Raw genomic sequence first — 72,089 nt, 5'->3', positions numbered from 1 at the left:
GTCTGAATGCTATCACTGCTCAGGCACATTCAGAACTGTCAGCAAAATGCTGTCTGTGTTGAGCAACTCTCATGAATTGAAAGTAGCTAAGCTAAAAAAAGGGAAATTGACAGGTGTCTTATTAGGCCTTAGCTATTAGTCATTTTTGTATCTGCACAAGTAATTGACACTCCACTTCTAAACAAGGAGGGTGCATTTGCATGCTTTCAGGAAGAAGTCCTGCTGGGTGATTCTAATACACTATTTTAGGATGTCATGGCTTAATTTGTAAAATGTTTTGGTGAACCAAACATGATCTCTTCCTTGTCACTTTTCTGGACGTCCTCAGGGTTCACAGTATAATCAAGGACTGAATGGATTTTGCTCGGGTATGAAATATCTGATGACTCAGGGAGTTTGGCAGTAAAATTGGGGGTGGTGTTGGTAACTGGCTTCAACAGGAAAAGAAGAGGGATTATCTCCCTTCTGTTCTTTTCTTGACAATTGCTGTAAATATATTTTTGGTTCATTACACCCCAGTTGACTTTTTACTGAATCAAAACTAGGGAATGAATTCTGAGGATAATTCTTTTTTCAATTAGGGGTTGTTCCATTTCCTAAAATGAAAAAAATTTAGAATTGTAAGGAACTTTAGAGCATCAATTTTAAATCTCTCCCTTACAGATGAGAAACCTGTTGTTCAGAAATGTGAAGTGGCAATCTCAATGTGGCTAAATGAAATAAAGGCAGAATGGAGATGAAAAGGTTACTAAAACAGTTTGATAAAATTTATGCAACTAGATTCCTCTTTCTTCTATCTTTGTGTTAGTGACTTTTTCCACAAAGAGGTGAATTGCTAAACCACATCATGCTCCCCACTCCTACATTTTGGAGTCACTTTACTTTTGACCCTGCCTAGGAAAACATGGAGTATGTCTAAACTGATAATCCAATGGCAAAGTCTGAGTTGGTGATTTGATGAATTAAACACCACCACCTCAACAATAAAATGTTTACCTACCAACAGCTTCTCATTTAGGTGATTGCTGTAACTTCTTAAGCTATCCATCTTTGTGACATTATTCAGGAATAGTGTAAACCCAAAGTGACTGTGCCCTTTGGGTAAACTCTATTGTCTCCCTGTAACCAAAGGGAGTTACTCAAAGACGGGAAGTGGGTCAACCGGGAAAGAGTTGAGAGCAGCACTACGCACAGCTAAGTGCTTTACATGCAAATGATCAAAGAGCTTTGGGAATACCAAGAGTAGAATGATTATGCAGAGGAGGTGACAGCAGAGATGGCCTTGATCTGTAGAAGTACAAAACTGACACCAAGACTGAACACTGAAAGTTATCCTCTAGGCGGGAGCGAGTCAACATGGGGATCTTTCAACATTCTAATTGCTATCTCACTTGTACATGGACTTTGACTTACATTAAAGAATCAAAACCCAAACAAACAAAACAACCCTGCAGGGCTCAAGCTTCCTCCTTGCCGTATTGAAGACTAGTTCCATTTCCTTGCAGTCTCCAGTGATATTTGTGAGAACTACAAAAACATTTCTGACTACTGATTCATTTTTTTCCCCTCATTTTCTGAGAAGTGTAATCTGCTTTGATACTCAGCCTTCCCTGCTTGTAGTTTGATTCAGCCCTCTCAGGGCTACTACTAATAATCCTCTCCTACCACTCTCCCACCTGCTTTCCAGCTCAGATAATTTTGTTTCTATTGTCTCCTTTTCCATTCTCCACTTCCTTGTGAATTTATACCTAAAAGCACAACAAAACCCCAAACAAACAAAAAATACAACAGCAAAAAGTTTATTATTTTAGTAGAAGGATTTTGAAAACAGAAATATGTTGAAGCCACCATATTTACCTGGAAGTTTCTTTAGAAACAGAGCTATGGATCTTTTTAACAAATTTTTAAAAAAATTTGTTTTGAGGTATAGCCGATGGTGGCTCAGACAATAAATAATCTGTCTATAATGTGAGAGACCTGGGTTCGATCCCTGGAGAAGGGAATGGCAACCCACTCCAGTATCCTTGTCTGGAGAATCCCCATGGACAGAGGAGCCTGGTGGGCTACAGTCTATGGGGTCACAAAGAGTCAGACGCGACTGAGTGACTAAGCATAACGCAGCATGTAGCCGATTAACAATGTTGTGATAGTTTCAGATGAACACTGAAGGGATTCAGCCATGCGTATACATGCTGCTGCTGCTGCTGCTGTTGCTAAGTCGCTTCAGTCGTGTCCGACTCCGTGCGACCCCATAGATTGCAGCCCACCAGGCTCCTCCGTCCATGGGATTTTCTAGGCAAAAGTACTGGAGTGGGGTGCCATTGCCTTCTCCGTGCATATAGATGAATGGATCTTAATTAGTAGCTTTTGAAGTTCATAAAGTACTGTTGGAAATAAAGGCTACAAAATTACGAATGCCCTCTAGAACACATTCATACCATAAGCTGATTGATGACCCTACATCTGTGAACTATATGAGTTAGCACAGTGGGCAGTGGGGTTATCTTGGAAGTGATTTCTACACTAGATTGACCAGCAACACACTTTATACTGAGACAGAGAACCACATAAATATATGATTGGTAAATGTAGTTCCAACGCAACTTCCATTTAGCCAAATTCTCACAACTGCTCCATTTCCACTCAAGTGTGGAAATGTGACAGAGGGGAGGTTGGATGGTAAAGGACAGAAGTCTTAACAAATACATTGAAAATAACCTGATGTCTTTGTGCTTTTGGATAAATCCATTTTGAAGCAAAAAGCCTTCTGGATTTCCTAGTGATATGAGCCCATAAATACTCTTTGTTATCCAAGCCAACATTGCATTAGTTTTTGACTCTTGCAATGATAAGAAGACTAATTTAGATCTAAAACTTCTTTTCCCCTTCCTCTCATTCACACGGGAGGTTTGCCTGGCCTTTGGTCTTCTCCTGCCCAGAAGGCTCTCAAAGAGAAGACATACACTCAAAGGGCAGAAAGGCGCTATACTTAATGCATCATGAAGCTCAGTGTTTGGGATTTTTAGAAACAGTTCAATAAGTTTCCTTAATAATTTTAGTGAAGTTGTGACCTTAAAATTGAAGTTCATTTGAGAAATGTGTGAAAGCCACTCAGGATACATTTCTTTAGGCCTTTAAATTTTAACAGGCTTGTGTTCATGGGTTAATAGAGTACAAAAGAAGCAGTTGTGGTTAGAACAAAAAAAGGTCAACATTTACAGACGCCAGATGTTCAGCATTTTTCTCAAATCCTGCACGAAGGCCAAGGATGTCATGGACACCACTCAAGCATGAGTTTCAAAGCAGGTCACAGAGGGGAAAGTCCCACAACGCATCAAGTGTCCTGCATGTGGCAATGTGGACAGGAAGAACCCTAATGGACCAGTACCAGAGAATGAGGAGTCCTATGTTCAAGCTGTGTGGACTTGTTTATTCTCAGGAAAGCAATCTGTCATGTTAAATTAATGTGGTCAAACAATAGTTTAACTTTGGTACTTTACTTGTATTCAATTTGTAAACCTAGTTTTATAAGAGTGTCATAAACTTTTATAACTCTAAAACTCTTTATATAAAGAGTTCCTTAAGAAGCTTACACACAGTTTTAGGCTGTCCTTAAGTAACATTGTTATCAAAATCATCTAAGTTAATATTGGAGAATGTTTTCTTTAAGAATAGAAAACACACATATATTCACTGCCTATGAAGTAGTCCTCCAAAAAACAAAATCAAGTTTGAACCTGATCAAGTTTCTTGAGCTCATTGTTGATTTACAAGTAATCTAGAAGACAGAGAAGTGTGATAAATGACATAATGGGGATACAGTTGTGGGAAACTATGGTTTTGGAAACAAATAAACTGCCCCAAATTAGTTGGGAGTGGTACTTACAGATTTTTTAAAATGCAATAAAAATAGCAATCAGTTCTATATTTGAAACTTGTTTGGGCCTTGATTAAAAATAAACAATAAGCTAAAAAATAATATACGACATTTGTGAGAAAGCCAGAAGTTTTGAATGTTGTCTGGATGTTTGATGGTGTTGTTATTGCCATTGTGTTGTTTGGCATGAGAGTACTCTTTGGTTGTGTGAAAGAGGGGCGTGGTTTTGCCTGTTGGGGAATTTTACAGACAATAACTTTTTGTTTTCTTTAAGATAACATGAAAATGATAAACTAAATTTATCTACACTATAGTAACAAGTTTTAAAATTTTGTCTCAGCAATCCTTCCAGATTGTGTTCTTAGAAAAGATGCAAATGTTGAAATGCAAGATCAATATGACTTCTCATAGTCAAGAATATTAAAGGAAATTTCATTCTCTCTCCAAGAGCTTGATGTTATTTTAGTTACTTTAGAAATGGGAACATGTAAATCAAATCTGTTGTTTAATTGCTAAGTCATGCCGACTCTTTTGCAACTCCATGGATGGTAACCCACCAAGCTCCTCCGTCCATGGGATTTCCCAGTCAAGAATACTGGAGTGGGTTGCCGTTTCCTTCTCCAGAGGATCTTCCCCACCCAGGGATAGAACCCGTGTATTCTGCATTGGCAGGTGGATTCTTTACCACTGAGCCATCAGGGAAGCCCAAATCAAACCTAGCCAACTATAAATAATATGTGTGAAGTGTGAAGTGTTAGTCATTCAGTTGTGTCTGACTCTTCACGACTGTAGCCTGTCAGGCTCCTCTATGCCTGCAAGAATACTGCAGTGGGTAGGCATTCCCTTCTCCAGGGGATCTTCCTGATCCAGGGATTGAACCTGGGTCTCCTGAGTTGCAGGCAGATTCTTTACTGTCTGAGCCAGCTCATATAGAATTTGAATAGTTTTTGTTATAACCTTATAATATATAAGCTTATATATTGTAATTTGAATGGTTTTATATTATAAGCTTATATAAAACCATTCAAATTCTATATGAGGTTGGAAGGCAAAACAATGCCCCCCTGCCCCAACACATACACTATATTATCCCAGTTTGGGAAAACTTAACTTTTCCTTTGCTTGCTTGTCGGCTAGTTCTATAGGTTAATAGTGTGAAAACTATGGACCTTGGTTCAAATCTGTCCCACTACCTGTTTTGGCGTGGTCCATATAGAAGGCAATGGCACCCCACTCCAGTGTTCTTGCCTGGAGAATCCCATGGGCAGAGGAGCCTGGTGGGCTGCAGTCCATGGGGTTGCACAGAGTCAGACACGACTGAGCAACTTCACTTTCACTTTTCATTTTCATGCATTGGAGAAGGAAATGGCAACCCACTCCAGTGTTCTTGCCTGGAGAATCCCAGGGACGGCGGAGCTTGGTGGGCTGCCGTGTATGCGGTTGCACAGAATCGGACATGACTGAAGCGATTTAGCAGCAGAATGAACTAAGAATATTTTTAAAATTTCTAAATAATTGACAAACATTAATAAGAGAATAATATTTGGTGACATTTGGAAATTGTATGAATTCTAATTTCAGTGTCTATAAATACAGCTTTATGGGAACACAGATGAACCTGTTTTTACTCTTTTTGTAAATAAAGTTTTATTGGCATCCATCTATCCATTTATATCTTGTCTATTGCTGCTTTCCATGATAGAAATGACAGAGATGAGCATAGTCATTACTCAGTGGTGGATTGGTTCCAGCAAGCCCCATGGCCAAATCCATGGATGCTTTAGCCCCTTCTATGAAATAGTGTAGTACAGTGTTCTGTATCTACAAGTTCTGTATCTCCAAATTATACATCCATGGATTCAAGGAGCCACAGAGGTTGAATCCATGCATGGATACAGAGGGTCCACAGTAAATGCCACAGGGACCGTAGGGCTTTCTAAGCCTAAAATATTTACTCTCTGGTCCTTTACAGCAAAACTTTGCAGACCACTGGCATAGGTGAAAACACTGAGGTCTCAGAAATGTTTGGTCCCAACTTGCACAGCTTTCTGAAGGCAGAATAATAATTCAAACTTAGATCTTCTAAGTCTTCCAGTGCTGTTGGTTTTCCCTATATTTTGCCCCCTTGAAATAATAATTTCTACTCATATAGTGCTTATTCTTTTTCCAGCATTGTTATAATTACTTTCCTTATATTGTCTTTTAATCATCAAAATCACTGATAAGATAGGCACTATAGTTATTCCCCATACTTGATTTGTTAACTAGTTTTATGAAAGTCCCACATCAGCAAGAGACAGAGCCACATTAGGGACCCAGGAAGCCTGGCTCTTAAACACTGAGTAGTGGGAAGGAGGCTCAAGAGGGAAGGGATATATGTATACTTATAGCTGATTCACCTTGCTGTACAGCAGAAACCAATACAACATTGTAAAACAGTTATCCTCCAATCAAAAAAATAAAAAGAAAAAAACACTGCATAGTATCCTGTCCCTTTCCATGAGAAAAACGCTTTTGAACTGTGGTATTGGAGAAGATCTTGAGAGTCCCTTGGACTGCAAGGAGATCCAACCGGTCCATCCTCAAGGAGATCAGTCCTGAATATTTATTGGAAGGACTGAAGCTGAAGCTCCAATACTTTGGCCACCTGATGTCAAGAACTGACTCATTGGCAAAGACCCTGATGCTGGGAAAGATTGAAGGCAGGAGGAGAAGGGGACGATAGAAGATGAGATGGTTGGATGGTATCACCAACTGGATAGACATGAGTTTGAGCAAGCTCCAGGAATTGGTGAAGGACAGGGAAGCCTGGCGTGCTGCAGTCCATGGGGTTGCAAAGAGTCGGACATGACTGAGCAACTGAACTGAACTGAACTGAACTTCCGGAACCTTTGTCATTATAATCATAAATAATGGCCTGCCTCAGAGAGTCCTCTCCCACTACCCAACTGTTAAACTAAAATGCCTTTGTTCAGAATCCTGTAGGCCTGTGGATGGCAGGAAGAAGGAAATGAACACATCCTTTGCCTGAGTCTTGCCATTCTAGGAGATATTTGCAAGATGAATGGCCTTTTTACTTTGTTTCTTCACCTCCCCCCATCTCTGATCTGTAAAAGAAACTGGCCTCCAGACTCCAGTAAGAGGGTTAGTTTGAGACATTTATCTGCCCTCTTCTATTCCTTGCCCCAACACCTCATCTCCAATTCATTGGCCTGTCATGGGGTGAAGAGCTTGGACTTGGTAACAAATCTATACAGCTTAAAAAAAAAAAAATTAATTAATGGTTGTGCTGGGTCTTTGTTGCTCGGCGGGCTTTCTCTAGCTGTGGCAAATGGGGACTGTTCTTTGTTGCAATGCAAGGGTTCTCACCTTGGCACCTTCTCTCGTGGAGGAGCACAGGCTCTAGAAGCATATGGGCTTCAGAAGTTGCAGGAGGTGGGCCCAGCAGTTGTGGCATGTGGGCTCTAGAGCTCGGGCTTAGTGCCCTGTGGCATTCGGAATCTTCCTGGACCAGGGATCGAACCTGCATTGGTAGGCGGATTCTTACCCATTGTACCACCAGGGGAGTCTTACACAGGTTTTTTTTTTTTTTTAATTTAAATATTTATTTCTTTATTTGCTTCTGCTGGGGCTTAGTTGTGGCATGCAGAATCTAGTTCCCTGACTAGTGATCAAACCCCGGGCCCCCTGCGTTGGGAGTGTGGAGTCTTAGCCACAGGACCATCAGGAAGTCCCTTTACAGCTTTATTGTTGTGTGTCTCGTAACAGATTTGCATTCACTAGCTCAAAGCAGCCTGCTAAAATCCTTGTACTTTCTTGCTTACTTAAGTATTTATTCCCTCAGTTTGTTTCAAGCAGATGTACCAGTCCTTTATATTATAGAACAGTAGGGTTCAGAAGGAGCTTGGGGGCTTTTGTGTGATTGACGGAAGAATAGTCTGACATACAAGAATTTTTTGTGGGGATGGAGTTGGGAGGGATGAAGAGAGGCAACTGAGAGTGGCAGAAAAAGAAAAGGAATTTTCTCCAAGGAGACTGCTCCTGCCACTCTGGGGGAGCCATGTCTCCTGGAGCTTCAGATTGCAGTAAGGTGAGGCAGGAGCTGGTAAACTATACCCTGCGTGCTCAATGTGTCCGATTCTTTGCGACCCCAGGAACTGTAGCCCGCCAGGCTCCTCTGTCCAAGGGGATTCTCCAGGCGAGAATACTGGAGTGGGTTGCCATGCCTTCCTCCTGGGGATCTTCTCGACCCAAGAACTGAGGCTGCGTCTTTACGTCTCCTGCGTTGGTAGGCGGGTTCTTCGCCACTAGTGCCAACTGGGAAGTAAACTGTGGCTGTGGGGCAAATCTAGGCTGCTATCTGTTTTTGTCAATAAAGTTTTATTGGAACCCAGATACATCCATTTGTTTCCTGCTCTTGTAAATCAAGTTGGAGGTCCTCCATTCAAATAGATCTTTTTTTAAAAAAATAGAATTATTTATTTTTGTCTGTGCTGGGTCTTCGATGCTGCATGCAAGCTTTCTCTAGTTGTGGTGTGCAGGCTTCTCACTGCAGCGGCTTCTCCCATGGCAGAGCACAGGTTCCGTAGTTGTGGGGCACTGGCCTAACGGCTCCTTGGCATGCGGATTCTTCCCGGAGGAAGGATTGAACCCGTGTTCCCTGCGTTGGCAGGTGGACTCCCATCCACTGCACCACAGGGAAGTCCCAAGCACATCTTGTCTGTGGCTGCTTTTGCGCTACAGCAGCAGAGCTGAGTTGTGGCAGCGATCACAGTAGTTCTTTCAGTGTGAGACATTTCTTATTTGATCCTTTACAGAAAAAATTGCTGACTGATGGTTTTAAGGGAAGACTAATTACTTCACTATCATGAACCATTTCTTTTTTGGAGATTATAGGTTGCATATGTCAGATAGCAGGGGGAAGCTAACTTTAAATTATTGATGAAAATGTCTTTTAAGGCATTCTCTAAATGCTGCACAGAAATTTTTAAAATTTCTGTTTAAATTTTAAATTTTTAAAAATGTTTAAATTTATAAAACCCTGGACCCAATCCTAGCCATTGCAGAGCCATGGGAATGGGTATTTTTAAAAGGCATGAACCCAGAATGAGGAAGTTTGGGAAATACTAGCCTGGTACATAACCAAGTCTCCCCAAGATGCCTATTGAATTGTATGAAGAAATTGAGATCGCATTAATTGTGACAACAGTCTGTACGCTGAGCTGCCGTGTGTATTATAGACCACAATTCAGAAGCAAGTCAAGGGTTCATTATTTGAAAGTCTCCTTGATTTCTGTTAAAAATAACTTTCCAGGACTTTCTTGGTGGTACAGTGGATAAGAATCCGCCTGCCAAGGCAGGGGATAGAGTTTTGATCCCTGGTCCTCTATCCCTGGTCTGGGAGGATCCCACAAGCCTTGGAGCAACTAAGTTCTTGTGCCACAACTACTGAGCCCATGTGCCTAGAGCCTGTGCTCGGTAACAAGAGAAGTCACTGCGATGAGAAGCCTGTGCACCGCATGCAGAGTAACACCTGCTCGCTGCAACTAGAGAAAGCCCGCAAGTAGCAACAAAGACCCAGCACAACCAAAAAGTAAATAAACAAAAAACCTTACAAAAAAAAAAAAAACTTTCCATGTAACAATAAAAACCCATCTACTGCTGAAAAGGAGAAAACAAAAATTTTACATGTTGCTCCTAGCCAGAGACATACTGCTAATCTGTTAATATTTTGAGGTACACACCCTATTCTTTCTGGATTGAATTAGTATAATTCTATTGAATTCTTAAAATACCATGTAGTTATTTTGGGTTACAATTGTGGGAAGGGATTTCACTTGGGTTTCAGATTTGTTACCCTCTTGGAAGTGTTTAGATAAAGAGCCAAGAAATACATCACTGCTCCCATGGGAACAGAAGAACTGGTGAATATTATTATTTAAAGCCTTGAATTTGTGTGATTGGGCTTGGACAGAGCACATTTAGAGTATTTAGATGTAGTCTTTTTGTTCCTTTGTTGTGATTATCATTGTCCTTTAATGACATCTTTTCCTTTGTATTTCTTTACCAACTGGGCATCATCACACTGCTGCTAATGTCATGAGAATGTAGCTGGACATAGCAGACCACACAATAGGTGGTCCCCAGGACTGCTATAAAGATGCTGGAGAATTCTCTGTATAAAAACCTATGTTACATCTGTCAGGTGCTTTTGACAACATCATAAGAGGTGATATTTCTGTTGTGTCTAGTGTATAACTGCCTTTTTCTTTCTCTGGTTGGCTCGCCAAGGGCTTTGATGATCAGGGCAGAGGAAAAAGATGCTACCTCCTTCTGAGTCCTTCCATTATGAAGGGTCAGTTTCACTGGACTCCAGATGCCTTCAGTTACTGATTCCTTTGGCAACGTCCTTGTCGCCACTAGTTTTCCCTGAAGGCACACCCGGATTTGGGAGCCCGTGCAGAATTGGTGTCCACTTCCTCATCATTGCACACGGGATCCACAAACTTCAGTTTCCTTGAGGTTGAACTTAGGTGTCACGGTAAAGATGGTGTTGGGGGAACCTAGATGCTAGACCATGAAGAAAAGTATACCTTCATCTCCTTCAGACCCAAAGTTGAGAGTCAGGCATTGTTATTTGCTTGCTTATTTTTGGCCATCCTGGGCCTCCGTTGCTGCTCATGGGCTTCCTCTAGTTGAGGTGAGCCGGGGCTACTCTTTGTTTGGGTGTGCGGGCTTCTCGTTGAGGTGGCTTCTTTTATTCCAGAGCACAGCCTCGAGGTGCATGGGCTCAGCAGTTGTGATGCACAAGCTTAGCTGCCTTGCAACCTGTGGAATCTTCCAGGACCAGGGATCGAATATGTGTCCCCTGCATTGGCAGGTGGTATCTTAACCACTGGACCACCAAGGAAGTTCGAGAGTCAGACACTGTTAACAAAACAACCCAATCTGATCTTTCTTGTAGAGTGCCTCCTGGTACAGTGGAAATAGTGTGAACCCGGGGATCGAATCCAGGTCTCCTGCACTGCAGGCAGATTCTTTATCAGGGAAGCCCCAATATGAGAGAAACTGAATCTTTCCTGGGTCATTATTTCCTAATGATCATTTCTCCCTGAACCTGTTACTTAAATCGTCTGAGTCTCAGTTTGCTCATCCACTAAATAGAGATGACGGTATTGACCATGTTTATTTCAGGATTATTGGGAAGATGAAGATGAACCTCTTTTGGATAAGACTCTTTAATAAATTTTAATGCAATAGATAAATGATGTTTCCATAAAATAACATCAAACAGTAATAAAAATTTCTGGAAAGATTTGCCGTTAGAAATGCAAATAGGCTTATATGTGAATGCTTTTAATCATTTGCATCTATACCCCTTATTACTGTTTATGGGCTTCCCAGGTGGTGCAGTGGTAAAGAAGCTGCCTGCCATTGCAGGAGATGTGGGTTGGATCTATGGGTCAGGAAGATCCCCCTGGAGAAGGAAATGACAACCCACTCCAGTATTCTTACCTGGGAACTCCTATGGACAGAGGAGCCCGGTGAGCAAAAATCCATGGGGGTCGCAAAAAGTCAGACACAACTGAGCATACACACACACACACACACACACACACACTGTGTATAGCATAACAAATTAGCCTTTTATTCATTAGAGCAAGGAAACTTTCTATATCCTTTTACTTATTTAACATTTTTTGAGCAATTTAAAGTTTACAGGGAAAAATGAGGAAATCATGCAGCTCCCATCTATCTCCTCCCTCCATTTCTCCTCCCCTAATTTCCCCAATTCTTAATATCTTGCATTAGTATGGTACATTTGTTACAATTGAAGAATCCATATAGACACATTATTATTAACCGAAGTCTGTAGTTTGTAACTGTTGGTGTTGTACATTTTATGGGTTGTGACAAATGTATAATGACATAAAGCCATCATTCGAGTGTCATACAGAATAGTCTCACTGCCCTAAAACCCCACGCGCCATCTATTTATCCCCCTCTCCCTCTCCACCCTCTCCCCTCTCCCCAAACACCGTCAACTGCTGGTCTTTGTACTATCTCCATAACTGTGCCTTTTCCAGAATGCCTTGTAGTGGGAATCATACAGTATGTAGTCTTTTCAGACTGGCCTCTCTCACTTAATTATACACACTTAAGCTTCCTCCGTGTCTTTTTGTGGCTTGATAGACTTATTTCTTTTTACCACTGACTAATATTTCATTGTGTGGATATACAACAGTTTGTTTAGGCATTCACCTATGAAAGGATGTGTGGTTTGCCTCCAAGTTTTGGCAATCATGAATGAAGCTGCCATAAATACCTGTGTGTAAGTGTTTATGTGGACACGAGTTTTCAGTTCCTTTGAGTAAATACCAAGCAGTGTGACTGCTGGATCATATGCTAAGACTATGTTCAGTTTTGTAGAAAACTACCAAACTGCCTCCCAAGTGGCCACCCCACTTTTCACCCTTAGCAGTATTTGGCATTGTCAGTGTTGTTGTTTTGTTTTTAGATTCTGGCCATTCTAATAGCGTATCTATTAGGGTATCTCATTTTGCTTAATTTGCAATTTCCTAGGGGTCGCTAGGAGCCGGACACGACTGAGCAACTTCACTTTATTTTTTCACTTTAGTGCATTGGAGAAGGAAATGGCAACCCACTCCAGTGTTCTTGCCTGGAGAATCCCAGGGACGGGGGAGCCTGGTGGGCTGCCATCTATGGGGTCGCACAGAGTCGGACACGACTGAAGCGACTTAGCAGCAGCAGCAGCAACAATATATGGTATTCAGCATCCTTTCATGATTATTTGCTGTCTGTATATTTTTGTTTGTGAGATGTCTATTCGGAGATTTTGCCCACTGGATTGTTTTCCTGTTGCTGAGTTGTAAGAGTTCTTTTTATGTTTTGGATATCTGTCCTTTACCTAGTATGTATTTTGCAAAGATTTTTCTCCCAGTCTGTACATTCTCTCTTTTTTATTTATTTTTAATTGAAGGATAATTGCTTTACAATGTTATGTTGGTTTCTGCCAAACAGCAACATGAATCAGCCACACAGCAACATGAATCAGCCACAGGTATACATATGTCCCCTCCCTCTTGAACCTTCCTCCCACCTCCCACCCATTCCACCCCTCTGAGTTGTCACAGAGACCAGGCTGAGCTTTTTGTGTTAACAAATTCCCACTGGCTATCTGTTTTACATATGGTAATGGCTATGTTTCCGTCCTCCTCTCTCAATTTGTCCCATCCTCTCCTTCCTCCACTGTGTGCACAAGTGTGTTCTCCATGTCTTCATCTCTATTGCTGCCCTGCAAATAGGTTCATCAGTACCATCTTTCTAGATTCCATTGCTGCTCTGCTAAGTCACTTCAGTCGTGATTGACTCTGTGTGACCCCATAGACGGCAGCCCACCAGGCTCCCCCGTCCCTGGGATTCTCCAGGCAAGAACACTGGAGTGGGTTGCCATTTCCTTCTCCAATGCATGAAAATGAAAAAATAAAGTGAAGTCGCTCAGTCGTGTCCGACTCCTAGCGACCCCATGGACTGCAGCCCAGCAGGCCCCTCCGTCCATGGGATTTTCCAGGCAAGAGTACTGGAGTGGGGTGCCATTGCCTTCTCCCTAGATTCCATATATACATCTTAATATATGATATTTGTTTTGGTGCATCCTCCTAATATTTATCTTTCATCATTTAAACTCCAACATCCGCCTCTTCTGAAGTACTTCTGACCTCCAGGTTGATGGCTGTTAAAAAGTTTGGACAGTTTGAACTCTCCGGGCCTGTTTACCATCGACTCTCCGTTGCGCGGTCAGTTGCATCGTAGATGGGATCAAGTCATCAAGCCCAACAGCAGCTCAACCGCAGCCCTCACGTTCTTCCGCGGAATCATCACTCTATCATCTCCTCCGAGTCGGCCGGTGGCCCATCCAAGTTGGCCGGGTCCCGGGGAGCCGATTGGAGCGGCCGAAACATTTTTGCTGACTGCAGTCATGCTCTCCCGGCCCGTTTGCTGGAATAGACACAGACACCGATTGGGTCACGCTGAAGACATTCCTGTCTTGTGAAGCAAGTCTGTTTGTATTTTAGGTTTGCCAGGACTAATGAATTAAAACATTTGGACGCTCCGCAACTTGCTGTTTATCAATGCCTCTTGACAGGAGGAGGGTTTTTCTTTTGCGCTTGCTTTTTCTAGAAGCATGACAACATCCTGGCTGCGGGAGAGGCAAGGAAAGGAGAGAGGGGTCGTGGAGGGAAGCGGAACAGGGAGAGGCCCCGTGGGACGCTGGGGTCTGGGGGACAGCAGGTAGCAGCGAGCCGCCCTCCCAGCTGTCACTGCTGCTCAGATTGTCACGCTGCTATGTGGCAGGTGCAGCCTGGTCTGCCACTAGGTCTCTACTCCACAAAGGCAGCGACCGGCCAAGGCAGTGGCTGGCCCTGGATTACACGAGTCCAGACACTCGACTAAGTGAGGTAAGGCGACAGGTGTGAAAGGCCAACGAAACGCTCAGAGCACCAGCAACTTCACCAAAGCTCTGCTACCGCCCCGAGGAGGAATCAGCCCATTTCCCTCAGGCGGTGTGATGAAAAGGCAAGTGGGTGCAGGGGCTGACACCGTGTGGAACTCCAGATCCACCCAACTTTGCCGCCCGCCATCCTTTGGGAGGCAGACAGATGTTCTCCGTTGTGTGGAGGGGAGGGGCTCTAATTAGCTGTGTTGATCAATTTCATTCTCTCCCACCCCTTGGCTGGAAACCCTGCCAGGGATCTATCTACAAAACCCCTGGAGGCAAATTTCCACCCCTTGTGGTTTCTGTCTTGGTGCAAGAAAGCACTGGGAGATTTAGCCAAAGGAGGAGTGAAGCTTTTCACCCTCAGATGTTCCGATAATATGGTTTGGTGATGGTACAGGGTGTGATGATAAGACTTTTTCTTTTGGCTGCAACTTTAAGGGGATTTTTATTGTTTGTTTTGTTTAATTTGAGACAGTCTGTTCTATTCCCTAGGAACAGGTGGCTAACGAGATGGTTGATTCTAACCAGACGAGACTACACACAAATGTATGTCAGAGCTAAGATAAAGCAAATTTTGAGTCAAGTAACAGTGATTTTATATTACCCTTTTCTTGAGTCGAATGTTTCATGTTAATACTTTTTTCTAACTTAGAATGACATGACTTGGAGTGCTTTATGGTTCATTGCTACTTGTAGTGTTAAATGAATGGGCCGACTATGATTCTAACTGGGTGTTAAACAGTCGCTGGTTTTTCTCCAAAGCTATGCTAGGTGTTTAATATAAGCCTGTTCTCTTTTCATGTACTGGGTAAGATGATTCCATATGTATGTATGTCTAAATATACATATATATATATATGCATTTGCTTTGACTCTATAAATAATTGTAAAAACAAAATTCAGTTTTCTAGAACACTATTTTTAGATAGAGAAAAGTTATGGGAAAGAATCAGAAACCTTGCTGTGAGAAAATGCCCTGCTACAGCAGTTCCCAGAATCTCACTAAGGATGGGTAAATAGATGATTTATATATTGCCATTTTTAGAAACATTTTCCTTAAAATATCATTCAGAGTTTTTGGTTTACTGTCTCCACGAGAAGGAAAATAGAAGGCTTAGGGGGATGCTTGATTAAAAATAGAGACATTAAATATATGGGTTTAAATGACAAAGATATCATGTATTTATAATAACATCTTTTCCTAGTTCCATTGAATAAAAACAAATATCTTTGCTAAAATGTATTTGGGCTAAATTCTCTTATTTTAACAAAGAAATATTCATATATTTTCACCCACCCCAGTCCATCTTATCTGTAGTATGTTTTTCCATTCATTTCTATCTTAGTTTATTAATTCAATGATAATTTAGTTGGTGGGGCGGAGTATGCGTAGGATGTTTTAGGATTTGTCTTTTGCTTATATTATATGTTGTCTTTTGCTTTTATCATATATGCTTTAGAAATGTTTGATAGACTTATAGGTAATCAGATATTTAAAGCACATACTATTCATAATATAATGGGGGAATGTCTTTAAGTAGTCTTTGGTATTGAAATAATTAAGTAGTCATTGAAATAATTCCATGATATGATACTCATTTGTTACCACTCCCAGATCAATAATTCAGATCCAGTTCAGGCTTCTGAGTGTGAAGAACTGTCTGATGCCTTATTAAGATTCTTAATCCCCCTCAATTAAAAATAAAGCACTATGTAAGACCTCAAAGGGCCAGGGCTGGATGGGTCAGTATAGGGGATATTAAAAAAAGTGAGGTGGGTGGAGATTTTGCTCCATCCTGTAAATCTCACTCTAGATGTATTTCCAAAGCAAATTTTTTTTATAAGCCAGAAAAAGAATTTTAAATGGAGCAGGTGTAGGGAAAGGAAGCTAGGAGCTAGAAACAGCTTTAAAATAAGAAAACATTGCTTACTAATTTTCTTTTCTAATTTCCAAAGGGCTCTTGGGACGATGTTGGATAAAGTGACCATGGCTCTGTCTTGTCCTTGCAGCTGGAAGACCCAGAGGAAGGCCAAGGCTCAGGTGCCCACATGATCAGCACAGCCAGGGTACCTGCAGATAAGCCAGTACGCATTGCCTTCAGCCTCGATAATGCTGCAGGTATGCTCTGCTCTGAGGAAAAGAGCCCCCCTACCACCACCCTGCCTCCTGCCTTCTTACCATCATCTTTTTCATGAAGGGTATTTAAAAATGCTTGCCTGGGGACTTCCCTGGCAGTCCAGTGGTTAGGACTCTGCACTTCCTCTGCAGGGGCCACAGGTTCGATCCTTGGTCAGGGAACTAAGATCTTGCATGCTGCATGACCTAAAAAAGAGCATGCCTGGTATGACCCAGTGATGGGGAGTATGATTTTTTTTTTTTTATCACGCATTGTTGAAGTATGGCTTCCAGAAATCCCTCTGGTGATATTTCCATCTCCAAACCTTAGGTGGTTGGAGCACATTTCTTTTTCACTTTCTCCATTTTCGCTTTCTTTTATTATAAAATTCATGGAGCTATAACAATTTCAAAGGAGAGCAAATTATGTCATTGTTCAAACTGCATGAGGAAACGTGTACTAAGAGCTGGCAGTTGGCTAGGTAAGATAAAAATATCACTGTCTTGGTTCCAGCAGCATTTCCTGAAGCCCAGTTCTAAATGCTGGTTTCTTGCTGGTGCTCCCACACTTCCGGCTAAATAGACTCCAGCGGGAGTGATGAATGGGACAGGTGAGGCAGACCCTCTTGAAATAGTTCGGTCTGAGGTGAGGCTGCCATACTTAGAGCCCTGTGTCATGGCTTCCTTCACTGACCTCTTAACACGCATATTCAGTTGCACCCCCTTTGACAGGGGACCCCAGGTGGTGTGAGGTCACAGCCGTGAGGAAGGGAGGGCTTGGGTTTCTTCCACTGGCATCAGCTTTTGCTTGCAGTCTAATGTCATCCGTTAAAGTCACATAATCATACACTTTAAACCACATCATCATTGAAACCTTAGATCTTCTGAGAATTGATTCTTTCCTTCTCTCCTTTTCTTCCTTCCTTCCTTCTTTCTTACGGTGCTCCTGGAGAAAGGAACACTTTAAAAAGTAGTGATTGAAAGGGGACGAAGTAATACTGGGTAAGGATCTGGGCTCTGTGATGTGTGACATTATACAGCCCATTCAGACTTGACCACATGCGCGCAGTCGCTCAGTCTTTGCAGTGCCATCGGCTGCAGCCCACCAGGCTCCCTTGTCCATGGAGTTTTCTCGGCAAGGATACTGGAGTGGGTTGCCATTTCCTCCCCCATCAGACTTTATTAGACTGCATTATTATGGTGGTCACAATTACCCTGGGGTTCCTAGACTGTGCAGCCCCCAGTGGCGGATTGTTCCAGAGGTGAAAGAGGTGAAGCCTTGATTCTTCATCACCTACTCTTCTGACACTTTTTTCATGGCTGCTGTTATGCTGTATTCCCGCTCAATGTTGCCCTGAAAGACAATGGTGAAGGGAAATCCGCCCAACTGGCGAATCAACCCATCCCAACTTAGAAATGACAATGACTATCAGTTGCATGTGTCTTTTCATTAGACTTTCATTTATACTATTTCTGATCTTTGGAATAACCATGTTATGTACCTATTAGTATTCTTAATTTGCAGAGACAAAGACTGAAGTCCAGAGACCACACTGTTAGTAAATAACAGAGTAATGATTTAAACTCTCATCCCTGGACTGGACTGTTTAAACCCTCTCCATTATTCCAAGCTGCGTCTCTAAGAAGAAAAAGAAAACTACATGTGTAGGGAGAAAGAGTCTGTAAGAACTCTTTATACTTTCTACTCAATTTATCTATAAACCTAAAACTGCTCTGAAGAATAAAGTCTCTTGTTAAAACAAAAAGAAAAACCAAACAACAAAAAAAGAAAAGCTCCTTCTGTTTTTATGCACTTTATAAATTCAAGATTTTGAGGAGTAACAAGTGCTTGATTGGCTGGCTTTCAAGACAGACACATGTAAACCCAAACTCCAGGGAGAAAGCAAATGTACAATTTTCTTCCTTGTGCTCGTGTTCCACATGAGCAAGACAAGTCCTGTTATAATCAACAGAGTTCCAGAGAAATTGTAGTGTATAAAGCTTGTTTGTTCTAAATAGTATGATTATGTCATAATTTGGGATGACACAAATAAATGTGCCCTCATTTTCATTTTAACAAAAGTAATGTACAGAAAAGAGCCATGGAGAGAGGAGGCTCTTGCTCTCTGGGTTGCATGAATAGATTCTTCCTTGAAATACAAGATGTACAACTTGTAATTAATTTACCATCATCTTTTGAGCACTGAGAATTCCTGCATATTTTTCATCAGTCAATTTTGATTGGTTTGTTCCAGTCTCTTTCAAATGTCCCAAGAATGTCCACTTCTGAAATTCATGGGTTTTTTTAATATGGTAGCTTCCAATAAGGGTTGTCATTTATTGCAAGTAATTCCTGCCTTTTACCCCTACAGAAGGATGCTTATGAAGTTTTATGAACAACCTTCTAAAATTAAATTTTAAAAAGGATCAATGCATTCCCATAGATCTAGATAAAGCACCTAACTAGAGAATCCAAGACAGGAGTTAACGTTCCCTGTTTCTCAATCTTTCTTAAAATAATCATTGGAGAGCACTCATCAAAAATGTATGTTCCATGGCCCTACTCCTACTGCAGTAAGTTCCGACCGAAGTCCAACAGTCTGTATTTCCTAATGCACCTGAAGTTACAAATGTACAGAAAGATGCTTTGCAGACACTTGGGGACACTCCCTCTGAATTCTTGAGTAAGGAGTGTGTCACACCACGCAACACTTGCCATCACACGCACTGTGCATGCCTTTTGAATTCCAGTGCATGTGGTCTATAGACCACACATGTAGGGGGGAAACAAAGGAAAACATCTCATTTATAATAAGTGAGAAAACCAAGTAAACTTTTAAAAAATAATTCCATATTATTGAATTTATTATAGGGAGTAAGGAGAGTCCGCGAGAAAAGGAGACATCTTTGTCTGCGAATGTTGACTTGTTCATTTCTCATAAGCCTAATGCAGTGCTTATTCCTCTAGTCATCTTTTATTTTTCTTCATATTTTTCTGAGACAATTTAATGTAAAAGTTAAGGGCCTAGGGCTTTGGAACTAGTGAGGGGTGGTTTCCAGATTCATTTCCATCACTGTTTGTATGATCTTGCATAAATCACTCAACTTTTCTGAACTTCAGTTTCCCATATGTGTTTAGTAATAGCTCATAGAGTTGTTGGAAAAATTAAATAACACTATATAGATAAAGGGGGCTTCCCAGGTGGCTCAGTGGTAAAGAATCCACCTGCAATGCAGGAGATGTGGGTTCGATCCTGGGTGGGGAAGATCCCCTGGTGAAGGAAATGACAACCTACTCCTGTATTCTAGCCTGGGAGTCCCCCTGGACAGAGGAGCCTGGTGGGCTACAGTCCATGGGGTTGCAAAGAGTCAGACATGATTTAGTGACTAAAACAATAACAGCAATGTCGATAAAGCATTTAGCATCATGTTTGATACAAATTAAGGACTAAACTAGCCCCTGTGTTAATGATGACTGATTCTGGAGAATTAAGCAAAGTATAAACCACAAAGCAGCTGTATGTTTCACCTACATCTCACACTTCTACCTCATGTCAAGGTAGGGTTTATAGGATAAATGAGCTGCAACTATTTAGTGACTCCTTATCCACTTGGTCGGAGAAGGCAATAATGGCACCCCACTCCAGTACTCTTGCCTAGAAAATCCCATGGATGGAGGAGCCTGGTGGGCTACAGTCCATGGGGTCACCACGAGTCGGTCGCGACTGAGCAACTTCACTTTCACTTTTCACTTTCATGCAAGATTGTGGGTGTCTCTGCTTCTGCTCTTATTAATTAGCTAAGCTTTACTTAGTTTCTGTATTTCTAGTGCTCTGTCAAAGTCGGGTGGGCTGTGCAACAGAGAAGTACAATGAGATCTCCTATGGGTTTTAAAAGGCAGAGAGATTTGGGGAAAAATCTGTCACCTGGAGCAGATGGGTACAGCTTCTTGGAAGATGTGATAGTCATCCTGGGCTTGAAGGCAGGTAGGGTATAGAAAGAGAGTGTAGGAAAGATACCATTTCTGGAAATCAGATGTAAAAAAAGGAAGCTACACATCTTCTGGGGCTTCCCTGGTGGCTCAGCAGTAAAGAATGCGCCTGCAATGCAGATGATGCGGATTTGATCCCTGAGCTGGGAAGATCCGCTGGAGAAGGAAATGGCAACCCACTCCAGTATTCTTCCCTAGGAAATCCCAGGGGCAGAGGAGTCTAGTAGGCTATAGTCCAGGGGGTCGCAAAGAGTCGGACATGACTTAGTGACTAAACAACAACAACAACAACAACAACACATCTTTTAACAATTCTTCTTTTCTCCTTCAGACAGAAATCATTAGCAAAACCTAAGTCAGAAAGAGCACAATTTGTTCAGGAAATGCTTAAACTCTCTACAACTGGAGCAGAGGTCTGAACTGTGGAAGAGTAACCAACATTTACTAAGCCCCTCTCTGAGCTGGGCATTTTGCTGGAGTCTTGTGTGGAAAGTTTGTTTGCAGTTCAGTTCAGTCGCTCGCTTTGTTTTAGATAGCAGTAAACTTGCCTGGAAAATCCCATGGACGGAGGAGCCTGGTGGGCTGCAGTCCATGGGGTCTCTAAGAGTTGGATACAACTGAGTGACTTCACTTTCACTTTTCACTTTCACTCATTGGAGAAGGAAATGGCAACCCACTCCAGTGTTCTTGCCTGGAGAGTCAGTCCCAGGGATGAGGGAGCCTGGTGGGCTGCCATCTATGGGGTCACACAGAGTCGGACACGACTGAAGCGACTTAGCAGTAGCAAACTAGCATTACCACGGAGAAGGCAATGGCACCCCACTCCAGTACTTTTGCCTGGAAAATCCCATGGATGGAGGAGCCTGGTAGGCTGCAGTCCATGGGGTCGCTCACTTTCACTTTTCACTTTCATGCGTTGGAGAAGGAAATGGCAACCCACTCCAGTGTTTTTGCCTGGAGAATCCCAGGGACGGGGAAGCCTGGTGGGCTGCCGTCTATGGGGTCGCACAGAGTCGGACATGACTGAAGCGACTTAGCAGCAGCAGCAGCAGCATTACCAAGTCAATCAAGAGAGTGCAATGAAAGAGTTTGTTTTGATCAGAAGCGGCAGAGTGTCAAGAATTCTTGAGCAAGGGAGTAATATGATGAAAATGGTAAGTGTTCAATTGATATAGCCTGGAATGTGAGGATATGAGAGAATGAAAGAGGCTTATCATGGCACACAGATAAAGTGGTAAAAGCCTGGATTAGAGAATGCGATGGGATGACTGAATTCAGACTACATTTTGAAGGAAGGGTTGGAAAGACTTGGTGACAGACTGGCCTGGGAGATGGGGAATTGATCATTGATAACAAAATGAGCCACAAGTCTCCAAAAAGACTATGGACTCCTAGGGGTTAAATAAAGGTAGTCCGTTTTTAGGGGGGAAAAAAGTACCTTTTAAAATACAATCACCATTTCTAGCCTAAGACTAGAATGCTTTATTAAGTAACATTTAGCTAACCGTAACTGCCAGAGGCAGCAATGCTTGTCTTTCTTTTTTTTTTTAAGAATATATTTTATTGGAACGTCCCTGGCAGTACAGTGGTTAAGACTTTGTCTTCCGATGCGGAAGGTGCGGGTTTGATCCCTGGTCAGGGAGCTAAGATCTAACATGGGTCTGGGCCAAAAAACCTGTCATAAAACAGAAGCAATATTGCAACAAATTCAATAAAGACTTTAAAAATGGTCTACATTAAAAAAAAAAAAAAGAATTAAAAAAAAATTTAATTTTAAATTTATTTGGCTGTACCCTGTGGCTTTGTAGGATCTGGGAATCTCAGTTCCCAGACCAGGGATCAAACCTTGGCCTTGTACAGTGAAAGCTTGGAGTCCTAACCACTGGACTGCAAGGAAATTCCCAGCAATGCTTGTCTTTAATAAACCAGTGATATAACTTGTATTGCCTCCAAACTTCGAATTCCAAGAGTTGACTTTCTAAATAGGGACTTTCACGGAGTCAGTTTTCCTCAACAGAAAATGTGCAGAAGAGAAATATGGATCACATCTCTTGGGTTATTAGGGAGAATAACCTGGCCCTTCTCCAATTAGAATTTAGAGTCTGATGGACATGTGGATTTGATGTTAATTACTTGAGAATTTTCCTTATCTTCAGTGGAGCCAAAATCTGGCACACTTTTGAAGAAAATCTAGGCCTCGGTGTTAAAAAAATTTTCTTATTATTGTAGTCAGAGATACTTATTATTTAGAGTAAGAAATATAAGCCCAAGCTCATAGCTTTCAACATTTTTTTTTTTTTTAATCCGGGTATGATTTCATTAGAAGACATTTAGTTAAAAAAATCAAGACTCACTCTGTTTATGTAAACTGTTTTGTCCCCACAAACCAGGTGTTTTGTGTGGCAGTGGGAATTATGTGGAGTAGCTGAAACAGCTATCCTTGAATCCAATTTAACTGGATATTATATGAATGTCTCTTTGGAAGCAAGATTTACACGTGCAAAACTAGCTCTCAGCAAAACTGTGATACACATGAAGTGTCTCTTATCATTGTTTCCTTCCTTTGACTTCTTCTACCTTTGGTATCTTTTGGTGTTATTTCTCTTTTCCTCCTCAGGGTCCCAAAGTTTCCATACTCCCTTCTCTTCACATTTCAATCCTTGTTTTCAGGAAAGACTCTGGAAAACCTGATTCATGCTAAGCAATAAGTAAATGTCAAGACTGACCCTTTTCTCTCTCTCTGTGTGTTTGTGCGTATCCATGGGGGAATCGGTAGGAAGCCTAGGGATCAAGTTCCTGTGGGAATTCTACCAGCCAACTTGGTAAGGGTGGCATTTGAGGACATGAGCTGGGTGAGTCTCTTTGCATTTTCCTGAGTCACATTCTGTCCCAATTCTGACCCCACTTTGAGTTCATCTCTGCATGAGCTGACAACAATCGGCTGAAAACCACTCAAGCTCTTAGAAGTGGGGGTGTGATCTCCTATATTTGTATTCTTTTCAGCAGCAGTCCCCAAGCTTTTTGGCACCAGGGACCAGTTTCGTGGAAGACGATATTTCCACAGAAGGAGGGGTAGGTTTTGGGATGATTCAAGCACATCACACTTATTGTGCACTTTATTTCTATTATTATTATATTAGTTCCATCTCAGATCATGAGGCTTTGGATCCCAGGTGTTGGGGATCCCTGATCTATAGAGCACAGCATAGAGAACCCTAGTTAGAACTTAATGAATACTATAAAATCTATAATACAATATCGATAACCCCTTTGAGTTTGTGCTTCTGATACCAGGTGAAGATTTTTTGAGACACAGCTGGATTTATTGGTTGGAATCCGTTGCTTAAGGCTGTAAAGAAAAGATCAGAGTGGAAATGAATGCTTATGGAGTTCCTGGGTGCTTTTGCTTGTACTATCTCATCAATTTAGTCCAAGTGACAACTCTGCTGAAAAGATGTTATTATACCCATTTTACAGAAGTGGAAATGTTGGCTAAGGAAGGTTAAATAACTTGTGGAGGCAGTAGTGGTAAAGAAATCACCTGCTAATGCAGCAGACAGAAGAGGCACGTGTTTGATCCCTGGGCAGGGAAGATCCCATGGAGGAGAACATGGCAACCCACTCCAGTATTCTTGCCTGGAGAATCCCATGGACAGAGGAGCCTGGTGGGCTACAGTTCATGGGGTTGCAAAGAGTTGGACACGACTGAAGGGACTTAGCATGCAGGCACTCTAATCAAGTCTCTGATAAATAATGGGAAAAGATTCAAAGCCAGGCCCTTGGGGTTAATTTTACTTTATTACCCATTTAGAGGTAGGGTCCAGGTAGCACAGTGGTAAAGAATTTGCCTGCCAATGCAGGAGACACAAGAGATGAGGGTTCGATCCCTGGGTCGGGAAGATCCCCTGGAGGAGGAAATGGCAAGCCCCTCCTGTATACTTGCCTGGAAAATTCCATGGACAGAGGAGCCTGGCGGGCTATAGTCCATGGGGTCACAAAGAGTCAGACATGCCTGAGTACAAGCAAGAAAAGAAGGAATCCAAGTAATAAACAAATGAGTGTTCCTGTCAGCAGATGGCTTCCCTGGTGGTCCTGGGAGATGATGAGGGAAAGTTCGTTCGGATACGTTTTCTTAGAGTAGGAAAGAAGAAAGGGAGAGGTAAATTCTATTTAGTGGTGTGCTGAGAAATAAATATATTTCCAAAGGGTTCTTGGAATACAGGTTTCTGAGTGAGTGAATATGTTTCTAAGCTGAAAGTGAAAGTCAGATCACTCAGGCGTGTCTGACTCTTTGTGACCCCATGGACTGTAGCCTGCCAGCTCCTCTATCCATGGGATTTTTCAGGCAAGAGTACTGGAGTGGGTTGCCATTTCCTTCTCCAGGGGATTTTCCCAACCCAGCGATCAAACCTGGGTCTCCAGCATTGCAGACAGAAGCTTTACTGTTTGAGCCACCAGGGAAGCCCCTTTCTAAGCTAAATAAGTCCAAAAATTCTTACAAAAGGATAAATCAATAAGATTCAAAATGATAGCTACAATAATAGTGACTAGATGAGTGTTTCATAGAAACATAAAATCTATGTTTAAACTTAAAAAGGTCTTTCCATGCAGAGAAATATCACTCAGTCTATTTGGTATATGATCTTGTTTGCCTGATAGTTTTAGGTACTGGTTACAGTAACATGGTGATTTTTACTAATTGACAACCTACTAGATATCATACCAAAGCTGTACCTTTATCCATATCTGTATCTCTAGTCCTAATTTTATGGGCCCTGAAAATTCAATGTGTATTAAAGCAGTCTCATCTCGAAAGTTTAACAAGCAGAAAACAAAGTTTAAAAAAAGGATGAAGTGTTTCAAAATGATATGATGCTCTAACAAGAACCAAGCTATCTATAAATCTTAAAATAGCTTTTTGATGTATTAGTAATGTGAGTTGGCTGCCCTATGTCATTTACTTATTTCTAAAAATAATGTGAATCTTTATTTAGATTTCAAATGAAAGTACTCAAAAGACTTTTCATGTGTAAGTTAAAATTTTTTTTAAACATTATTTTATATAATGTTTGCTTTGATAGGGAAGTAAAGACAAACCCTTTTAAAATTCAGATTTGAATGAAGAGATTAAACCTTAAAGACGCGAAGTTATGGCCACACCAGGGAAATCTTTAACTTGGCATCAGATCAGATCAGTCACTCAGTCGTGTCCAACTCTTTGCGACCCCATGAATCGCAGCACGCCAGGCCTCCCTGTCCATCACCAACTCCCAGAGTTCACCCAGACTCACGTCCATCGACTCAGTGATGCCATCCAGCCATCTCATCCTCTGTCATCCCCTTCTCCTCTTGCTCCCAATCCCTTCCAGCATCAGAGTCTTTTCCAATGAGTCAACTCTTCGCATGAGGTGGCCAAAGTACTGCAGTTTCAGCTTTAGCATCATTCCTTCCAAAGAAATCCCAGGGCTGATCTCCTTCAGAATGGACTGGTTGGATCTCCTTGCAGTCCAAGGGACTCTCAAGAGTCTTCTCCAACACCACAGTTCAAAAGCATCAATTCTTCAGCGCTCAGCTTTCTTCACAGTCCAACTCTCACATCCATACATGACCACAGGAAAAACCATAGCCTTGACTAGACGGACCTTTGTTGGCAAAGTAATGTCTCTGCTTTTGAATATGCTATCTAGGTTGGACATAACTTTCCTTCCAAGGAGTAAGCGTCTTTTAATTTCATGGCTGTAGTCACCATCTGCAGTGATTTTGGAGCCCCCCAAAATAAAGTCTGACACTGTTTCCACTGTTTCCCCATCTATTTCCCATGAAGTGGTGGGACCAGATGCCATGATCTTTGTTTTCTGAATGTTGAGCTTTAAGCCAACTTTTTCACTCTCCACTTTCACTTTCATCAAGAGGCTTTTGAGTTCCTCTTCACTTTCTGCCATAAGGGTGGTGTCATCTGCATATCTGAGGTTATTGATATTTCTCCCGGCAATCTTGATTCCAGGTGAGTTAAATTACATAGAGTACTGAATTACTCTAATTCAGTAATTAGAGCGGGTGATCTTGATCTTACCTGTTCTCTTTGGATTATTCAAATGATGAAGATAATACCCTTAATCCCCACCATTATACATATACTCACACATGCCTGCACGCACACACACACACACGCACACACACACACACACACAACTTTGGCTCTCACCGTTACAACTTTGGCTGAGTTTATGGTGAAAAGATGGAAAGTAAACGCGATTATATTAAGCATTCATTATTACTGCTGATTATTTCCTAGGTGCTAGGCTTTAGGCTAAATGATTGACATATGAATTCCTTCACTAATAATAAATTTCTGAGACAGAGAATGTCACACCCATTTTGCAGAGGAGAAAACTGAGTCTCCAAGAGACGTTGATCTTCCACTCTTCACCACTTAAAGAGTGGCCAACTCGAGATTTAAATGCAGGTGTGTCTCTCTTACCGAGTGGCACTGACCCAAGTCCTTAGTGGTTAGGAGTCTTCACAGGCAAACAGTCACCAGGAAAGGTTTTAGATGAGCCTATGCACTGTGGGCACCGCCCAAACTCTTGCCTCTGCACCAGGGGTTGTCCTGTAGGTAGGACAACAATTTGTGGAGGCACAGTACAAAAATTCTGGGGCTCTTTGTTCAAAAATTACTAAGAATTTCAAGACAGCGTACCCAGATCATTAAGCCAAGTGTGGACCGCCTGGGTGAAGGGCAATTGCAATCGCGTGGGTGCATTCCCAGGAAGCCGGCTCTGACTGCCGGACGTGTAGATGCATTGAATGGATTCTATGCCAGCTGTCTCTCAGCTTCTTGGTTGGGGAGTGGAGTGAGGCTTGGGAATATTCTCTGAACGTGACTTCTTCCTCTCCTGAGGTCATCTTCTCTGGGTGGAGAGCTACACTTGTTTTACCAAGGATTTAGAGTTTGGAAGGCTAGATAGACTTAGTTGTAAGTAGGATTGGGGGTACAGGGGTTGGGGGGTAGGGGGAGATGGTTGACTCCAGAGTCCAGTCAAGATGTTGTCTAGAGCAGTTGTTCTCAAACACTGGTTCATAGACATGCTTTGGTTTTGATGAAGTTTTCCTCTCTGATGTTAAGAGAAGTAAGAACATGGTAGTGTGTGTGTGTGATTATGTGTGTCTCTAAAGCTAAATTTCTCCAATGTTATTGTTGTCGTGGGGCTTCCATGGTGGCTCAGATGGCAAAGAATCTGCTTACAGTGAGGAGGCCTGGGTTCCATCCCTGCGTTGGGAAGGTCCCCAGAGGAGCCTGGTGGGCTACAGTCCATGGGGTCGCAGAGTCAGACACAACTGAGTGACAGACACACACACACCCCACACACAAGGGCGTGACTCCCAGTGTTTTGGGGAATGTGTTCCTGGCTCATGAAGTACAAAAGTATGGGAAACTGTGGAGCGGAAGGTGAAGCAGCGCAGGGCAGCATGAGAAGAGCCCTGGGTGGGGTGGCACCGCTTATGAGGCTCCTTGCCCTTCTTGGGGCCCTTTGTCTTCAGCTCTGCTCTGAGAATCTGGGACCAGATGATTGCCCAGTCCCTTCCAGCTGCAGCATTCTCTGAGAGCTCTGGCCGCATAGCTCTAATTACTAAATATCAGCGAGGATTTGGGTTACAGACCCAATGGGTCTTGCTTATCCCATTCATGGAGAATCACAGAGCAGACAATTTAAGGAAATCTGAAACAGAATAACCACCAAAGCAATCCAACAGCTGCTAAATAGATGCTTAGACAAGCCCATCATAAAATGTACTATGGTATGTCATAATGGTTGGGATACCAATCAGAAAGTTCTATCTTAAGTACCATTGACTTAGTCACATTGTGCTTGCAAAACAGGCAGTGAACATCTGTTTATTAAAAAAAAAAAAGTCTCTTTCATTCTTTCCTTTATCTTTCATCCTTTTATAAATTCCTGGGGCTACATTTTGCTTGATACATCAAGCCCACAGTGCCATTTTGAAAAGGAAGCCTATGAATTATTTTCTTAGTGCATTAAAAATGTGATAAAGTGGTGTGCCAGTTGAGCACAGAACCTCAGTCCCTGCCTTGAATATAACAGGTATTCAATAAATATTTGGTAAACAAATACATTTTAAAAGATGTACTTACATTCTGATTTTTATCACATTATACACATATCTAGCAGCTACTCTCCTTTTTTTTTTTTTTTTTAAACAAAAGCCAAATTTGCCAAGGTAGCGTCTTACATAGCTACTGTACACTCTTCTTTGTGCTTCTGGAATTGTCAAAACAAACCTAACTGAACTTACGAACTCCGATCTGATATCACTGTCAAAATGTTTTACAATGATTTGGCCAAATGTTTGTGGAACAGCTGTGCTCCTAGTCTGCCTGAGTCATTTTTCTTCTTTCATTTTGGCCTGATCCAGTGATTCATTATTCTGCTTTTAGAATATTTGCCTATTTTTAAAACCAGTCAGAGAAGGCAGCCACTGTTTAAAAGTAAACACACCACACATCAACTTGGAGCAGCTTTGTAAGCAGCTTTGCAAGCCCTGAAATTTCTGGCTGGCAGGGATGCCAGCTAAACCAGATGGCATCAGGCAGTGAAATACAGGACTGGCTTTCAAACACAGCCAATTCCTTACATCTGTCTTTGGTTTTCTTGTTTCCGCTGCCATTTCCTGCTTGGATTAATCCAACCTGATCCATTCCTTAACAAAAATCTTGCCTTTATTTTCTAAAATATTTTTTATGTGTTTATTTCTATGTCAATCAATCAGACTTTTTTTTTTTTTCAACTCTAGGAATTCAGTCTTAAGCCTTTACTTATCTACAAAATTGTCAACTTGGTTCCATGTATGTGCTTCTATTATATATGGTGTGAGTATCAATAATGACAGATTTTTGTAATGGGCTTTATTAATTCTGAATCACACCAGGTATTTGCTATTTACTGTAGTAATAAAGATGAATAATTCCCCTCTCCCCTTTTTATAGTTAAGTAGGAAGGAGCGTGATTTCACAGGGAACAAGGGGGATTAAGTCCCAGGAAGCCTTGAGTTCCATTCCTGGCTTGTCTTCTAGAATTCTAGAATGCACTGTCTACTCTGGTACTTCATAAGAGTGGTTTCTCCTCCTAACAAGTGCCTGCTCATCTATGACTATTAGGTTTGGGGTGCCAAAGTAGAGTAGGTTCCCATTTACCCATGCCAAACAGTGTTGCTGGCCTTGAGCTCAATGAGCTGAAATAATCATGATTTGGGTTATTGTTGATGTTTTATCTCTGTGCGGGGCTTCCCTGGTGGCTTTGACAGTAAAGAATCTGCCTGCAGTCAGGAGGCCTGGGTTTGCACCCTGGGTTGGGAAGATCCCCTGGAGAAGGGAATGGCTGCCCACTTCAGTATTCTTGCCTGGAGAATTCCATGGACAGAAGAGTCTGGTAGGCTATAGTTCATGTGATCACAGTCGGACATGACTGAGCGACTACCACTTTCCTCTTTGAGTTATTGATGTTTTACTGAAGTCAATTTAAATGCACCTTAAACCAAAACCTGTTTTACAAACGATAGGTTTTATAATAAAGGCTACCTCCAAAGAGTCAATAGAAACAAGGACTATTTCTTTTTTTAAAAACCCTGTTTATTGTCCAATTCTTTGCGAATGATGAGATGGATTGAAAAAGTCACAAAATATTGGGCAGAAGTTGTCACTTCTGAGTAGGAAGAGTCCATTTGAAGAATCAGGGGATTGACTGTCCTCATTTCAAGGTGAGACGGCCCTCCAGCCTGCAGCGAGGGTCTTGGGAAGAAGGTCCTCCCATTTCTACTTGCTCTCTGAAGCTGCATAGTGTCAGTGGACATGGGGGCATTGTCTGGTAGGTACAGGCGCAGCTGAATTCACAGTTGGTACCGCATTGTTATTGTCTGAAGCCACTCTTAAGTGGGGGTATGTTACACTTTCGTTGTTGTTTATACTACTTTTGGATAAAATGTACCAGATGCTCCTGAGGCATTTGGCAAGGATGAATCCTGTCTTTGTTTGAATCATCTTTCTGGTGATTATCTTTGGTGCCTTGGAGGAAATGTAATCCCTCAGAAACCTGGACTCTTCTTCTGGATGAAAGTGAAAGTCACGTAGTTTTGTCTGACTCTTTGCGACGCCGTGGACTATAGAGTCCATGGAATACTCCAGGCCAGAATACTAGCCTTTCCCTTCTCCAGGGGATCCTCCCAACCCAGGGATCAAACCCAGGTCTCCCGCATTGCAGGCAGATTCTTTACCAGCTGAGCTACATGGGAAGCCTTTGTCTGCTCTTTGTCTACTGCATTTTATTTGGATTGTGTTGTCAAGGAGTGGATAGAGGATGCTGGCTTTTGCATTGTGTATGGCCCATATCCCTTCTAGAGTTTCAAACAGAACTTCAATGGTTTTTATAAATGAATTTAGTTATGGAAGTGAGAACATAAAAAAAAACCCAGGATCTTTCTTTCTTATAATTTAAAATAGACTTGGCTTTTCAATTATTCGTTTAGCCTGTATTTCATCTTATTCTCATAGTCATACCTGGGTTAGGTGTTGTCAGCGAGGAGAGGACTGGGAATGAATGGTGAGTGGACCCACAGGGCCAGAAATACAGAGGTTCTGCTGACAAGAGAGGTGTCCTTTTGAACCATGGCTAAAGGTCAGAAGTATGTTCTTTGTTATAGAAAACCTTTAAGACAGTCTTTATTAATGCTAAAATACTTAGTTAAGCCTCAACTGGAACCACTACACTTCTGTCTTTTTTTAAAAAAATATTTTTTCTGTTCAGAATTTTCTCATTTTTTTGTTTGTTTATATTTTATGTATTAATTATTTTTGTCCACACCTCAAGACTCATGGGATCTTAGTTCTCCAACCAGGGATTGAACCTGTACCCCCTGCGTTGGAAGTTCGGAGTCTTAACCACTGGACTGCCAGGGAAGTCCCCTATAGTTCTGTCTTTATCTGTACAGAATAATAGAATGGACACCAATAGCTACTCACTACTCTAGATCCCATAACTCTTTTAAACTTTCTAGTAAGGGTCAAAACGCTCTGCTTCAAGGTCATATTATTCTTGAGAAGCACTTTCTTCTGGCTCTATGCACAGCTTTTCTTACCATGTGAATCCAACTGGCATGAATTCTTTCAGAAATTCTGCTGTAGAAAACCTTTCCTCCTGCCCAGTGATTGCCTGGTACAATTCCCATAGTCTCTTTGTCTGAGGAGATTAGCCTTATTGCAAGGATAGCAGCAGCAGATTCTTGAAGAGATTTGGGTAAGCTTATCAGGTTTCCTCTGATGCTTCTGTGAACCGCCTTTTGATCCAGCAGCACCTGCCTCTTTAAATGTTTTTGGCTGTACTGAGTCTTCCTCGTGGCGCTTGGGCTTTCTCTAGTTGCACTGCATGGGCTTTCTTGTTGTGTCATGGGCTTAGTTGGCCCCTTTGGCATGTGGGGTCTTAATGTCTTGACCAGGGATTGAACCCACATCCCCTGCATTGGAAGGTGGATTCTCAGCACGGGGCCACTGGGGAAGTCCCAACACCTGCCTATTGCCGCCAGCCAGTGGAGGGTAGTCAGTGGAGAGTTGTGGACTTTCCTGCATCAGGGCAGTGGGTTGTGGTAAGGGCAGAGGGCAAACCCATCAAAGCTGGCCGCCCTTGGAGTCTTTCAGGGCAGAAGTAACACTTCTCTTTTTCACTCACACGTTCTTCTGTTCTATTGGCCACCTCATTATCACCTTATTAAATAAAGTACTTTCCTGCATATCATATGTTTTGGTTTTGGCTAACGTCAGGGTATTGAAAGACAAGCAGTGCTTCATTGGGGAACTACCAGACTGAGCATTTGAGGATTCTGCTTGCAAAATTTTGGGACAGAGAGAGCACAGTGTGCCCAAAATGAGCAAAACTGCCTTCTGCATTCTTTCTGTCCCTAACTGATGTTTACAGGGCCAAAGATCGTAACAGCAGGACAACTCTCCCTAGAGAAAGGGCTCCATAGTGAAGGATTTTTATTTTCATGTTTTAGATGATACACCACCTGAAGATGACATTCCTCTGGTCTTTCCAGAATTAGAGCAGCAACTACAGGTAAGCATTTTTCTATAGAGTCTTTCACTTTTCCTCCTTAGTTTCATAGAATACAGTGAATGGAAAAGTCATCTAATTGGGAGACTGATTTGTAGACAGAGTGGAGATTTCACATCATCGAGGTCTGTATTTCTAGGACTCCATGGTCATGAACTCTCAGGTAATGTCCCTGTCTGTTTATCTGGCTATAGCACAAGCATATTAAGAACTCAGGGTATAAACAAGTTCTTACATTTAAAAAAAATTTATTTATTTTAACTGAAGGATAATTGCTTTACAACGTTGGTTTCATTTCTGCCATATATCAGCATGAGTTAGCTATAGATGTACATATGTCCCCTCCCTCGTGAACCTCCCTCCCACCTCCCACCCTTTCCCAGCCCTCTAAGTTGTTATAGCAAGCTCCTCCTTTGAAGGCATTTTGGAGCGTGGGGGTGGTCTGGTCCCTGCTCTCGTTACCTGTGGATGTTTCTGGGCCATTGCAGTTTTGGCCCATGGTGGGTTGGTGATTTAGTGATAAACTACAAGGGAGACTTGGCATGTGTGGCAAGATTCAGAATAATTTTCATTTCTCAACTCCACCCTTATCTCCTCCCAAGTTCTCTGAGAATTCTTAAAAATAGAATGTAATTATTTTAAGCTAAATCTTCTGAATACTTTATGTACTTATGGAAAACCCTAATGAACTTTTTGGCCAACCTGATATTTTGTATGCATAATTTATGGATGCTCTATCAAAGATATCCTCTTTTAATACACCAGAATTATTTGGAAGGAGCTAATTTATGACACATTAATTTTCTTCAGATGATATATGATTTCAGAAAGATGACTTTAGGAAGAGGTTATGCTGAAAACACTGGATACTGGCCTTGGGTCAGATGTTCTCTTGAGTACTTCACTTTGCAGTCACATTTAGACCAGTCTAGTAGGGGTCTAGAATCCCATTACAGATATTTGTTTAGACACCACTTTTTTTCCTCTGAATACCAATTCTGAAAATCTTTGATGGGGGCAGGGGATCTCCCACCTCCAGTTAGTTCCCATCTGATGTTTCTCCTTGACTTATACTTGGTAGTTTTCCCATTTGTGGATGTGCCTGGTATCCTAATGCCATTTGAATTTGGGACCCCCAGACCAGAACAGCCCATGACAGAGGTGGAAAGAACCAAGAATGAGTCCTGTGCAACCCGAGATAGGGTCCTTTTTTTGTAATCTGGAAGCACCCAGGTTGGGTCTGAAGAGTGGTGCCCCACTGCTGGGGTGGTCCCCTGAAAATGTACCCAACATGGGTATATGTTGACTAGACGTGGTGCTGACCCAACATGGGTCAACATCAGGCATGATGAGACCTCCTGGAGGAGCCCTTACCTCATCTCTGCACAGTCCTGGGCATCGTCCCAGCCCTCCAATAGCAAGGCTGCCAACAGAGCCATATCAATAATGTAGAGATTACTGAAGGTGGTCCAGGAGGTGGGAGGTTATGACCACACAGCTGTCAAAAGACAGCTCCATTCTCCTCTAAAATGTCTTCTGCAGCTATTACCTACAGTGCCTCCTTCTTCTCCCATCCTCATGTGGGATCTTCCACCCAGCTCTCCTGATTCCTGAGATATAACCCCACCCCCCAGCCTCTCTTCTCATCGTGGAGGACAACTCAGCCGTTCCTCTGCTTTCCAGTCTGGCACGTTCACATAACATACAGCCTCCTTTGCTTAGGTTCTGTCCTTCCAGAGGCCTGTGTATGTGCTACTCGTGGTGTAGTTGGGATTGCAAAATAATAACTCTATTTTTTCCCCCAGTCACAGCTTTTCTCCTTTATTTTACTGTTACCTCAAAGCTATTTTATTATCATAGGAGTCAGCTGAAATTAAGGAGTTAACACGTTTTGAAAATAAAAGAGTGAATGTGGGTTCAGATTCTTATTCCCCCATCAATAGTGTGGATCATGAATTCTACTTTTTTGTATTGACAATTTTTTTTTCCTTTGGGAACATTAATGGTCTTCTCTGACTCGTGGATCATTCTTCACAGGATTCATAGCACCCCTGGAAGTTATCCAGATAAGTCTTCTGTTAAAGTATTGCAAGATCCATTTGAATTTTATAGCTTTAATCCCATTTGACATATACTAGAAATTAAGTCTATTTAATTATTTAATCCAGTGAGACTATTTCATCTTCATTGAGCTTTAATGAATTAGTCAGTTGAGAGGCTATCTTCTGCTTCAGGGGTTATGATACCCCCAACTTTCCAACCCCTCAGCTTTCACACCCTCAACTTTCCCACCCTAAAATATGGCAATGCTTTTTCATTTTTTTTAAAGAGTTTTTGAAGTGGAACATTTTTAAAGTCTTTACTGGATTTATTACAATATTGCTTCTGTTTTATATTTTGTTTCTTTGGCCACGAGGCACACAAGATCTTAGCTCCCTGACCAGGGGTCAAACCCATAGGCCCTGAATTGGAAGGCAAAGTCTTAATTAACTACTGCACCATCAGGGAAGTCCCTATAGTATTGTTTTACCACTTCATGACTAGAGAGAACGTTCCCAGCAGTACAACTAAAAGCATTTAAGTGAGGGCTTGTTTTTGGGGTGAAGGATCTGATTGAGTTTGTTATAAACATTTACCATTAGTCAAGCCATTTGGTTAGGGTTGCCTCTGTCTAAGACTGTTGTCTGTTACCTTTATTATACACTCTAGGGTATGAGTGACTAAAATATAAGAAGGTAAGCATTGAGAGGGGAAAGATAACACAAAGCTATATCTAAAAGCAGATTCTTATTTCCAGGCTTAGCATAAGCATATAAATTTAAGCCACTCTGCAGCAGAAAGTCTCTATATTGAAAGCAATAAAAATGCTTTATGTATGAAAGGAAACATCGATTCTGTGGAGCAAGCTGTCTTTACAGTCAGTTCTTTGTGCTTTCATCACATAATAATGGCTCTTGGAATTTTACCGACCATCATAATCCTCTACAGAAGAATACAAGTTAGGTTACAGAGGTATATGAGTGCTTTGTGGTTGTAACTGTTTGCTTGAGGATGAACTGATTCTTACTTGTCTCTGAAAAAGTGTAAGTGAAAGTTTCTGACTCTTTGTGACCCTATGGACTGTAAACTGCTGGGCTCCTCAGTCCGTGGAATTCTCCAGGCAAGAATACTGGAGTGGGTAGCAATTCCCTTCTTCAGGAAATCTTCCCAACCCAGCGATCTAACCCAGGCCTTCTGTACTGCAGGCAGATTCTTTACTATCTGAGCCACCAGGGAAGCCCTCAGTTCAGTTCAGTTCAGTCGCTCAGTTGTGTCCGACTCTTTGCGACCCCATGAATCGCAGCACGCCAGGCCTCCCTGTCCATCAGCAACTCCTGGAGTTCACTAAGACTCACGTCCATCGAGTCAGTGATGCCATCCAGCCATCTCATCCTCCGTCGTCCCCTTCTCCTCCTGCCCCCAATCCCTCCCAGCATCAGAGTCATTTCCAATGAGTCAACTCTTCGCATGAGGTGGCCAAAGTACTGGAGTTTCAGCTTCAGCATCATTCCCTCCAAAGAAATCCCAGGGCTGATCTCCTTCAGAATGGACTGGTTGGATCTCCTTGCAGTCCAAGGGACTCTCTAGAGCCTTATAAATATGAAAAGTAATTGATGCTAGGTGATGATTGCTAGCCCTGCTCTCTACATACCCTCACATTTAAATCCCAGACTTCCCTTTCACTTTTCATTTTCATGCATTGGAGAAGGAAATGGCAACCCACTCCAGTGTTCTTGCCTGGAGAATCCCAGGGACGGGGGAACCTGGTGGGCTGCCGTCTATGGGGTCGCACAGAGTCGGACACAACTGAGGCGACTTAGCAGCAGCAGCAGCAGTATACACATAGAGTGTTACTTGGACAAGGGGTGTTTCACCACAAATGATCTCATTTGATCCTTGCAACACTTGTATAAACTATTATGTCTCTGCTTTAAGGATGAAACATGTGAGTCAAATTTTGGTCTACATAAATTTGCTATTTCTGACTAGATCTCTGATTCTGGATCTAGGTAATATTTTTTTCTTTTCAACTGTGGCAGAACCTATGGGCTGCTTAAATTACATGGATAGGTGGAGAATGTTTTCTGTGTGAGGTTGCTATACTGTGGTTGTAGAACAGACTTGTAAAATCTGTTCTGACTTTTGGATGTCCATTACACACTCTTTCATAGTTTATAAAATGCAGCTATCAAGTATTTGGTAGTTACTCTACCACCAATTTGACCCCCAAGATTTTTCAGTTGCTTTGCCAAGAATCTGGACATGTTTGAGCATGTAATTCATGGTGCTTCTATTTTCACAGAAGCCAAAAAAAGCCTTGGGCAAGAATAGCAGTGACAAACATTTCTCTTGATGTCTCTATTAATGCGAAATGTTGGGCAAGAGACCTTGAGGGTAAGGTAGGTGTTAAAATGAGCAACTCTATACAGGCCTCAGCCCAGTGGCAGATGGTAGGTTGATTCTATTTTGTGTGGATTCCTTTCCTGGAACTTGGTTTCTAAATTCTTCATGTCCATTAGGGGCAGTGTTTGGGCAGAGCTAGTTTAGACCATACTGTCAAAAGAAAGGAGGTTCAACTCTATGTCCACTTGTAAGAATGAATGAAAAACATGACTTTTCTTTAGGCTTCTGTTTCCTTTTGAAAGAAGAGGCTGTGACTGACCTCCCTCTCTTTTCTGAAGGATGGCACAATCTTTTACAGTCCCAGGGTCTGGTCAGAACCAAATTTGTCTTATTAGTAAAATTTAACCACGTTGTTATATTTTGGAGATTGTAGTTTGACCTTTGGAAGATCCAAAGCTAAGCTTTGTGATCTTTTTCACCCTGGGAAGATTATGCTTTTATAATCAGGTGGAGGACATGCCAACAACTAGATTGTAATAAACTTGTTAAGGGGAGTGACAACAACTGGGGTATGCACAGTGGCATCAGGCTGACCTGAATTTGGACCATAGCTCCCCATCTACTAGTTTTGTAATTTGGAACATGTTATTTCCTTTCTGTAAACCTCCCATTTTTTTTTTTTCAGTTTCTTTCTCTCTTTTTTTTTTTGGCCATGCCATGGAACATGTGGGATCTTAGTTCCCTAACCAGGGATCGAACCCACGTCCCTTGCATTGGTTAAACACTCAACTTCCAGGGAAGTCCCAAACCTCACTTTTTTGACCTGCAAAGTAGAGAAAATATCTCATATCATTGTGCAAATTAAATGAGATGATGAATAGATATAGCACAGTACTTGGCAAAATAATTGCTCAATTAATGTTAATTTCCTGCTTTAGTGAAATTGTTTATTGAATGAACTATTGAAGTACCAGTATCTTCATATGTGTAAAATGAAATGAGAGAAGCATCTCTTTGGATTTTTGAGTTAGGAATAGAAATGCCCTCTTCTTTAAGATATTTGGAAAACAAAGACTTTTTTTTTTTTTTTTAAATCAAATTGAGCAATAGCTTCAATCCCTTCTAAAGTCCTCCCATCTAATCTGAGAAGACAGTAACAGGTGTCTCTGCAGTACACATTGAACTTGCTTTTTTCTCAGACAGAGTTTGGTAAGTCCAGAAACTGATGTCACCTCCACAAATAACCAATTTCTTAGCTTTGGTTGTGTACTATAGTGTCTTGTTATCCTAGCAGTCTCTCCTGAAACTTCTTTTAGGTCTTGCATCAGTGTATCACTTGCTGTCTGGGAAACAAAGATGGTATAAAATGGAGGATGAGCATTCCAGGATTCTACTACAGTGCTCTTGAACATCCAGATAAAGCACTAAAAAAAGTTCTGCCATTTTCTCTCTCACACACGTATTAAAAAGTATATTACAGCTTTTTTTTTTGGCTGCTGTGACTACACAGAAAACATATATAGATTACTTGGAGCTTTACAATGATACCTTTATTATTATTATTTTTTGAGCAGCCCAGTTTTTAGGCTATGCATTCTCAGAAACATTTGGGATACTCAACTTATCTGTCCCTTTAATACTGCTTATGTTGATAGAATTGACCTAAATATCCTTCATTCCAATATTATATAATATAATGTTATATAAAATTTTATGTGTAATGTAAAATTATATATGTATAACAATATATAAAATTTTATGTGTTTAAAATATTGTATATATGTAATATATAATGATATAATGTATTATATAATGTATAAAATATGCTATAATTATTACTTAGTGATGACTTTGACCATGATGTAGATACTATGGAAATGTCAATTTTTAAAATGCTAAAAAAATATTTACAATTCCGAGATAAAAGAGTTTTCAAATATGGCAGTTAGTCCTGACTGTGGTTTTCCACTTAGTTATAACAAATTACACTTGCTCATTTGGGGACATTGAAATGAGACAAAATTTAAACCAGACACCTCCTGTGCTACCCCCAAAATAAAGATAACACCGAGAATCAGGGAATAAATAAGAAGTCTGCTCAGCAACTGTAGAATATTTATTTCTCTAAATATATCTTCTGTATGGGAAGCTGGGAGAGGAAAATTAAATTCTTACGTTTTTTAAGTGGATGGAGCCAGTAGTATTTGAAGAAGCCAAGTAGAAAACGGAAATGCTTAAGCTGGCTTTGCCCCTTGCGGAGAGATGCTTGGCTTGGTCCGTTCCCACGGGGCTCTTTCCAGAGGACAGAGTCCATTTCGGGAGGAGCTAGCTATAAAACGATGGATAGGATGGTGTGGCTCAAGCCAGCATTCTTGGAACAGGAGCCTGTGGTTTCTCTCTTACTTCATCTTGTTAAATTGGTCCTGATGATTGGGGTGGATACCAGAGATCGTAGTGGTTCACTCACGCTGCCGTGTAATTTAAAGCCCTTGCAAACTCTATCCTTAGGCAGCGGCAGGATGAGGGAGGGGATGGGGGTGAGGAGGAACTGCTTTCTCCTGGGCTCTGACTTCATCCAAACCCCAATCTGTGTCTTGGGAAAGTGTGTTTCAACGTTCGCTTGAGACACTGTCAAGGGAAGGTCTTAATTTAGCCTTCTTAGAACTGGCTGTGTTGTGAGCAGACCAGAGACCACATATTGAGTGTATCGGAAAAGTTGTTTCTGCAGTTTTGCAGAGTTTGTGCTCTAGTGCCCGAAGAATACTTTTATGTTTTCATTTTCTTTTCTTTTTTAAATTTTTTCTTCTTTGCAAATGATGGTATATTTGGGATTTTTTTTTTCAAACTTAAATCTTTTATTTTATATTGGGGTATAACTGGTTGACAGTGTTGTGATAGTTTCAGGTGGACAATGAAGGGACTCAGCCGTACATATACATGTATCCATTCTCCCCCAAACTCCCCTCTAATCCAGGCCGGCACATAACATTGAGCAGAGTTCCCTGTGCTATACAATAAGTCCTTGTTGGTTATCCATTTTGAATATAGCAGTGTGTACGTGACCTTCCGAAAGTCCCTAACTCAAATAGGGTATCTTTGGCTTCTGTTTCTTTGAAATTCCATATTTTGTTCTTTAAATAAGAATGTGCAATACATGCATCCAAACCAAGGGAGAATTTAGGGTAACTGCGGAGAAAGTAACAAGGAAAATTGCTCTTCATGAAGCAAAAAGAAATTCACTGTCAACATGGATTTTACTTATTGCTTGTCCATTCCTAGCATGGGAATATAAGTATGAAAATCTCTTGACGGAGAATAGTCAAAACCAAAGAGAATTGAAATAAAAAATAAAAGTGTTATAGATACATGAGAATTTACTGTATAGCACAGAGAAACGTATTCAATATATTGTAATAACCTATAATGGAAAAGAATCTGAAAAAGAATGTATATATATGTATATGTACACTTATATAACCAAATCACTTTGCTGTATACATCTGAAACTAACACAAAATTATAAATCAACTACACTTAAAATTTTTTAAAAATGTGTTAATTATTATTCCAAGAAATTAATAGCTGTTTTTCATCTGGTTACTACAGGCATTCGTTTACATTATGTTTTAGGTTTTTATTTCTTTTAATGTGAGCACCTGCTAAATAGTATCTTAAACCAATGTGTGACTGATTGATTCATGAGTGCCAGTGTTTTAACTGTCACCTGACGTAAGCCTGCTAGTAGCTCCATTTTAAAATTGGAAACCTGATTCCTGTGCTTGAATTTTAGGAACCTATTTCCTCAGGCGAACACTTTATTCAGTGAACTCTGTTGGGTAAATATTGTCTCCTATTTTGAGGGCTTATCAGAAGGGAAGAGAGACTCACGTTTGGCGAAGGCCGTGTTGGTATGATGCGCACACACACACCCACATTATGCCATGAAACAGTGAGAGTGGGCTATGTCATGCTGGGCCACACACCCCATTACTCTGTAGTTCTGTTTAGTATCAGGTAAATTCCTGTTGGGATGAGAACAATATGTGCTTAGAAAACTCTTGGATTAGTTTCCTGAAATGGGGTAAATGAGCAATGATGTTAAATGCCATTCCAGAGACAGTGGGTCCTGCTGACCAGAGGGCACTTCGGTTTGTCCAGCAACATTTGGGTTAGTGGTACACAGTTTCAAGTTATAAAGGGGTGGGAAATTTTAATTCCCTGGGGAGAAATTTGGGAAGGAGAGAAAGATAGGGTGTGAACAAAGTGAGTCTCAGATGGGGAATCCTGCAAGCGATGCTTGGAAGATGGGTTGGGGGCAGCAGAAGGATCTAATGACACTTTTTTTTTTTCCATTAACTTTTAAAAAAATTGTGGTAAAAACACATAACATAAATATTATCATCTTAATCAGTTTTAAGGGTACAGTTCAGTAGTGTTAAGTATATTTGTATTGTTGTGTAACCAATCATCAGAACATTTGCATCTTGCAAAACTGAAACTCTATTCTCATTAACCAATAATTCCTCATTTACATGCACCAGCCCCTGGCAACTTAAAAAGATAATTTTATAATATTGTGGTGGTTGTGCAATATCACTTCTCACCTTGCTTAAAAAAAATCTATTTTGCTCTTCAGTGCTTTTATGCAAATTGGAAGAATGTGTATTGGTACTGAGTTACAAGTCAGGCTGGGTGAAGACAGAGCTCTTAGGGGCAGGAAATTGATGTGAACCCTGGCATCATTTTACTCCCTAAAAACCCTGAACACTAAGTATTTTTGGCTTTCTAAAAAGTTAAGAAAAACGTCTTAATTGTGGGCAGACTTGAAAATATTGTGATATATAGCATGGTCAGCCTGCTGAGAGCATGTGAGGATATTGAATATATCTTGAAATGCTCCCTTTCCTCATGTGCCTTTAGCATGATCATGCTACCAGGACATAAAAACATCTTCAAATTTCCCACAGTTAAAAACTGCCAACAGGGACTTCCCTGGTGGTCTGGTGGTTAATACTTCACCTTCCAGTTCGAGGGGGTGCAAATTCAATCCCTGGTCAGGGAACTAGATCCCATATGCCTCGTGGCCAAAAAACCAAAACATAAAACAGAAGCAATCTTGCAGCAAACTCAATAAAGACTTTTTAAATGGTTCACATAAAAGAAAATCATTTAGAATATACAATGGATTACCTAGTTCTGACTCCGCTGGGTTTTTTTCCTTAAAGTCATGATAAACCAAGAAGACACATATATTTGAACAATTTAAAAATGAATCTAGGGACTTTTCTGGTGGCCCAATGGTTAAGACTCCTCGCTTCCAATGCAGGGGGCACACTTTCGATCCCTGGTCAGGGAACTAAGATTCCACATGCCAGGCATTGCAGCCACAAAGTTAAATAAATTAGTTTAAAAAAAGCTTTTAGAAAAACAATGCCAATAAAAAAAGAAGTCATGAAAACCTTGCCCCTTTAATAAAAAGCATTTCATGTTGGCAAGCCAAGGGGGAAAACAGGCCTCTTGCCTCTTAAGAAAATTATTATTTGTAATTTTCAGTGTTCCTTTTAAACCATAGCAGCAAAGGGCATTTCTCCCTTTCCATGACTTCTCTCATCTGTATCCTCTTTGGCATGCAAGCATGGAGTCCTACAATTTTCTGGCTGTCACATAGGTGGCTATGCTGAATTCATCGTGCAGGTAGCTCCATGTGGCAGCTTATGGGCTGAGCTGAATATAGTTTATGAGTGTTCATAAGGGCAGGAAATAGGATGCGTTGAGTCTTAGGGCTTTCCAGTAGGCAAATCCTTTAACAGGGCACAGGTGATTTAATAGCAGCTTGGCAAGGGTACCCAGAGTAAATTGCTTTCATTACTCTTACTCTTACACCTGGTCATTTGCCAGTGTAACAGGTGAAAATTGAGGAGGGGGTGGTGATTTCTAGGACTAGAGGAGCCAGGAGTTCTGAATGCCTTTGGCGATGGCTTTATCTCCTGGGGTGAGTTGTACTGTAATACTCCTGGGCGCTACTTTGCAATTTATTTCACTATAAAAAAGCATAATTGTTCCAACAGGCTGAGTTTATGCTGTGAATGTGTCCATAGGGCAGTGAGGAAAGATACTACATAATAGAATTATTGGATGAATTTCCATAGATTAGAATACAACAGATGTTCCACATAAAGGTTAATTTCATCCACATCTACTTTGAATTTTATTTCCTTTAGAAGATGTCTACTCAGAAGGCTACATGACAAATAGGAAGGGTTATCTTATTTATCAGTCAGATTTTATAGAATTTTGTAGAACTTCCTAGAATTTTTTTTGGCATCTTGGGTGAGACTGCTAAATATGACACCCAAAGAAATCAGTTTCCTTGAAGAATATAATGAGAGGCACAAGTAGTAAGGAATTCATTATTTCTCATTTACTAATATAAAATTAGTGAGATTGTAACCTAGTCAGACACATAGAGTACATATTTAAGAATACTGTGAAGAGAAGATTAGACAGAAGAGCCTGTATAACAATTAAGTCATCTTTCTCAGATACTGGGCTTCCCTGGTAGCTCAGATGGTAAAGAATGCAGGAGACCTGGGTTCGATCCCTGGGTTGGGAGGATCCCTGAAGAAGGGCATGGCAACTCACTCCAGTATTCTTGCCTGGAGAATCTCAAGGACAGAGGAGCCTGGCGGGCTAGAGTCCTTGGGGTCACAAAAGAGTCAGACACAACTGAGCGACTAACACTTTCTCAGATATTATGCAACATTTTTCTATTAAATAATTGAAAAGGGTGATTACAAACCTCTTTAAAAGAATATTAACTAGTTTTTCTCAAAGTAATGTGTTTAATAACATGCTGCTAATTAGAATTGCGAACTGAGGGAAAGCCAATTCTTTAAAAATAAATTCTAGAAAGAAGTCAGCATGTTGTGGTTAGAAAAACTTGTGTGCTGGCTGTTGTACCCCTCAAGGATGGGAGAAAAGCACAGACAGGAATCCTTGTTCTCTTTCCCTGCACATGTTGTAAGCATCGTTTTATTTGGGATTTGGTCCTTCACATGGTTTGTTAATTGTTGCAAGCATTATTTCTAGGCCAGCATCATTTCTTCAGTTTGGCTTCCTTTCTTTCTCTCTTTTTTTTTCCTCTTGGAGTATAGCTGATGTACAATGTTGTGTTAGTTTCAAGTGTACAACAAAGCGAATCAGTTATACACACGCATCTTATTTTTTTTAAGGTTCTTTTCTCACAGAAGTCCTTACAGACTACTGAATAGTGTTTCCTGTGCTATACAGTAAGCACTTATTAGTTATCTATTTTATGTATAGTGATGTATGTATGTTCATCCCAATCTCACAATTTATTCCTCCCCCTATTCTCCCCTGGTAACCATAGGTTTCTTTTCTATTTCTGTGACTCTATATATTTATTTATTTTTTTGTAAGTAAGTTTATTGGATTCCTTTCTTGGAGGGCTCCTCCTCTCTACAAGTTGCATTTATGCCTCTGGGCATCAGGAATAGAAATCAAGGGGTGATTGAAACAGACAACCGAAATATTCTCTAAAGCAGAGTTTAAGATTCTTAGAATTATAGGGGACTTATTTTTCAGTGCACGGCAGGTAACTGACCTGTCATGGGTCTCAGGGCTCTGGCCTGGGCCTGAGGGTGCCCTGGAACAACACTGGACAACGCATGCGGCAGGGGGTGGGGGGGTTGGGTGGGGAGTTATGGGGCCACTTCTCCATTTGTAGTCAAATAGAATCAGCCAATCCCTGTCCAGTGTGGATCAACAACGCCATTCTCCTGCAAAACCTCTCCCTCTAAAGATCATCAGGATATCACGGTGGCTGGTAATTTATTCTGCTACAAGGAAATGGACTGATTTCTTTTTTTTTTTTTTTTTTTTTTTTGTGAAGCCTCTGCCGCCTTGTCATGACTCCATGGAATCCATGCAGGTGTACAAGCAGCACTGCCAGATAGCAGAAGAATACCGCGAGGTGAAAAAGGAGATCGCCCTGCTGGAGGAAAGAAAGTAAGCAGTGTGCCGCCCCCGGTACCCTCATCCCTGACCGCTGACTGCTGCTCATGGACTGTGGACGGTAGGGGAGGACAGGCTGAGCGTGGGGCGAGAGGGAAGGAGACAGGTGGGCAGGAGAACTTTCTGTGGTTCAGGGTTCTGTGCTTTCATCTGTGATTCTAGGAGTGATACAAGCGGAACTGTGCTAGATGAAAGAGAGTGGCCAGAGGAACCAGGGGAGTGTGTCCTGCTCAAAACTTAACTTTTTAATGAGCATTCTTTAATTCAGGAAATCAAAGATGCTAAAATACCGCCTGGAGCCACGTGGTGTTCCCTGAGAATGTGCTCAAAGGCCCAGGGCACTTTGTCTTAGGGTGGATTTTAATTAATGCTTGAATGCTGGCATGCCCACCTCAGGTAGAGAAGCCACTGGGATGGCTCCTTGGGATAAGGTAAATGTATTAGTTGATTAACTGCATTTTATAGCTCAATAGTCCAGTAAGTTTTCTTTTTCTTTTTCTTTATCTTCACAGCTTCTATTATCATTAAAGTTCTGCTGAAGGGAGTTAGGCAGTTTATTAATTAAAGCATTCTCACTTTACCTACTCATAACTTTATGCTTCTGAATTCTCCTCCTTTTTTTATATTAAACTTTTTGCTTCGTATTGGAGTATAGCCAATTAACAATGTTGTCAGAGTTTCAGGTGGACAGCAAAGGAACTCAGCCATACATGTATCCATTTTCTCGATTGCACTAACTTCTGCCAATATCAACTTGGTGATCCCCATTCTTTCATCCTTTCAAAGCATCAGACACTTTTTCTTCATAGCTTTGGTCAGTGTGTACTCACACATTTATTAGGGAGATCTTTTGATGAATATTTGCATCTCCTGCTAAATGGTAAGTGTCCTAAAAAGGGAGGATAGTCAAGTGTTTTCCACCATCATTTTCCTGAAGCACAATACATAGCATGTAGATACTGAATCAATTTTTGGTGAATGAGTGACACATAATCCAAACATATTGTGAGTCTTTAAGTTTCTGCTCTTCTTCTTCCTACTGGAGTGATACATGGTATCACAACATATTTATATTTATACTTATATAAAGCATAATTTTCAAATGACTCTAAGGGAAACAAACATATTTTGTTTTGAGACATTTATGAAGCTCTTGGGGCCCTTTGAAGACTCCTCAGAATGGTAGTTGGACAGGATAATATGGTGGGGAGCAGCACTGGTTTTAGGGTTGGACGTCATTTATGCTAAGACCAGTCGGCATGTTGCAAATATCTTCTTACTTCCTTGAAGTGAAGTGAAGTTGCTCAGTCGTGTCTGACTCTTTGCGACCCCGTGGAGCCCAGCAGGCTCCTCCGTCCATGGGATTCTATAGGCAAGAATACTGGAGTGGGGTGCCATTTCCTTCTCCAGGGGATCTTCCCGACCCAGGGATCGAACCCAGGTTTCCCACATTGCAGGCAGATGCTTTAACCTCTGAGCCACCAGGGAAGCCCTCTTACTTCCTTACTTTCCTTCAAACATAAAGTCATACCTGGACTTTTGGCTATAGGGCATTGAAAGATGCTCACAAGGAGATGAGAAACACAACTTTTCCTTTGTATGTCTGAGACTTTCTTTTTGGTCTAAGAGTTTTCACAAATTGGTTGGAATGCTTCGATTGTACATTTGCATACAATCTGAGTCCTTCAAAAAGTGTCATAAAGGAACTGAAGATGCCTATCAATAATGTAACCAGTGATGAAGTTAAGAGAGGACTTGTATTATCAGTGGCTTATAAATGTATCTTCCCGTTGGTGTGGATGTGTGTGTTAACTATGGTGTTGTGATATGAAAAACAGCCCCAGGTAAATTATGTATTTATTTGTAAATAATAAATATTTTAGACTGAAGGTATCAGTTCAGTTCAGTTCAGTTGCTCAGTCGTGTCCGACTCTTTTCGACCCCATGAATCGCAGCACGCCAGGCCTCCCTGTCCATCACCAACTCCTGGAGTTCACTCAGATTCACATCCATGGAGTCAGTGATGCCATCCAGCCATCTCATCCTCTGTCATCCCCTTCTCCTCCTGCCCCCAATCCCTCCCAGACTCAGAGTCTTTTCCAATGAGTCAGCTCGTCGCATGAGGTGGCCACAGTACTGGAGGACTGAAGGTATAGTGTTATTTAAATTAGCCACATGTGTAGCTTTTTTGGGGGATGGCAATACAAGACTTGCCCACTAAATTATATGTTTTGTAAGTGTATATTTTTATATGCTGCATCAAAAAATACAATAGGACAACAATATGAGAGTGATTCATTGCTCTCTTATTGAAACATATTCTAGGTGTTTCTGTAAAACTCTTCTCATTTCCTCTCTCAAGCCTATTTGGAAGGGTTTGGAGTTTTCTTGAAATCATGATGTTGTCTTTATTTTTTTTTTCTCCCTAAGTAATTCACTAGATTTTAGACAAAGGCCAGATTCTTTGATTATTTTTTTCCTTTCTTTTTGGTAAGTCTCTCAAAGTCCTTCTTATTCATTCCGGTTTCTGCCATTTGGGATTGGGACTTATTACTTCAAATCTTGGTCAGTGTAATATTCTAACTGGTTTCCCTGCCTGTGGTTTCACGTTGCTAGAGAAGGACATGAAGTTCTCCGCCTAGATGGTGAGATCTGCCTCAGTATGGTCTTAGTACCTCTGCAGAATGTTTCAGCTCATTCTCGCCTATTCACTTTTCCTGCCTCAGTGCCCTTGCTCACACCAGGCTCAGTCTAGAGTCTCCTTCCTTCCTCATCTGTCCAAATGCTACCCTTGAAAAGAACTTAGCCTGTATCTCTCCCCAACCATGCCACCGTGATCAGCGCTTTTCCTGGGTGAAGAAAAACTTACTGGAATGATTCTTTGGGCACTTTTTGTAGGCTAGTGTTATCAGTAGTTACCCACTGACTGGGCTCAGATGGTAAAGAATCTGCCTGCAATGCAGGAGACGTGAGTTTGATCCCTGTATCATGAAGATCCCCTGGAGAAGGAAATGGCAACCCACTCCAGTATTCTTGCCTGAGAAATCCCACGGACAGAGGAGCCTACAGTTGGCTACAGTTCATGGGTCACAGAGTCAGACACGACTGAGTGACTATCACTATCACCGAACTGTGTGTCCTGTCTTTCTGATTCTGTCTAGCTCCCTGCAGAGCTCGATACCCTTTAACCTCTCTTTGTATCCCAGTCACTGAATAGGGAGTTGAGCATAGGATAAAATATGAGTTGGGGTGATTTACAGTGGCCGATTATAGGAGATTGTTATATCCACCATGTAGCATTTTTTATTTGTAATTTGTATGGTCTGTATTTAAAATATGAAGTCAGTATCAGAAGTAAAGAATTGCTAAGATAAATTGTTAAAACTGGAAGTATGGTTATATTTTATATTTGTAGAAAAATGAGCTTGATCCTACAAAGGCTTTGTGCGGTTCATGTTTTTTTTTTTTAACACTTTACTGAAGTGGGCTTCCCTGGTGGCTCAGATGGTAAAGCGTCTGCCTGCAGTGCAGGAGACCCGGGTTCGATCCCTGGGTTGGGAAGATGCCCTGCACAAGGAAATGGCAAACCACTCCAGTACTCTTGCCTCGAAAATTCCATGGACTGAGGAGCCTGGTAGGCTGTAGTCCATGGGGTCGCAAAGAGACGGACACGACTGAGTGACTTCACTTTCATTTTACTGAAGTAGAAATTCATTTTGCAACAGATATTTTCCTAAATGGTCTTTGTGTTTAGGCAAGATTGTTGTTCAGTTGCCAAGTTGTGTCCGACTCTTTGTGACCCCATGGTCGGCAGCATGCCAGGCTTCCTTGTCTTTCACTGTCTCCTGGAGTTTGGTCAAACTCATGTCCATTGATTTGGTGATGCTATTCAACCATCCCATCCTCTGTCGTCCCCTTCTCCTCCTGCCCTCAATCTTCCCCAGCTTCAGGGTCTTTTCCACTGAGTTGGCTCTTCGCATCAGGTGGCCAAAGAATTGGAGCTTCAGCTTCAGCATCAGTTCTTCCAATGAATACCCTAATTTCCTTTAGGATTGACTGGCTTGATCTCCTTGCAGTCCAAGAGACTCTCAAGAGTCTTCTCCAACACCACAATTTGAAAACATCAATTCTTTGGCACTCAGCCTTCTTTATAGTTCAACTCTCACATTCATACATGACTACTGGAAAAACCATAGTTTTGACTAGATGGACCTTTGGTAGCAAAGTGATATCTCTGCTTTTTAATACACTGTCTAGGTTGTCATAACTTTTCTTCCAAGGAGCAATTGTCTTTTAATTTTGTGGCTGCAGTGATTTTGGAGCCTGAGAAAATAAAATCTGTCATTATTTCCACTTTTCCCTCTTCTCTTTGCCATGAAGTGATGGAGCCGGATGCCATGATCTTAGTTTTTGGATTGTTGAATTTTAAGCCAGCTTTTTCATTCTCCTATTTCACCCTCATCAAGAGGCTCTTTAAAGAAAAAAAAAAAAAGAGTCTCTTTAGTTCCTCTTGACTCTCTGCCATTAGAGTAGTATCATCTGCATGTCTGAGGTTGTTGGTACTTAGTCAAAATAGAGGGGACCAAATGGATTTGACCGAAATAAATCAGCTCTTCATTTTTCAATCATTTGGATGAGAATTTCTTCCCTATTATTTAATAAAATGTGACTGATTACGTTGCTTCTGGTGATTGGCTAGCATAAGCTAGACACACAGAGAGATGCTAATCCAGGTGTTCTATTTTAATTTTTAAACATTTTATTTATTTTTTGTGTCTTTCAAAAGACTTTATTCAGTTCTATCTAACCCATCTGTACATAGCAGATATCTACTCTGTGTCCTCTGCTGTCCTCACTTTCACAGAATTTATAGTCTTGCAGAGAAGAAAAACCTACACAAGATGGCTTACAAAGCAAGATAAAATGATAGCAAAGTTATGCCATAAAGACATGCTGTAAAACTTCTCCAAATTCCTCCTCTGAGAACAGCCATGGACTCAGACTTGGAGAAGGAGCTTATGGTTGCTGGGGGGAAGGATGGGGGAAAGGCTAGTGAGGGAGTTTGGGTTGAATATATACACACTGCTATCTTTAAAATGGATAATCAGCAAGGACCTACTGTATAGCACAGGGAACTCTGCTTAGTATTATGTGGCAGCCTGGATGGGAAGGGAGTTTGGCAGAGAATGGATATATCTATATTGTATATATATACCCAATGGATATATCTATATCTATATCTATGACTGGATATATATACATCCAGAGAATGGATATATATGACTGAGTTCCTTTGCTGTCCACTGAAACTCTACAACATTGTTAATTGGCTATAACACCAGTACAAAATAAAACGTTAAAAAAAAAGAACAGCCACCGCATTCAGTCATGCAGTGAATGTTCCATACCACGCTGAGAAGGGCACTGTCCATATTAACCCAGGTGTTTAAGAGAGAGTTTTTACATGTTGGAGCCATGTGGGCACAGGTTAAACTGAACTTCACTCTCATCTCCAGAGGGGGTCTCCCTGGATCTAGTTTGAGAGACTTCACAGAAGGGAGAGAAGAGTTGATTATATATTATTTTAAATCCTGTCTGTTGGGTGGATAAAGAGAATCAAACGTTTTCTAAGATTACAAACTCACAGTAGGGTGAATTTAATTTAAAGAATAGTTTCTGGTTTATTGACCGGTGGTATACAAACAGCTGCTTCTTACTTTCATTGGAAAATTTTCTCTTCTCAGTTGAAAAACAAAAAGACAATTTTACTGAAAGCTTTAAAAATTTACCAATAATTCTGACAGCTTTGCAAAACTCCTACTATCATTTTTGCCTATTTTTTTCTAACCCTTTTGTATGTGAATAAATATATTTATATAAGTACAAATATAGTAACATAAAATATATACATACTTTTTTCAATAAATATTATGAATAGTTTTATAGAACACATATAAATTTTGTGTATGTAATGGAAACTCATAGAAATGAGATATTTTATTTTTTTTGTTGGGCTATAAACTTGAGTTGGTTATTTTGTTATTGTTTTCTTTTTGTTTCCTCTTTTTTTTTTTTCTTGCCATTTCCATTGTTTTTTTCCTTGCCATCCTGTGGGTTAATTGAACATTTTTTAGGATTTCATTTTTATCTATTTTAGTATCTTTTTTTGAATTTTTATTGTGGTATAGTTGATTTACAATAGCAAAGTGAGTCAGTTATACATATACATATATATATTCATATATATAAATATACACACATACATATATTCACTCTTTTTTAGATTCTTTCCCATATAGGTCACTACAGACTTATTGAGAAGTCTGTATAGTAGTATACTGTGCTATACAGTAGATCCTTATTAGCTATCTATTTTACATATAGTAATGTGTGTATGTCAACCCAAATCTCCCACAGATATTTTATGACATTTGAAATTTATCACTGAATTGTCTGCATGTCTTAAAAATGTGTTTTGGGGAATTCCTTGCCAGTCCAGTGGTTAGGACTCTGCACTTCCACTTCAGGGAGCCTGGGTTCAATCCCTGTCGAGAAATTAAGATTCTGCAAGTCATTCGACACAGCAAAAAAAAGAAAAGGTAGAGTTAAACTCTAATTAGTTCTAAAATTAAACTTATAATTTATAATAGTAAAGTTTGTAGCAAACTTAGTATTATTAAATACTAATAATACTATTATTAAATACATATTTTTTAAATATGTTAAAAAATAATAAACTTAAATTTATAATAGTAAAATTTGCTTTGTGTTTTATCTCATTCAGAGGAGAAACCACTTGTTGCTCTATGTATGAGAAATTGTGTCAGGTGCTGTAGTGTTTAAAAGTTTGGCTTAGAGGGGCTTCCCTGGTGGTTCAGTGGGTAAGACTCTGAGCTTCCACTCAATGCGGGAGGGGATGGTAAGGGTTAGATCCCTGGTCGGGGAACTAATATCCCACATGCTGTGGGGTGTGGCTGGGGTGGTGGTGGTGGGAAGATTGACTTAGAATATCAGGAAAAGAGGTAAACTCTTAGAAAATTTGGGTTAGAAAAATGTTATGTAACAAAAGAAACAATTCAGGGGTTTTTGGTAGACTCAGAGCTGTGCAACCATCATCACAATTTTAGAATATTTTCATCACCCCCAAAAACGAACCTGATGCACTGAGTAGTCAGTCCCTATTCCTCTTCCTCCTGCCAGCCACTGGCAACCACTCATCTACTTTCTGACTCTGTGTGTTTGCCTATTCTGGATATTTCAGAGAAATGGAATCATGCATTTCTCATTCAGAGACATGGTACGTGGTCTTTTGTGACGGGCTTCTCTCACTTAGTGTAATATTTTCCAAGTTCATCTGTGTTGTGGCATGTGTCAGTGCAGGCAGACCCAGGAGGTATTGCAGGTTTGGTTCTAGACCACGGGCAATAAAGTGAATATCGCACCAGAGAGTCACACAAATTCTTTGGTTTCCCAGTGAATATGAAAGAACCCGCCTGCAATGCGGGAGACCTGGGTTAGATCCCTGGGCTGGGAAGATCCCCTGGAAGAGGGAAAGGCTACCTACTCCAGTGATCTTGCCTGGAGAATTCCATGGACTGTATAGTACATGGGGTCTCAAAGAGTCGGACTCGGCTGAGCAACTTTCACTTTCGCTTCACTTTCATGTTTATACTATTAATTAAGTATACTATGTAATCTATTAAATGTGTAGCAGCATTATGTCTAAAACAGTATATGCGTGCATGCTAAGTTGCTTCAGTCGTGTCTGACTCTTTGTGACCCTATGGACTGTAGCCTGCCAGTCTCCTTTGTCTGTGGGATTCTCCAGGCAAGAATACTGGAGTGGGTTGCCTTTCCCTTCTTCAGGGGATCTTCCTGACCCAGATACTGAACTCGCATCTCTTGCAGCTTCTGAACTGCAGGTGGATTCTTTACTGCTGAGCCACCAGGGAAGCCCAAAAAAGTACATATCTTAATATAAAAACATTTTATTGCTAATAAATGCTAACCTTCATAAAATAGTGGTCTTTTTACATAATAACATCGAAGATCATGGATCACAGGTTACCATTACAAATACAGTAATAATGAAAAAGCTTGAAATATTTTGAGAATTTCCAAAATGTAATACAGAGACACAAAATGAGCAAATGTTAAAAAAAAAAAAAGAAAAGCAAAATACAGTATCTGTGAAGCACAATAAATCAAAGTGCAATAAAATGAGATACAACTGTGCTTCATTTCTTTTTATTGTCAAATAATGTTCCACTGTATGGTTATACCACGTTTATTTATCCATTTGTCAGTTGATGGACCTTTGGATTCTTTGCACTTTTGGCTATTACGAATAATGCTGCTACAAACATTCATGTAGAAGTGTTTGTGGGGATGTATCTTTTCAGTTCACTTTTACTAGGAGTAGAATTGCTGGGTCCTGTGATAGTCTCATGTGTAACCTTCTGAAGTAAAAGTCACTTAGTTGTGTCCGACTCTTTGCGGCCCCATGAATCACAGCACACCAGGCCTCCCTGTCCATCACCAACTCCCAGAGTTCACTCAGACTCACGTCCATCAAGTCAGTGATGCCATCCAGCCATCTCATCCTCTGTCGTCCCCTTCTCCTCCTGACCCCAATCCCTCCCAGCATCAGAGTCTTTTCCAATGAGTCAGCTTTTTGCATGAGGTGGCCAAAGTACTGGAGTTTCAGCTTTAGCATCATTCCTTCCAAAGAAATCCCAGGGCTGATCTCCTTCAGAATGGACTGGTTGGATCTCCTTGCAGTCCAAGGGACTCTCAAGAGTCTTCTCCAACACCACAGTTCAAAAGCATCAATTCTTCGGCGCTCAGCCTTCTTCACAGTCCAACTCTCACATCCATACATGACCACAGGAAAAACCATAGCCTTGACTAGACGGACCTTTGTTGGCAAAGTAATGTCTCTGCTTTTCAATATGCTATCTAGGTTGGACATAACTTTCCTTCCAAAGAGTAAGTGTATTTTAATTTCATGGCTGCAGTATACAGTCTGTGGAATTTTCCAGGCCAGAATACTGGAGTGGGTAGCCTTTCCCTTCCCCAGGGGATCTTCCCAACTCAGAGGTCGAATCCAGGTCTCCGGTGTTGCAGGAGGATTCTTTACCAGCTGAGTCACAGGGAAGCCCCATAACCTTCTGAGGGGCTGCCAGACTGTTTCTGAAATGGCTGCACCATTTTATATTCCCATTAGAAATGTATGAATGATCCAATTTCTCCACATTTTGCCAACACTTATTATGTCTTTTTGGTTATAGTCATGCTAGTGGCTGTAAAATGATGTTTCTTTGTGGTTTTGAGTTACACTTCTCTGATAGCTAAAAATGTTGAACATCTTTTCATGTGCTTTGTGACATTTCTATGACGTCTTGGAGAAATGTCTATTTGGATCCTTTGCCCATTTTTAAATTGAGTTGTATTTTTATTATTGAATTGAAGAAAAAAAGATGTACAATTTTAATGGCAAAACATTAGAAAAGGGTTTTCATAGGGCAAATACCACAATTAACATCTGATCTGTGGTTCTTGTCTTTTTTTTTTTTCTGCTGCTCTGCATGGCATGTGGGATCTTAGTTCCCCAACCAGGGATCAAACCCACATCCCTTGCATTGGAAGTGCAGTGTCTTAACTGCTGGATCACCAAGGAAGTCCCTTCACGTCTTTTTAAAGTATTTAAAATGATGCTTGAGGGAGCAATATCTCACTGAGGGGAATATATCGGGATGGAGGAAAATGGAGTGTAAGCAATTTGTAAAGTCAGTTTAGAAACAGCCCTATTTTGATTTGTTTTTAGTTATGGTATTTAATTTGTTTTGAAATTTCCAGCAGCAAGAGGTTTTTCTGTCTCACCAGAAACATTTATTTCTTTGGGACATTCCTGTGTTACATTTTGGAACTCAGAGGTTTTAAACCTGTGTTCTGGGGAAACTCGCAAAAGACTGGGGACAAAGAGGGTGAGGGGCAGGGAAGGGCCAGATGGTGGAAGTTCAGTTTTATGTTTTACTTGCTTGACTTCAGGGAAGTTTTCTTTCCACAGTACCACAGTTAGCAAACACGGAAAACCAAACCTCACTTTTTTTCATTCCCAGCATATTTTCCTGAAATGTTTACACAGCCCTCAGAAAGTAGGTTTTCAGGGTTATAAAGAAACAGTGAATGAGGATATTTCTCCACAAGTGTTTGCAAGGTATGTTGTAATGAGAGAATGAAATTCGACCCTCTTTCCTAAGATCTCTAATATAGATAAGATGGTTTTTGGTAAGTTGTAGGATTTGCGTTCGTTTTCCAACAGGGGAGATACGCTTCCTGAGGCTAACTAAGCAATCGAGAATGGAGGACAGGGCTTGGTTTGCAATAGGATTTCAACAAATATGTGTTGAGTGAATGAGTGGAAGTGCCAAAGAAGTGTCTTGACTTTTCACTTTGCTCCAAGAGGCGGAGATGTGGTCAAGGGGATTCTTTCATTTTAGGACTGAGCTTTATGTGAAATCCCAGTATCCCAGATTTCATCCGACTACGAGGTTACACTTTCCACTGGTGCCCCAGTCATAAAGATTTGGGCCTTTAAAGAATCCTCCTACAAATGCAGGAGATGCAGGAGATGTGGGATCAATCCCTGGGTCAGGAAGACACCCTTGGAGAAGGAAATGGCAACCCACTCCAGTACTCTTGCCTGGGAAATCCATGGACAGAGGCACCTGGCAGGCTACAGTCCATGGGATTGAAAAGAATCCAACTGGACTTAGATACTAAACAGCAAAGTGCACATATCTTTCAAGAATCACTACCAGTGCAGTCTAAATCTTTATTTAAACTAAATCTCCCCATGATAGAGATAGCATTGTATTACTTTATTATCTAAAATTAATACTTTAGCTCCTAGGGGCTAACCTGCCAGGATTTTCTTTTCCAAATAAAAATGTTTAGTCAGCTTTGAAAGTTCAAAGAGCCATAGTAGTGGTTTTCACAGAAGCAGAGAAATATTTGTCCTAATGATGAATCTATTTCTAACCTCCTACAAGATAAAGAATATCCTTCATTTTGGAATTACTTTGCAGAAAGTCTTCAAGTTTTTTCTACCAACTCACTAGGATTTCCCCTTTTCCTATTTGTTTTAGCAAATAAAACCTTTGCCAGGCATGCAGCTTAGGATGGAGACAATAGATGATCTCTGGTGCAGCCAAGGTTATGACCTTTTCACTATTGAGGTACCTCATGTGGAAAACTATGTTACAGGTTCTTGACATCAGAAATAAGATTCCTGTAATGATGATCTTCTGCACCTTTATCAAACTCTTTTGAAGGGAATAATAGAAATGATAAATAAGAAATCAAAGCAAGACCCTATCTAGTCAATTATACATATTGACTTGTTCTTCAGATCATCTATTTATGATTATCTTTGTAGCTTGATGTGCCAGGATTTAATTATGACTTGCTAATGGATGAACATCAATTTGCCTATATAAATGGGAGACCTGGGTTCGATCCCTGGATTGGGAAGATCCCCTGGCAGAAGGCATGGCAACCCACTTCAGTATTCTTACCGGCAGAATCCCCATGGACAGAGGAACCTGGCGGGCTACAGTCTGTGGGGTCACAAAGAGTCAGACATGACTGAGTGACTAAGCACAGCGCAGCACAATGGATGAGCATCAACTTGTCTATATAACTAGGTCTTGGACAGGAGGCAACAGATGTTTTGACAGTATTCATTAAATAGATTTATAACTGCTTATCAAATACATGAAACTAATTTAGAAACCTATCAATCAAGTCTTCTTGATTCCAGTAAGGAATAAATTATTATTGACTTTCTTCAACGCAAGAAGATTGGATTAGACAATCACGACCATTCCTTTTAGTTGTAAAATCTTGATTTTGTGATTTATTTTCCCTACCAGTTAAAACTGGTAATAAATGTCCTCAGAGTTTTAAACAAGATCAGATAGGAACCTGGACAGTAGCCACTGTTTGTGTGACACAGTTAATTTGAAGAGATGAAAAGAACAGGAATAGATGATCTGATGGGTGAGGGATTTGAAGGCATGTCTCTTTTTACTTACATAAGTTTTACTGATCAATTTCTTTAAGAAATTTCTTCAGGACTTCCCTGGTGGCTCAGACGGTAAAGCGTCTGCCTACAATGCAGGAGACCCGGGTTCAATCCCTGGGTTGGGAAGATCTCCTGGAGAAGGAAATGGCAACCCACTCCAGTATTCTTGCCTGGAAAATCCCATGGACGGGGGAGCCTGGTAGGCTACAGTCCATGGGGTTGCAAAGAGTCGGACGTGACTGAGCTACTTCACTTCACTTTCTTTAAGATAGTTACATAAGAAACTGTATGTGCATGCTCAGTTGCTTCAGTTGTGTCTGACTCTGTGACCCTATGGACTGTAGCCCTCCAGGCTCCTCTGTTCATGTCCAAAAATACTGGAGTGGGTTGCCATGCCCTCCTTTAGGGTATCTTCCCAACCCAGGGATCAAACCCACATCTCCTGCATTGCAGGTGGATTCTTTACTGCTGAGCCAATGGGAAGCCCATAAGAAACTTAACTAACATTTAAGTATTAACATTTATTGCTTAAGTTAAGTTTAGAGGCAAGAACCTCAAACATTTAATCGGAAGAATAGGTTCGATGCACATCTGTTTCTTAATAGGTGTGTGACTTCCCAATTAGATTAAGTACTTTGAGTTTCTATTTATCTTAAAACATGTGTTGACCCTGTGGCACCTTATTCTCCAATTATATTTAATTAACAAGTATTTTCTTGCAGACTTTATATTTTTTTTCCCCTCTTTGGCCTCACTGAATCTGATCAGGGATCAAATCCACGCCTCCTGCAGTGGAAGTGTGAAGTTCTAATCACTGGATCGCTGGGGAATTCCCCATATTCTTTTTTCAAACCATTTTTAAAAACCATTTTAAACCATTTAAGTATAGTTAATTTACAATGTTAGGTTAGTTTCAGGTGTACAGCAAAATTATTCAGTTATGTATATATACACATATAAATTCTTTTTCAAGTTCTTTTCCATTATAGGTTATTATAAGATTTGTGTATGGTTCCCTGTGCTCTACAGTAGGTCCTTGGTATTTATCTATTTTATATATGGTAGTGTGTATATGTTAATCCCAAACTTCTAATTTGTCTTTGGGAGCCTTTGTGTTCTAAACACCATGGAAGATTCAAAGATCAATTAGAGCCCAAAGGAACTTTGTGTGTATGCGTATCAGTGTTCAGGTTATCTTCCCTTTGTCCCTGTTGGGGTGTTTCTTTCCAATGCCTGATTTTGCTCAGTGGTCACCAAATTGGGTACACAAGGTAGTCCATTGAATGCAGGAAGAAAATACTAGAACGTCTGTTCTTATTTGCTTTTTTGCCCTTTTTCTAAGGCAACTTTATTTTGACAGTTTCAGATTTATAGAAAAGTTGCAAAAATGATATAAAGAACCCCCATATTTCCTTTATTGCATTTACTAGTTATTAAAGGAGAAGGCAATGGCACCCCACTCCAGTACTCTTGCCTGGAAAATCCAATGGACGGAGGAGCCTGGTGGGCTGCAGTCCATGGGGTTGCTAGGAGTCAGACACGACTGAGCGACTTCACTTTGACTTTTCACTTTCATGCGTTGGAGAAGGAAATGGCAACTCACTCCAGTGTTCTTGCCTGGAGAATCCCAGGGACAGGGAGCCTGGTGAGCTGCCATCTATGGGTTCGCACAGAGTCAGACACGACTGAGGTGACTTAGCAGCAGTTATTAAAAATTTCCCCAGTTGTGCTTTATTCTCCCTCTCCCAAAAGCTGCACACTGCTGGGGTTCTTTCTCTGTTAGAGAGGTAGGATATATATCTATCTATATCACATGTATATATACAGATAAATAGTGAAAAGTGAAAGTGAAGTCGATCAGTCATGTCCGACTCTTTGCGACCCCATGGACTGTAGTCCACCAGGCTCCTCCATCCGTGGAATTTTCTAGGCAAGAGTATTGGAGTGGGTTGCCATTTCCTTCTCCAGGGGATCTTCCTGACCTGGGGATCAAACCTGGGCCTCCCGCAGTGCGAGCAGACGCTTTACCATCTGAACCACCAAGGAATCCCATATATATACAGATATATATGTGTATGTCAATATCAGTATCTGTATCTCTATTATGCTCCTTTGTCCTAAATACTTCAGTGATGTTTTCTAAGGACAAGGACATCCTGTCACTTGACCTCAGTACCATAATTAAAATTAAGAAATTTAGCATTGACACAGTACTGTTATCTAATTCATAGCCTGTATTTAAATTGCATCCCCTAGTGGCTCAACTATAAAGAACCCGTCTGCAAATGCAGGAGACACGGGTTTGATTCTTGAGTCTGGAAGATCCCCTGGAGAAGGAAATGGCTACCCATTCTGGTATTTTTGCCTGGGAAATCCCATGGACAGAGAAGACTGGCGGGCTACAGTCCTTGGGTCACAAAAAGTTGGACATGACTTAGCAACTAAACAACAGTAACAACAAATTGCATCACTTTCCCTATAATGTCCTTCATAGCTTTTTTTTTCCCAATCCAGAATTGCATATTGATTTCTCTGTAGTTTTTTTTTACATGTGAAAGAGTTGTTATTAACATTTTGAAGAGTACAGGCTAGCTATTTTTTTTAGCATTTCCCTCAATTTGAGGTTGTCTGGTATTTGCATTTTTTGGAAGGAATACCCAGGTGGTACTAGTGGTAAAGAATCTGCTTGCTAATGCAGGAGATGAGATGTGGGTTCAGTCCCTGGGTGGGGAAGATCCCCTGGAGGAGCATGATAACCCACTCCAGTATTCTTGCTTGGAGAATCCCATGGACAGAGGAGCATGCACGGCTGCAGTCCATAGAGTCACAAAGAGTCAGCCACGGCTGAAGCGACTTAGCACAGCATGCACACACCACAGAAAAGATGTAGGGTCTTTTGTGATGTATGCAACATCTACTGATCTCGTTACTAGAAATGTCAAGTTTGATCACTTGGTTCAAGTGATGTTCCAGGGCTCTGCACTTTTTCCTACAGAGGAGGAAGACATGTGACATACCCTTATATGGAGGTAAAGGAGAATTCAGTTAAATCTAGTTTAGGATTAACCGATACATATAAGGGGAGTGGACCTGTTTTGGGTTGTCATGTTTATTAATAGATTCCTAGGTGGCGCTAGTGGTAAAGAATCCGCCTGCCAATGCCGGAGATGCAAGAGATTCGGGCTCAGTCTCTGGATTGGGAAGATCCCCTGCAATAGGAAATGGCAACCCACTCCAGGATTCTTACCTAGGAAATCCGATGGAGGGAGGAGCCTGGCAGGCTACAGTCCATGGGATCGTGTGCCCCCCACCCCCAATTTATTAAATCTAAACATGGACTGCTGCTGCTGCTGCTAATTCACTTCAGTTGTGTCCGACTCTGTGCGATCCCATAGATGGAAGCCCACCAGGCTCCCCCGTCCCTGGGATTCTCCAGGCAAGAACACTGGAGTGGGTTGCCATTTCCTTCTCCAATGCATCAAAGTGAAAAGTGAAAGTGAAGTTGCTCGGCCGTGTCCGACTCTTAGCGACCCCATGGACTGCAGCCTACCAGGCTCCACTGCCCATGGGATTTTCCAGGCAAGAGTACTGGAGTGGGGTGCCATTGCCTTCTCCCCCTTATTATGTGTATTTATATCAATGAATTACTTACAAATATTTATTGAAAACTGATTTTGTTCAAGGCGTTATCACCACAGGCTCCCTCCAATAACCTTAGCCTGCTTCCTGAATTCTCAAGTCAGACTTCCACCAAATGTGGATACATCATTTTGTAGTTAAAGTGACAAGATATACATAAGGACTAGAGAAAGACATGGAAAATAAATCCTGCAGGAAGCAATTGGAATTTCTTAGTTCAAAGAAACTTAGTCAAGGTTTGTTAAACTCAGAAAACAAAAGAAGTAATATCTGAACTTGGAGGACAAAACTTGTTAATAGATAAAGGACAAACTATAGTCCCCCTACCCTTAAGACAGTAGCATCTTAAGTTGTAAACAAATTTTTCTGCTTTTTTTCTCCAAAATAGTGGTAACATTTACAGTTAGTTGAACTCTTTAAAGGATCACCTTTCTGACTGTTGATGGACTTATTGAGCTTTTTGAAAGTGTATTTTAAGTATTTGGGATATACCTAATAGAGGTGCTGGGATAAAATAAAGGGAGCTAACATCTGTGAACCTGGAAAAATGACCGTAAGTCACTGGAGAAGCAGAGATGGGTCCAATTTAGCAGAGCGGAATGACATATTCGGCTTCCGGTATGCTGTTGCTGTGTAATTTAATTTGTTTCATTACGTTTTGTGCTTCTGCCTCACCTGCCCCGTGCATCTTCAGAAAGGAGCTCATTGCCAAGCTGGATCAGGCAGAAAAGGAGAAGCTGGATGCCGCTCAGCTGGCTCGGGAATTCGAGGCACTGACGGAGGAGAATCGGACACTGAAGCTGGCCCAGTCCCAGTGTGTAGAACAACTGGAGAAACTGAGAATACAGTATCAGAAGAGACAGGGCTCGTCCTAACTCGACATGATTCAATGTGAGCATAAGAGGTTGGTGACTGCTGTGCACTGGCCAAAAGATTTTTTATTTTAAAGGGATAGCGAGTAAAATCTGTTGCTTCTCCTTATTACACACACGGTCAAGGTCTACACTAATGAATTGCATGCTTGCCAGTCTAGTTGGACAGAAGGGCTATTTTCTTTTAAATAAGATAATGAAAGCAAACCTTTACCAGATGTTTTTAGAGATCATAATTCGTTTCAAAACATTTTTTTCCCTTATTTAGCAAGGTATGATCATACTGTATATATCTGGGTAGAAAATGATAGAGAACATTGACTGTTTCTACTAAGAATCACGAGCAGAATTCAGCCGTGAAACAGACTAGTAAGATGCTCACTGTAGTTTCACATCGGAGTATTTTTAAATTTCATGTCTTTAATATTTCAACTGTGCTCCAATGTGAACTGTCAGAAACTTCACTGCATATATTTATGTTCACCAGTTAGGTTTAATCCCTCAATGATTGATTGCACTAAGAATACATTGTTGCATATCATAAAAGCTTTCTCATGAAAATATTAGCAGCAAGCATGTTTGTGTGAGCGCACATTCACAGTGCTAACTTGCTGTTGTAATAAAAAACTGATAAAGGTGCATTTTCTTCATGCCACATTACCTCCTGGTAAACATTTCTGCCTTTGCTTGTGTGTGTTCTGGGGGAAACAGACATTACTTTGGTGAGTTCCCATGTAAACATCAGTAAAATTCTATGCCTCTGTTTTGGGTTTAAGGAGATGTTTTGGGTCAATGATGACTAATAAGAATACATGAGTAAATTCAGGATTAATATGATCTTCCCTTGTTCTATCACAATGTTTCCCCAAATTGATCTCTTTCTTTTATGTCCATTTCTATTCTTGTAACTTCTTTTTCATTAAACATGGATCAAAATTCTCCAGTCTGTATTTTGTTCCTTTTTTTTAACCTTAATTTATGCTAAAAGTTGGCATAAGCTAACCCTAGTCAGAATTTGCTCTTAGTTGTATTTGCAAGTGCCAAAAAAGCACTGACGTCTCTTTTCTTGGTAAGATTGTGGTTTCTCATATAAATAATTTAGAGCTCTATCCTGGAATGATGCATTAATGTCTTAAAGTATTTGCTCAGAAAACATAAAACAGAATAACTGATTAAAGCACTAAGATGGCCTGGGGTAGACCAGTTGTTATTAACTGGGGTTGATGCCCTCAAGGGACATTTGGCAAATTCTGGTTGTTGTCATGACTAGAAGGGGGAGTGCTACTTGCATTTAGAGAGGAGAAGCCAGGGATGCTGCTGCGCATCCCACCATGCGCAGGACAGCATCACAACAATGAGGAATTGTTTGGCCCAGGCTTCCTTTATGGCTCAACTGGTAAAGAAGCCACCTGCAATGTGGGAGACCTGGGTATGATCCCTGGGTTGGGAAGATCCCCTGGAGAAGGGAAAGGCTGCCCACTCCAGTATTCTGGCCTGGAGAATTCCATGGACTGTATTCCATGGAGTCACAAAGAGTCAGACATGACTGAGCGACTTTCACTTGCACTTGTGCTTCCCTCATAGCTCAGTTGGTAAAGAATCTGCCAGCAATGCAGGAAACTCTGGTTCGATTCCTGGGTTAGGAAGATCTCCTGGAGAAGGGATAGGCTACCCACTCCAGTATTCTTGGGCTTCCCTTGTGGCTCAGCTGGTAAAGAAGCCACCTGCAATGTGGGAGTCCTGGGTTCAATCCCTGGGTTGGGAAGATCCCCTGGAGAAGGGAAAGACTGCCCGCTCCAGTATTCTGGCCTGGAGAATTCCATGGACTGTATAGTCCATGGGGTTGCAAAGAGTCAGACACGACTGAGCGACTTTCACTTTCAATGTGCCAATAGTGCTCAGGTTGATGTACCTTAGACTAATGACTGGATGGTTGGGCAAATGCCAAGGGGAAACATGATGTAGGGCCATGGGTTTCTTGTCCTGTGCTGTGCTTTCATAAGATCCTTAGCATCCTCAGCCTCAGCCTTCTCATTTGTAAGTGAAGCTTTTTGACAGATCTCAAATTTGAAATGTTATGCGAGCCTATTCACCCTTAGGCTGCTTTGTAGAGTGCAGAGTGCTCAGCTTGGGGCTCTGTGATGACCTAGGTGGGTGGGATGGGGAGAGAGTGGGAGGGAGGTCCAAGAAGGAGGGGATGTATGTATACATATGGCTGATCTGCTTCATTGTACAGCAGAAACCCACATTGTAAGGGAGCTATACCCCAATTAAAACAACAGCAAAAATAAAATGCCAAAGATAGCAAAAGCAAAACAACAGCAACAAAACAAACATTTAACCAAAGGTGAAAGTCCCTATTATCCTGTTAGAATCTTCTTTTTTCAGTAACCTCAAGACATAAATACTAATATAGAGGAGGATTTGTTCACTAAATTTATATGTTTCTAAGGTTAATGGAATGGATCAATGATAAGTTACTGATCTTTATATACAAGGATTAGTTTTTGTTCACTGCCCACCTGAAGAAGGTTACACATATTTACAGAATTCAAGCAGTCATGGCACCTTATAGAAAACTGCAAGGGGGAGCAGGGAAATAAAGTTCCAAAATCTCTCCACTCTACTAGAATGAAAATAATCTTACAAGGTCAAAATACTTGAACACGCTTGTTATTATGTTAAGGAGATACTAAGTAAATAATTTTCATATCTCTGCATATCTAAATAGTTTTCATGTCAGTCTCAGCCTGAAATTTTACTATATTCCCAAAAGATATCTATTCATGACTCAAAAGCCAGCATCTCTCTAGGTTTGCGTGTATGTGTTTTAATATTTTTTAAATTAAGTATAGTTGATTTTTAACGGTGTCATGTTAGTTTCAGGTATACAACATAGTGAGTCGTTATAGGAGTGTGAGTTTTAAGTAGATTTTATTATTTAAAAATATGGAAACAAGATTTCTCTGGTGGTCTAGTGGTTAAGAATCCGCCTGCCAGTGCAGGGGACACAGGTCTAATCCCTGGTCCGGGAAGATTCCACATGCCCCAGGGCAACCTGGCCAGTGCATCGTGACTCCCGAGCCTGCGTGAGTCCTAGAGCCTGGGAGCCGCCACTACCGAGCCCACACGCTCTGGACCCTGTGCTCGGCAGTAAGAGAAGCCGCCTCAATGAGAAGCCCACGTACCACAACCGAGGAGTAGCCCCTGCTCACCACAACTAGAGAAAGCCCACATGCAGCAACGAAGACCCAGCACAACCGTAAATAGAAACAGATAAAATTAAGGAAAAAATATGCAAGCATCATCTACTTCTGTAGCGTTGCCAGGGAAATCTAAAGGCAAAATTTCTCATTGTCATTTTCGTTCTTTCATTCATTTGACAATTCCCGCCCCCCCAATCTTATTTACATTGCTTCTCATCTGTATAACACAGAATCATTTAAGAATTTTCTCTCTTCAAATATATTTGCAATGTTCTTGTGATTAGCAGTAATGAAAAGTTTATAGAGCATTAAAAATGAGCACAGCGGTTCTGTTAGTATTAAAATGAAGGTACGTGAATGCAAGAAAAATGTAACCCACATTATACTCTGTAATTGCTCTGCTAAAGAATTTGCTGTTTGTGAGCCGTTCAGTTTATGTAGACATGAGAAGAATGTGGTTACAGGTGACTGAAAGTCCAATCTCTAGTCACCGGTGTTGGTGTCTCGGTCACTCTGGTGCCTGAGCTGGCATGTATTATTAACTTGGTACAAACAAGGAACTAAGTGGGATCTGAAATTCAGTTCCACAGAAATTTACTATTTACCAAGTGCAAGGCAGAGTAGCCACAATAGGAACCCCAAAGTGAATGACTCAATGCCAGCCTTCCACCCTTTGAGGAGCAGCGGTCTTCCCAGAGGGTATATCAAGGGCATTAGTGAGAAATGAAATTGGGAAGTTCCACTGGGCCCTGTTAGTGGGAGGGTTTCGACAAAACAAACACTTTCAAAAGGGAATGAATGATCAGGGCTGGACTTGAAGATAATGAATAGGGTTGCGGGGCACAGACTGCGTGGAACTAGAGACACAGGGAATTGTTAGGAGGTCAGTAGGAAGGGTGTGTGGCGGCAACAGCAGGGATGCAGCACAGACTAGGAGCGTTGGGACAGACATGGTGAGAAGGGGAATCCAGGTGCCTTGGGAGGGAAGGCGTGTGTCGCTGAAGGTGAAGAGAAGTGACATTTGATGAGCCCCTTCCATGCCAGACAATCCAGGTTCATCACATTGGCTGTATTATTTCTCAGAACAGCCTGAGAGGCAGCCATAATTATCCCCATTCTCCAAAGCCAGAAATAAGGACCCAGAATTTGTACCGTGTTCAGTGTTCACCAGGGCTGGGATTCAAATGAAAACTGACTTCTTCCCTCCCTCTCGCCATTCGTTCCTTCACTCCTTCCATTCCCTTTTCCTTCCTTCTTTGTTTCTTTTTCTCTCCCTTTCTTTCCTCCTTTCCTTCTCTCTTTAATTGAATCCTTGTACTTTGCCAGGCATTCTGAAAAGTGCCAGAGATACACAGTGAACTACAGAAATGTGGGTCCAGTGCTCAAGGAACCCTTAGTCTAGTAAAAGAGGTAACCATTTACTTAAATACCTACTGATGCGTGCATGTGCCCTAAGTCGCTTCTGTTGCATCCGACTCTTTGTAACCCCGTGGACTGTAGCACCCACGAGGCTCCTCTATCCATTCCATGGGATTCTCCAGGAAAGAATGCTGGAGTGGCCTGCCAAGCCAGGGATTGAATCTGCGTCTCCTGCATTGGCAGGTGGGTTCTTTACCTCTACTGCCACCTAGGAAGCCCCCAAAATACTTACCCTGGGTAGTCTTAAATCTATCCCAAAATTCCCTCATTAGGTAGAACCTAACTGTCCTCCCCCTGAACGTGGACAGCAAGGAGATCCAACCAGTCCATCCTAAAGGATATCAGTCCTGGGTGTTCATTGGAAGGACTGATGCTGAAGCTGAAACTCCAGTACTTTGGGCACCTGATGCGAAGAACTGACTCATTTGAAAAGACCATGATGCTGGGAAAAATTGAAGGCAGGAGAAGAGGACAACAGAGAATGAGATGGTTGGATGGCATCACCGACGCAATGGACATGAGTTTGAGTAAGCCCCGGGAGTTGGTGATGGACAGGGGAGTCTGGCATGCTGCAGTCCATGGGGTCACAAAGAGTCGGACATGACTGAGCAACTGAACTGAGTGTGGGATGGACTTAATGACTTGTTTCTAACAAAGAGAATAAAGCAGAAGTGGCAGTATGTGTCCTCTACGCAAGGTCATGAAGACACACGGCTTCCTTCTCATCTGCTCTGTCTTGATCGGGAGCACTAGGCAAGCCGGCTGCCTGGTTCTGAAGAGACTTGGGAAGCTCGTGGCAAGGCACACGTGATAAAAAGCAGGCCACACGGAAGCAGGTCCTCCAGTTCCCGGCGAGACTGCAAATAGCGGCAGCCTGGCTGACCTCTTGCCTGCAGCCTCATGAAAGACTCTGAACCAGAATCAGCCACCAAGCTGCTCCTGTTTCTTGAATCTCAGGATCTTGGAGATGATAATGTTGTTTTAAGCCATGGGGTCTTAGGGTGATATGTTATGCAGCAATGGATAAAAAATACAGCAAATAAATGAGGTAAGTGCCAACCAGAAAAAAAATATATAGTCTATGAGTTCATATGGGCTTTGCAGATGGTGGTAAAGAACCTGCCTGCCAAAGCAGGAGACATGAGACATGGGTTCTATCCCAGGGATGGGAAGATTCCCCTGGAGGAAGACATGGCAACCCACTCCAGTATTGTTGCCTGGAGAATCCCATGGACAGAGGAGATTGACAGGCTACAGTTCCATGGGGTCACAGAAGAGTTGGCCGTGACTGAAACTCCAGTACTTTGGCCACCTCATGCGAAGACTTGACTCATTGGAAAAGACTCTGATGCTGGGAGGGATTGGGGGCAGGAGGCGAAAGGGACGACAGAGGATGAGATGGCTGGATGGCATCACTGACTCGATGGACGTGTGTCTGAGTGAACTCCAGGAGTTGGTGATGGACAGGGAGGCCTGGCATGCTGCGATTCATGGGGCCGCAAAGAGTCGGACATGACTGAGTGACTGAACTGAACTGAAGCAACTTAGAAGGCACATACACATGAGTTCATGTAAGAAAAATAATCTAATCGAGATAGGAGTCTGGGATGCTTTCCTTAAGCTGGGACTACTGAGCTAAGATCTGGTGGATGAGTAAGAGCTGGAGAGGCAAAGAAAGCAGGAGGGGGAAGGAGTCCAGATGGAGTGAAACACGTGCAAAGGCCCTCTGGCATGTTCAAAGACTTGCATGGAGGCCTGTGTAGCTGAGCATGGGGAAGTATACAGAGTCTGGGATGAGATGATGTTGCAGAATAAGGCGGGACCTTGATGTTCACATTAAGAATTTTGGCTGAAATCCTAAAAACAGTAGGAAACAATGAAGACTTTAAAGCACAGGGGTGACATGTTAACACATTATCTTCTAGAGAAACATGTTTTACGAGTTTCTTTGTTAAGTTACTTCATTTTAAGTTGCTTAGAGTGCTATACTTTAAAGAGTCATTTTTGCTATACAGATTTAGCTTGCTAAACAGATGATAGGATTATTCGTATAGGGTTACCTCTAACTTGAGGTCATTTCAGAGAACATTTTTCTCCTTCTTGAGTAAGTTAACCCTTAATGGTATCACGTGGCCTGGCTTAGAATAGGAGACAGTCTACCTCCGCTGTCATCACTAACAAATATAATTGAATGACACTCAAAATCCTGCTTTTCACCAAGATTTCTGTGATCTACCTGTTCTTTTTGGGGGGCGGGCGCTTACTTCATATTTCAACACTTTCACTCATAATTCAAAGTTGCCAAACTCAGAGCTAATAAACAAATATAAGTTGGGAGTACGTTAGTTGCTCAGTCGTGTCCAACTCTTTGTGACCCCATGGACAGTAGCCCACCAGGATCCTCTGTCCATGGAATTCTCCAGGCAAGAATACTGGAGTGGGTTGCCATTTCCTTCTCCAGGGCATCTTCCGACGCGGGGATCAAACATGGGTCTCCCACATTACAAGAAGATTCTTCACATCTTCAGTTTAAGTTCAGTCGCTCAGTCGTGTCCGACTCTTTGCAACCCCATGAATCGCAGCACGCCAGGCCTCCCTGTCCATCACCAACTCCTGGAGTTCACTCAGACTCACGTCCATCGACTCAGTGATGCCATCCAGCCATCTCATCCTCTGTCGTCCCCTTCTCCTCCTGCCCCCAATCCCTCCCAGCATCAGGGTCTTTTCCAATGAGTCAACTCTTCGCATGAGGTGGCCAAAGTACTGGAGTTTCAGCTTTAGCATCATCATTCCTTCCAAAGAAATCCCAGGGCTGATCTCCTTCAGAATGGACTGGTTGGATCTCCTTGCAGTCCAAGGGACTCTCAAGAGTCTTCTCCAACACCACAGTTCAAAAGCATCAATTCTTCGGCACTCAGCTTTCTTCACAGTCCAACTCTCACATCCATACATGACTACAGGGAAAACCACAGCCTTGACTAGACGGACCTTTGTTGGCAAAGTAATGTCTCTGCTTTTGAATATGCTATCTAGGTTGGTCATAACTTTTCTTCCAAGGAGTAAGTGTCTTTTAATTTCATGGCTGCAGTCACCATCTGCAGTGATTTTGGAGCCCCAAAAAATAAAGTCTGACACTGTTTCCACTGTTTCCCCATTTTTTCCCATGAAGTGATGGGACCAGATGCTATGATCTTAGTTTTCTGAATGTTGAGTTTTAAGCCAACTTTTCCACTCTCCACTTTTACTTTCATCAAGAGGCTTTTTAGTTCCTCTTCACTTTCTGCCATAAGGGTGGTGACATCTGCATATCTGAGGTGATTGATATTTCTCCTGGCAATCTTGATTCCAGCTTGTGCTTCTTCCAGCCCAGCGTTTCTCATGATGTACTCTGCATAGAGTTAAATAAGCAGGGTGACAATATACAGCCTTGACGTACTCCTTTTCCTATTTGGAACCAGTCTGTTGTTCCATGTCCAGTTCTAACTGTTACTTCCTGACCTGTATACAAATTTCTCAAGAGGCAGGTCAGGTGGTCTGGTATTCCCGTCTCTTTCAGAATTTTCCACAGTTTATTGTGATCCACACAGTCAAAGGCTTTGGCATAGTCAATAAAGCAGAAATAGATGTTTTTCTGGAACTCTCTTGCTTTTTCCATGATCCAGCTGATGTTGGCAATTTGGTCTCTGGTTCCTCTGCCTTTTCCAAAACCAGCTTGAACATGTGGAAGTTCACGGTTCACATATTGCTGAAGCCTGGCTTGGAGAATTTTGAGCATTACTTTACTAGAGTGTGAGATGAGTGCAATTGTGCGGTAGTTTGAGCCTTCTTTGGCATTGCCTTTCACTGTCTTAGCCGCCAGGAAATCTTAAGCAATAACAACTTTGGAGACAATTTTTTTCACCTGTCTGTTATTTTTACTTATTATTTTTTTAACTGAAGTATAATTTCTTTACGGTATTATGTTAGTTTCTGCTGTACACCAAAGTGAATCAGCCATATATACACAGATATCCCCTCCCTCTTGTGTTTCCCACCTCTTCCCCCAATCCCACCCCTCTAGGTCATCACAGAGCACTGGGCTGAGCTCCTTGTGCTATGTAGCAGCTTCCCACTGGCTGTGTGTTTTACACATGGCAGTGTATATATGTCAACGCTACCCTCCCAGTTTATCCCACCTTCCCGCCACGTTATTTTTAAAGGATGATAATGATAAAAAGTGGATGTGTAGATCGAGTAACACATATGTGAAATGTCCGCAGGGCAGAGATGAAATCACCCACAAAACTGACAGCCTTAACCTTCAGCTTCTTTGAACATCCTTCCAGTTCTTACATTCTATGTTTCAGTTTACCGGGAATCTATTATTTCCCATGGTGGTGGTTTAGTTGCTAAGTCGTGTCTGACTCTTGTGATCCCATGGACTGTAGCCTGCCAGGCTCCTCTGTACATGGTATTCTCCAGGCAAGAATACTGGACTGGGTTGCCATTTCCTTCTCCAATTATTTCTCATGGTTAGAAGCAAATACTCCCTGAAAGAAAAGTGTCTTATATTCAAGAGAGTTTGAAGTTCTAGTGTCAAAATCATATCTACTTCCATTTGCTCCCTGAAACTTTGAGCATATTCCTGACGAGTCCTCATATTTGCATGTTTCTCAGAGTGCTCTGGGGCAGGTTGATAAAAGCAGCAGCTTTTGAGGTGATGGCCTGAGTCACACAAGCTGGAAAACAAAGTTTTCCCCTAAGAGTTTGTCTTTTGAAACCTTCTCATTCCTCTGGACTAAGAAGTTTAAGAGAAGAAATTCTGAACAGAAGGACTGAGCCAGTGTGAACAAAGGAGGAATCATGTTTCGTTTCATTAATTGTTTAAAATTTGTTTTTTAATTGGAGAACAATTGGTCCACAATGTTGTGTTGGTTTCTGCTGTTCAACAACGTGAATCAGTTATATGTATGCATACATTCCCTCCTCTTTGAGAGGAATATATGTATAGCTATACATATATAAACGTATAGCTAATATATATATAGGTATATCTGTCGAGCTACGTGTATACATATATTTCCTCCTCCTCCCCCCTCCCCCCACTTCGCACCCCACCCCCTAGGTCATCACAGTGCACTGAGCTGAGCTCCCGGTGCTATAAAGCAGCTTGCCACTAGCTATCTATTTTACACAAGGTTGTGTATGCATGTCAATCCCAATCTCCCAATTTGTTCATTTTCTCCATCCCCTGCTGTTTCTATAAGTCCATCTTCTACGTCTCTGTCTCTACCCCTGCCCTGCAAATAGGTTCATTTTTCTAGAAGGAATCAAATTTTTCAACAGCCAAATGAGGAAGACTTTGCATCTGCCATCTGCTACACTGATCTATTTTATCTGTCTTTGGACATGTCTGGGCAGTGGCTGTTCTCACAAGGTTTGAACCTTGAAAAGCAAAAGATCGAGAAATAGTTGGAAGAGGTAAAATTATGTATGAAAACAGCTTCCCGCCCTGCCACCCCCAGCTTCTTAATTGCCTGCTCACTTCTCAAAAATGGAGTAAATGCTGAAGTGGCTGACTTTCCCCATCATTCCTGTAAATAAGGATATGACTCACAAACCCTGCAATCTCCAGAGTGCCATAGAGACTATGGTGATTTGGTTATTTAAAAATAGCTGAGAAAAAGAGCAAGAAATTGACCAAGGGTAAGTTGGGGCATTTTCATTTTTTCTTTTAATTTAAAAAATTTGAAAATTGAACTTGTTATTGTGCCCAGCACTAAGTATTCGTAGAACATTTGGCCTGTTGGCCAAATCTGGGGGTTTTATGATTTCTGGAAA

At 41.4% G+C, this 72,089-nt stretch overlaps 1 protein-coding gene and 2 non-coding genes across 7 annotated transcripts; all 3 read left to right on the top strand.

The window, feature by feature from the left end:
• Positions 1-14,111: 14,111 nt before the first annotated feature.
• MAP3K7CL (MAP3K7 C-terminal like) lies at positions 14,112-62,583 on the top strand. Of its 5 annotated transcripts, none has more exons than XM_006056346.4 (6): positions 14,112-14,358; positions 14,892-14,945; positions 16,410-16,518; positions 32,570-32,631; positions 44,924-45,039; positions 61,467-62,583. In XM_006056346.4, exons 2-6 carry the CDS (start codon positions 14,910-14,912, stop codon positions 61,645-61,647), a joined length of 504 nt encoding a protein of 167 aa, XP_006056408.1. In that variant the 5' UTR covers positions 14,112-14,358; positions 14,892-14,909; the 3' UTR covers positions 61,648-62,583. The 5 variants fall into 5 exon arrangements, with proteins under 5 accessions (XP_006056408.1, XP_044795648.1, XP_044795647.1 ...); XM_044939712.2 differs by lacking the exon at positions 14,112-14,358 and adding an exon at positions 14,384-14,476; XM_044939713.2 differs by lacking the exon at positions 14,892-14,945 and having other exon boundaries at positions 14,343-14,476.
• Positions 48,535-48,606, top strand: TRNAC-GCA. The gene has a single exon. It is a non-coding gene; the product is annotated as a tRNA-Cys (tRNA).
• On the top strand, positions 57,188-57,259 carry TRNAC-ACA. Its single transcript has one exon. It is a non-coding gene; the product is annotated as a tRNA-Cys (tRNA).
• Positions 62,584-72,089: the final 9,506 nt, after the last annotated feature.

Source organism: Bubalus bubalis, chromosome 1 (genome assembly GCF_019923935.1).
Source record: "Bubalus bubalis isolate 160015118507 breed Murrah chromosome 1, NDDB_SH_1, whole genome shotgun sequence".
In the NCBI taxonomy this organism is placed as follows: domain Eukaryota; kingdom Metazoa; phylum Chordata; class Mammalia; order Artiodactyla; family Bovidae; genus Bubalus; species Bubalus bubalis.
This window is presented reverse-complemented; position numbering and strand designations above follow the sequence as displayed.

What these genes read in the sequence shown, in the direction of transcription:
- MAP3K7CL (XM_006056346.4), top strand. Translation starts at nt 14,910, where the DNA reads ATGGTTGATTCTAACCAGACGAGACTACACACAAAT. An exon ending in CAGCCTCGATAATGCTGCAG is followed by an intron (nt 16,519 to 32,569) that starts GTATGCTCTGCT and finishes TTCATGTTTTAG; the next exon opens with ATGATACACCACCTGAAGAT. An exon ending in GCCCTGCTGGAGGAAAGAAA is followed by an intron (nt 45,040 to 61,466) that starts GTAAGCAGTGTG and finishes GTGCATCTTCAG; the next exon opens with AAAGGAGCTCATTGCCAAGC.